The sequence below is a fragment of the Chiloscyllium plagiosum genome, unplaced genomic scaffold (genome assembly GCF_037043375.1).
Source record: "Chiloscyllium plagiosum isolate Xiang-an unplaced genomic scaffold, Cpla_swu_hap1 HiC_scaffold_9, whole genome shotgun sequence".
In the NCBI taxonomy this organism is placed as follows: domain Eukaryota; kingdom Metazoa; phylum Chordata; class Chondrichthyes; order Orectolobiformes; family Hemiscylliidae; genus Chiloscyllium; species Chiloscyllium plagiosum.
The window spans coordinates 114,441,685-114,513,773 of record NW_028270147.1 but is presented as its reverse complement, the minus strand read 5'-3'; the positions used below and the strand labels follow the sequence as shown (position 1 = coordinate 114,513,773).

General features: G+C 45.4%; 1 gene segment (V, D, J or C); it reads right to left on the bottom strand.

Annotated features, from left to right (window-relative positions):
* Positions 1-41,577: 41,577 nt before the first annotated feature.
* LOC148149262 (Ig kappa chain V region Mem5-like) lies at positions 41,578-52,544 on the bottom strand. The segment is given in 4 exon segments: positions 41,578-42,455; positions 51,469-51,504; positions 51,998-52,297; positions 52,484-52,544. Coding segments are annotated over 4 exon segments (714 nt in total).
* Positions 52,545-72,089: the final 19,545 nt, after the last annotated feature.

The window sequence follows — 72,089 nt, the reverse complement described above, 5'->3', positions numbered from 1 at the left end:
GAGTTAACATCCATTAGTGAGGCAGAGCAGAGGGAGATTTACCCTGTATTAAATGTTGCCAACTGGGACATTCTGAGAAAGAGAGAGGCAGAGAGTGTGTGTGTGTGTGTGTGAGAGAGAGAGAGACAGTCAGAAAGATAGAGATAGAAGGACAGAGTGTGAAACAGAGAAAGGGATAGAGAGAATCTGAGGCAATGTAAGATGAATGAAGGGAGAGAGAGAGCAAAATAGAGGGAGATAGAGACGGTAAGGTTGAAGAATAGAGAGAGAGAGAGAGAGAGAGATAGGGTATGAGACAGCGTGACTGAGAGAGAAGAATAGAAAGGAGAGAGAAAAAGACAGATGAGTGTGAGACTAGGGGTAAAGGGAATCGAGTGAGAGAGACAGACAGACAGACAGACAGGTTCTGGTCACCGCATTATGAGAAGGACATGACTGTACTCAAGAGGGTGCAGAGCATATTTCCCAGGATACTGCCTGGCCTGGAGGGTCTGAGCTATGAGGAAGGATTGGAAAGGCTGGGATTGTTTCTCTTGGAGCAGTGAAGGTTGAGAAGGAACCTGCAAAAGGGCTATAAGATTATGAGGGGCAGAGATAGAGTGGACAGGAAGGCAATTTTTCCATAAGCAGAGGAATCAATACCCAGGGGCAGATTGAAGATAACACAGACATACAAAGATAGAAACAGGGAGCAGGAGTAGGGTTAGGGTTAGGGTTTCGCCCTGTGAGGCTGCTCTATCACTCAATATGATCATGGCTGATCCTCTCCCTCAACGCCAAGCTGGGATTAGTATTGTTAGATCATTGATGACCTGGATAGATTTGTTAAATGCTGTTCATGTCATTGAGCTTCTGATTGAGAGAGGGACAGAAAACACACAGAGAGAAAGAGAGAGAGAGAGAGAAAAAAAGTTCACATTGTGAGATTGAGTGAGAGGGCAAGGCATTTAACTGCTACCCCAGGACTCAGTGTTCCAATGTCCAGGAATAGCGTCTGCTATAGAAATCAATTAGAGAGTGACAGGAGGGAGGGACAGAGACAAAGAGAGAGTGAGAAAATGAAAGACTGAGGGTATGAGGAGAGAACAAGTGAGGAAACAGGTGGATAGATAAGTGAAGGAGAGCAATGGATGATAAGGGAGAGAGAGAGAGAGATCAACCAACACAGAAAGAGAGGGAGATAAACAGAGTGTCAAACATACATGGAAAAAGGGAAAGATAGAAGTGGTTATATAATTGGGAGAGAACAGAGTCAGAAATGGAAATAGAAAAAGAGGGAGTAAGTCAATGAATGACAGGAACATATACAAGAGAAAGGGGAGAAAGAGAAAAAAGGGAAAAGAGATGGAGGAAGTTTGGAAGGATGAGCAAGAGAGAGAGAGAGAGAGAAGAGGAAGTGTGGGCGGCTGACGTGGCTCTCTCTGCCCGATGCCATTTACATACTGAGGAACACCCAGTCAGACTCTCACAGGCTGCAGCTTTATAAAGCAGAGCCCAGTGAAGGGAGAGTTTATCAGGAACCAGGCGCAGGGACAGGAGCACACACCATGATTTCACACATCCAGCTGATCTGGCCCCTGGCATTCTGCATCGCAGGTACATCAGCAATCTCTCCTTCCAATCTGAATCTTTAACTCTCCATTTTACTTCAGTTCCACTGATTGTGATTGAAGAGAAAATGCTCAGTGTCTTCAACAATCTCTCATTTGATAGTCTTTTTTTGTGACAGTTCTGACTTCACTGTGTTTCTCTCTGACCCCTCAGGTATCAGCGGAGACACCGTCATGACCCAGTCTCCCCCGGTGCTGTCAGTGGGACTGGGCCAGACCGCAACACTCACCTGTAAATCCAGTCAGAGTGCCACGACTGATGTTGAATGGTTCCAGCAGCGAGAAGGACAGAAACCCTCTCTCCTGATCTACAATGCAGTAGCACGATACACAGGAGTCTCCGACAGATTCACCGGGACGGAAGTGTCCAGCACACACTTCACCCTGACAATCAGCAACGTTCAGAATGAGGATGTCGCTGACTATTACTGTCAGCAAAGTAGGAGCTGGCCTTGGCACAGTGATACAGAGCCATACAAAAACCTCAATACACACAGCACCACTGCCTGTACTGACACATCCCACTGCTATGTATAATATATAATAATGGACACACAGTCCCACCTCCTGCGCTGACACATCCCACCACCATACATAATATATAATAATGAACACACAGTCACAGTTATATGTAAACAAAACTTAACAAATTAGCTCCATGCCAGGCTTGTCACTATTCAGTCCCTGTGGTAGTCACTGCTCACTTAAAGCCTCGAGTTTCCTTATTACACTTATGAGCACATGTGAAGAACAACTGCAAGGGTGAACTTTGAAAAATAAAGTTCACAAACCTCCCAAGCCCAGCTGGACACAGCCTAGACAGAGAGACAGGGACTCAACAGAAAGAGAGAAACAGTTTGAGAAAAACAGAGATAAAAGAAGACATAAGTGACAGTGAGAAAGACAGTGAGAAGGTGAGAGTAAGTGACAGACAGAGAGAAACAGGGAGAAGGTGAAAGTGAATGAGTGACAGAGAGAGAAAGGAAGAGGGTGAGGGTGACAGAGGGAAGCAGAGACCAGAGATTTTTGTACAGCCCCTGCACTGGGAGCTCTCACTGTGGCTTACGTTCGGTAAAGGAACCAAGCTCAGACTGAGTAAGTAAACCTCCATCTTCTGTTATTAATCCTTTCAATACTGAAACACACTTTCTAAAACACAAATGCTGAAATGCTGCAGGTGTTAGTGGGGAGCTGCAGTAAATGAAATGGTTGATTGAGGAGCACTGTGTCTAACAGGGTGTACAGCTGTATTTCTTTAGTTCCACTGCTCCCTTTAAGCAGCAAGATATAAGTCAGTCAGTTTTACTCACCGTGTGGAGGAGCTCTGTCCATTTGCAGCCTGTGGTCCCATTCCTGCAGCATGGAATGAAATCAGTGAGTAGTCTCCTGCCAGTCTCAGTGTGATGGACACGGGCAGAGTTTGATGTGAGCTCTGGCTCCCTGTCCCAGTCTCTGATCTCACTGACCTCAGCAGCAGCAGCAGCAGCAGCAGCAGCAGCAGCAGCAGCACAGTGAGACACCGAGCCCCCACCTCCCCCAGCTTTAGCTCTGCTCAATCACACAATCACAGAATTGTTACAGTGCACAAGGAGGCCATTCCACCAGCTCTCCGAATGAGCAATTCACTGAATGTCATTCTCCTGCCTTCTCCCTGTCACCCTGCACATTGTTCCTTTTCAGATAACAGTCTCATTCCTTTCAGAATGTTCATTGAAGCTGCCTCCACCACACTCTCAGGCAGTGCATTCCACACCTTAACCACTCACTGGCTGAAAATGTTTTTCTTCATCTCACTTTTGTTTCTTTTACCAATTACTTTCAATCTGTGGTCTCTCCTCTCAATCCTTTCTCAATTGGAAACATTTTCTCCCTATTTACTCTGTCCAGACCCCTCCTGATGTTGAATTCCTCAAACACATCTCTCAGCCTTCTCTTCTCCAAGGAAGACAGTCCAAATTTCTCTGTTGTATTTTCATAACTGGCATTATTCATCCTTGAAAGTTCCATGTTTTTTTTTTAACATACCTGCAAAATATTCACATCCTTCCTGAAATATTCACCTTATCTGTTCCCTGTGTTCCTATTTGCCTGCATGTGGCTGAAGTTTCTGTCGACCTTTCCTATCCATGTTAAAATCAGATTCGCCTCTACGACTTCCTCTCACAGTTCATTCAATACACGCACTGCCCTCTATGTGAAAGAGATGCACCTCAGGTCCCTTTTGAATCTTTCCCCTCTCACCTTAAACCTCTGCCCTCTATTTTTGGACTCCCCTACCCTGGGGAAAAGACCTTGACTAGTCACCTTATCTATGCCCATTATGATTTTATAAACCTTTAAAATGTCACCCCGTAGCCTCTGACCTTCCAAGAAAATAGCCCAATCCTAACCAGCCTCTCCTTATACTCAAACCCTCCAGTCTCGGTGACATCCTTGTCATCCTTTTTACCCCCTCTCCAGTTTAATGACATCCTTTCAATAGCAGCGTGACCAGGAATGTGGCCTGATCAACTCCTATACCCAATTCTCTGACTGGCAAGTGTAACTAAATGCTTTCCTCACCACCCTGCCCACATGTGACTCCAATTTCAAGGCACTATATGCCTCCATCCCTTGATCTCCCTCTTTGACAACACTCCCCATTGCCCCATAATTAACTGGAGATACCCTGGCCTGGTTTTTGTACCAAAATGTAACACCTCCCTATTATCTCAATATGGAATGTGAATGTACTCTCAAATAGCCTTCATCACTGCCCACTATGCCACCAATTTTGGTGTCATCTGCAAACTCACAAACCATGCCCCCTATGGTCTCATTCAATTTGTTTTTATAAATGACAAACAATGAAGAACCCCGAACCAATCCTTTTGCCACATCGCGGTCACAGGCTTCCAGTCTGAACAATAACCTTCTTCCACCACACTGTCTCCAACCATCAAACCAGTTTTTTACCAATTGGCTTGCTCTTCCTGGATTCCATTTGATCTAACCTTACTAACCAGTTGTCCATGTAGGAACTTGTCATAGGCCTTGCTAAAGTCCATGTAGACAATGTCTACCACTCTGCCTTCAGTTATTAACTTGGTCATGTCTTCAAAAAACTCAATCAAATTTGTGACACAATTTTCCACTTACAAAGCCATGTGGATTATCCCTAATCAATCCTTGTCTTTTCAAATGTGTGTAGATCCTATCTTTCAAAATCTCTTCAAGAACTTACTCACCACTGGTATCAGACTCACCTTGCAGATCTTATTAACTAACAGCACAACATCATTCAAGCTCCAGTCTTCCAGCACATCACCCGTGGCTGTTGATGATACAAACATTTCACCAAGGGGCGTCGTTGTCTCTTCCCAAGTTTCCCAGAAAGTGCTGCGATAGACCTGATCCGGTCCTGGGGATTTATCGACTTTAATGAGTTTTAAGAACAGATTACAGCACCTCTTCTTCTGTAATGAGGACTCTTCTCAAGATATCAACAGTTACTTCCCAAATCTCTTCACTTCCATGTCTTTCTCAACTGGAAATACTGCAGTAAAATATTAGATTTGTGACTCATCCATATTTTGTTTGAAAAAGAAATGAAAATTTCTAAGTGTGAGACATTTGGAGGTGACACATGGGATACGATCCATGGTCCTGACTTTACTCTGGATTGTCCTTTGTCCTTTTCCACTGTCTCCCTAAACCATGTGTTACAATGATCATTCTTCTCTAAATGTCCTTTCACTGACACTTGGTCCACTTGAGCCTCCTCATTCCCAAGATCCACGTCTAGCAGAGCCTCCATTCCCATTGGACTGGAAACAGACGGCTGGAGAAAAAATCACTGAGCACACTCTCACAACTCTGGCCCTCTCTGCCCTTCACACTGCTCCTATCCCACTCTATATTCTGATAATTAAAGTCCCCCTAATGTTTGCACTTCACTGTAAACTCCTTCCAGGTTTGCTCCTCTCCATCCTTCCCATTAGCTGGTGACCTATAGACTGCGCTGAAAAAACTGATTACACCTTTTTGTTCCTTATCTTGAACCAAATCGATTCTGTCCTTGACCCCTCTGGGACATCCTCTTTCTCGAGCTCTGCACCGATCTCCTTAACCAATCCTACACCTCTCACCCTTTCCCCCCTCTCCTATCTTTCCTGAATGCTTTGTATCCAGGAATATTGAACACCCAGTCCTGTCCTCATTTCAGCCTCATCTGTTACAGCAACAACATCAGATTTCCGCTGAGCAATCTGCGTCTGTAACTCTCCAATCATATTTGTTTCTATAAATGATGAACAATAATGAACCCCGAACCAATCCTATGCCACATCGCTGGTCACAGTCTTCCAGTCTGAATAATAACCTTCTACCACCACTCTCTGTCTCCAACCATCAAACCAATTTTGTACCAATTGGCTGGCTCTCCCTGGATCCCATTTGATCTAACCTTACTAACCAGTTGTCCAATGTATGCAGTCCCATATAGTCAACCGAATTTAGAATTTATTACTCTCTGCCTCACTCTGACCTTGCCCAAGAAGTTACTATTCCTTATTCTCATGTATCTATCTCCCAGGATTCTGTCTTCCTTGGTGTTCCTCCCTGATATTACCTCCTGGTTCCCTCAGACCTGCCAAATTGGTTTAATTCCTCTCCAACAGCACAAGCAAGTCACATCACAAGAAGCTCAATTCCTGCTCTGTTCAGGAGCAACCCATCCAGTCTATAGAGGTCGCATCTCCCCTGGAATCATTCCCAATGTCCAATATCTCAAACCGTCCCTCTTGGACCATCTTTTCAGCCTCACATTCACCTGTCTTATCCTCTTATTCCTTTTCTCACTTGCATTGGTCGTTGGGAGTAATCCAGAGATTCCTACTTTTGAGCTCCTGCTGCTAATTTCCTCCCGAGCTCCCTAAATTCTGATTGCAAGACTACATTCCTTTCCTCCCTCTGTCACTGGGACCGATGTGGACCACGACTGTTGCCTGTTCCCCCTCTCCCCTCAGGGTGCTCTACAGCAACTCAGTGACATCCTTGACCCTGGTACCAGGGAGACAACACACCATCCTGGATTCCCATCTGCAGCTGCACAAACATCTATCGATTGTCCTCACTCTTGAATCTCTTCTCACTGTCGCTCTTCCAGTCTTCCTTGTGCCCCCCCCCCCCCCGTACAGCTGAGCCCTCCACCACCACCGTGGTGCTATAGACTTGACTCCGGCTACATTTCCCAGATGAACAATCATTCTCATCAGGATTCTGAACTGAATCCCAATTGGAGAGAGGGATGCACTCAGGGGATTCCTGTACCAGCTGCCTGATCCTTTTGGACTGTCTGCTGCTCCCCCATTCCCTCTCTCCCTGCATACTCTGAAGCTGCAGAGTGACCACATCTAGAAACGTGCTCTCCACGGAGCTCTCAGCCTCACGGACGCTCCACACTGACACCAGCTGCTGCTCAAGCTCCGAAACCCAGAGCTCCAACTGCTGTCACTGACCACACTTCCTGTACTAATGGTATTCCAGGAGTTGGGAAGCATCCTGAAGTTCCCACATGGAACAAGATGAACCTCTCTCCATTCCCTGATTACCTCTTGGCAAAGTTCTGATGACAAACAGCTCCAGCAGGGCTCACAATCCAGTGCTTTCAGTGTTCTTGAGTTTTGCAGAGTCTCTTCAAAAATATCAGAATTAGGCCATTCACCCCATCAAGTCTTCTGTGCCATTTGGTCATGGCTGATGTGTTTCTCAAGACCATTGTCTTGCCTTCTTCCCATTATGTTTGATTGCCTTGCCAGTCAAGAACCTATCAATGTCTGTCGTGAATACACTCAATGACTTCACCACCACAGTAATGGGTTATCCTTTAACTCTGCGGCTGTGCTCACTGGTCCAATTTTCTCTTCCTTGTGGAAACATCTTCTCCACGTCCACTCTATTATTCTATTAGTTTCAATGTGATCTCCCCATGTCCTTCTCAACTCCATCAAGTACACAGCCAGAGTCCTCATCAGACCAGGCTGTCACCCCCAAGTTCATTCTTATAAACCTCCTCTGGACCTCCTCCAATACAAGCACATCCCTCCTTAGATATGGGTCCCAAAACTGTTCACAATATTCCAAATGCAGCCTGGCCAGAGTCTCATACAGCCTCAGCAGGACATGCCTGCTCTTATATTCTAACTCAGTTGAAATGAATGATAACATTGCATTTGTCTTCCTAATTGCAAACTGAACCAAAATGTTCACCTTCAGAGTGACCTGAAAGAGGATTTCCAAGTCCCTTTGTACTTGAGAATTCTGAATTTCCCCATTTAGAAAACAGTTTGAGCTTCTATTCTTCCAACCAAAGGGCATAACCTCACACTTTCTCATATTGTATTACATCAGCCACTTCTTTGCCCACTCTCTGAGCCTTTCCAAGTCCTTCTGCAGCCTCCCTGCTTCCTCAACTCTGCCTGTCCCTCCCCTCATCTTTGTGTCATCAGCAAATTTACCAACAATGCCCTCAGTTCCTTTTTCCAGATCGTTAATATATAATTAATTTTTACATGAATAGTTGAGGTCCCAACACTGCCCCCTGCTGAACTGCATGAGGCACCAGCTGCCATCCTGCAAAGGACCCACTTATTTCCACTCTCTATCCATGCCAGTACCGGTCCCCAAACCCCATGGGCTTTTATGTTATTTAGCAGCCTCCTGAGTGGCAACTTGTCAAAGGCCTTCTGGAAATCCAAATAGATCATGTCCATTGGCTCTCCTTTGTCTAACTTGTCATTAACTCCTACTACTACATCGAATTCCAGCTTCTCACTCTCGAACTGCAGGGTGAATTCTAACACATTATGGTCACTGCCTCCTCAGGGTTCATTCACCTTCAGCTCCCCAATCAGGGCTGTCTCATTACACATCCCCGAATCCGGAATTACCTGTTTCTTAGGGGCTCTACCACAAACTGTTCCAAAGAAGCCTCTCGTAGACATTCCTTTCCTTGAGATCCCAGCCTGATTTTCCTAGTCCACGTGCATATTGCAGTCCCCATGACTATTGTAATAATCCCTTTCTTACATGCGTTTTCTATCTCCTGATTTATTTTCTGATCCACATCCCGATTACCGCGAGGAGGTTTGTACATAACTCCCATCAGGGTTTTCGTTTCTTTGTGGTTTCTTAAGTTGACTTTCACAGATTCTATGCATTCTAACATTATATTTCCTCTTGCTGTCAATGTAATTTCAATTCTAACTGATAGAGTAAACCACTCCCCAACACCCCAACCTGCCCATCTACAGATCATTAGAAATGTGGAAACATAGAAACTTGCTGCAGGACTAGGCTATTTAGCTCTGAGAGCCTGCACCACCGTTCAATATGATCATGACTGATTATGCACTCTCCGTATCCCATTCCCACTCTCCCCCATATCCCTTGATCCTTTTAGCTGCAAGTGCCACATCCCTCTTGACATATGTCTAACAAACTGGCCCCACGACCTTTCTGTGGTAGAGAATTCCACAGGTTCACAACATCTGAATAACCTAGCTCGTATTTGTGACCTTTGACCCTGAGTTTTGGATTTCCCTAATATCGGGAACATTCTTCCAGCATCGAGCCTGTCAAATCCCATCAGGATTTTACATGATTCTGTGAGATTCCCCTCATTCTTCTAAATCCCAGTGAGTACAAGCCCAGTCGATCATATGTCACTCCTGCTGTCCCAGGAATCAGTCTCATGGACCTTCGCTGGACTCCCTCAATAGCAAGAATGTCCTTCCTCAGACTAGGAGACCAAAACTGCACACAATACTCAAGGTGAGGCCTCACCAAGGCCCTGTATAATTCTGCAAGACATCCTTACTCCAATACACAAATCCTCTCACTGTGAAGGCCAACATACCATTAGCTTTCCTCACTGCCTGCTGCACCTCCATGCCACCTTTCAGTGACTGTTCCACCAGGACACCCAGCTCACATTACACCTCACCTTTTCCTAAACTTTCACCATTCATTAATAATCTGACTTCCTGTTCACCACCAAAGTGGATGATCTCACATTTACCCACATTATATTGCATTTGCCAAGCACTTGTCCACTTAGCCAGCAAAGTAGCCAGCAAAGGTACTTGTCCAATTAACCCTGCAGCCTCTTAGCATCCTCCTCACACCACACACCGTCACCCAGCTTCGTGTCATCTGCAAGTTTGCAGGGATTGCATTCAATTCCTTTGTCCATATCATTTATGTATATTGTGGACAGCTGGGGTCCCAGCACTGAACCCTGCGGTACCCCACTCATCACTGCCTGCCACTCTGAGAAGGACCCATTTATTCCAACTCTCTGCTTTCTATCTGACAGCGAGTTCTCCCTCCATGTCAATACATTACCTCCAATACCATGAGATTTAATGTAACTCACTAATCTCTTGTATGGGACCTTGTCAAAAGCCTTTTGAAATTCCAGATACACACTATCCACTGAATTCTGAGGGAGGGTCACTCAATCTGAAACTCTAACTTCGATTGTTCTCCACAGATACTGCCAGATCTGCCAAAATTTTTCTCAATTTTTATTTTTGTTGTCCACTGATTCAGCCTTGTCCACTCGCAACTGAACACATCCTCAAAACCTTCCAGAAGATGTGTCAGGCCTGATTTCCCTTTCGTAAATCCATGCTGACTTGGACTGATCCTGTCACTGCTTTCCAAATGCTCGGTTATTATATCTTTAATAACTGATTCTGGTGTTTTCCTCACGTATAATTCCTCATTTTCACTCTCCCTCCTTTTATTAAAAAGTGGGGTTATATTGGATACTGTCTAGTCCATTGGAACTCTGTCAGAATCTACAGAATGCCAGAAAATGATCACCAAGTGCCCACTATTTCTACACCCACTTTCAGAAGGACTCTGAGTTGCAGAGCATCAGGCCCTGGGGACATATTAAGTTTTGATAGCATCAGCTTCTCCAAGACCATTTCCTGACTAACAAGGATTATCTTCAGTTCCTCCTTCACACTTGACCCTCTATCACCTCACATTTCCTTTCAATAGGATGTGCATCCCTGGATATTTCGTTCCCAGCCCTGATCCTCTTGCAGCCATGTCCCTGCGCTACAGGCTCATTTACCTTGTTTCATATACTCGATGCATCGAAGTACAACACCCTCAATCATGCACTGACTGCCTCCTTCTCATAGTTATCTCCTTTAGAAATCACAGAATCCCTACAGTGTGGAAGCAGGCCATTCAGCCCAGACTGACCCTCCAAAAAGCACCCCACCCACCCTACAATTCCCATGGATAACCTACACATCTTTGTGACAATGGGAGGAAACCCAAGTAGACACGGGAGAATGTGTAAACTCCACACAGACAGTCAGTTGGAATTGAGTCTGTGTCTCCGGAGCTGTGAGACAGCAGTGCTAACCACTGATCCACCATTCCACCCTGCGGTGCCTCAAGTTCGATTCCTGATCCTTTCCATACTCTTTATCCTATTACTTGGTCTGGATGCTTTAATAAATTGTCCTGAGCCCCTACGTTCTTTAATTACTTTAAATTCATCGGAAGCTTGATTTACCTTGGTTTGTATGGTAACACTTTGTCGACATTATTCCGAATGGTTCATGCGTTAAGAGACAAAGCCTTTAAGCCTTGTTCTAGTATTGAGCTTCCCTGCACTTTTAAGTTTCCTCAGTATAATATGACATTCACAATACTCTGTCCCTTTCCTTTTATTTTTAATCAGTAACCACTAACCAGTAATCCTATAATCTCCTTTAACTTTCATTTTCTCATTTTCGATCCAACTGTTCCAGTTACTTTCTCTTTGAATCGTACTCAGGCTGATATTTATCCCTGAACAAACATCATTCAAAATGTTCCTTGGTTCATTGTTGCTTTTGGGATCTTGCTGTGTACAATCTGGCTTCCACATTTCCTTCATTACAACAGTGACCTCATTTCAAACAAGTCCCACACTGTCTGCAAATATCTTTGGGACAGTATGAATCTTTCTTTTCATTGGATGAACTGGGAGTCTTTCAGATGTGAAAGATGCTGTTCCAATATTGCACAGTCCTCCTCCTCAACTACAGTTACTGCTTTGTCCCTCTCTTTTGTGAAAACAAACCGAAAGTTTTCAGGAGGAACCATTGCTCCATCTCCCACCACTGCACACAAGTTCCCTTCCTGCTCTCGAATGGCCCTCATACATTCCTTCATTCTCTTGTTCTTTTTGTGACAATAAAACATCACTGGGATTTCCCAGAATTCATTTGGTCACATTTCATCCTGTCAGCTCTTTGCTTTCCTCAGGTCTTGGTAAATTTCACCCCTGAATTTTGTCTTTCAGCCCACTTTTACCCAATCCCTGCCCAGTTCAGTAAAATGGTTTGATCCCAAATGAAAACTTTTACACTTGCTCCGTGGTTCTCCATTTCCATCCCTCCTCTCAATCTCACTGAGTTCTGATCACTGTCACTGAAATGTTCCCCCATTGATAGCCCTTCCAGCTGCCCACATTCATTCCATAAATGATGGTCCAAAACTCTCCCTTCTTTTTCACCATCAGCTTCTCAGGGGCAATTAGGGATGGGCAATAAATGCTGGCTCTGCCAGTGACACCCACATCCCAAGAAGCAATTTTAAAAGTCCCTGTCCTTTTATGGGGTTTGTTAGGTATTGGAGACAAATATTCAAATGGATTGTTTTGCCAGTGAATGTTCAGAGTTGAATTCCCTTTGAATGGCAGGGATTAAAAATGTTTCTCTTGTCTTCCAGGCCGTGAAAACTCTCAGCCCAAGCTGACCCTGCTGCCCCTCTCCCCGGAGCAGGTCAATGCCAAGGGCACTGCCACCCTGGTGTGCCTTGCCAATCACTTCTATCCCGATGAGCTGGAGGTGCAGTGGAAGAAGGATGGTGCAGTCATTTCGGACGGGGTTCAGACCAGCAACTACCTGCTGTGGTGTAAAATTCCAAGCAGTGGAATGTGGTGAAACGGTTAAAAATTATGTCCCAATACATGTGTGAATCTAACCGGAATGGAGGTGTTGCTTAGTCCCGTGTGAATCTTCTTATCTGTATGTAACCAGAATGGAATGTGTTTTTTAGCCTTGCTCTGCTGTTATTATCTGTATGTAACCAGAATGGAATGTGTTTTTCTGCTGTTCACATGAATGTTTATATCTGGAAAAGAGTATATCAGCCGGAAAAGTCTCCAGTTCGGTGAGTCTGCTCCGGGGTTACGTTTAACCGCCGAGCGTGGGTTGTTGGCAACCGCTCTACGAGAACTGACGGCTCCCAGTTTTTGTAACATGTAGAGTGAGTATAAGCCAGACCCGTTGTGCGACGCTGCGGGGAATAAAATGCCCATATTCTAGCAGTCTCGCCTCTTGGTCGTTTGTTCTGTGTCAGACTACTCTCCTACGAACCTGACCTTGAGAATTTTTTAAAACATTTGGCGTAGTCGAGCAGGGTCAATCGCAATTGAGGAGAGATTTTGATACAGAACAATGTTTTGGAAAACGACTAAGAAACCAGAAGAACAAACTGTGGAGGTCCCGACCGTCCCGGGATGGCATGGATGTGGGCATGTACGTGGCAGTTTGTTTGAGAAAGGATCCCAGTCCTGCCGAAGAACCCCTTGCCTGGGGTACAGCGGAGGATGTGGGCATGTCCAAAAGGCTGAAGCGGAGTTAACAGAATTGAATGGGATTGAACTGAACTGAACTGAGTGGAACTGAAGTGAATCAAATTGAACGGAACAAAATGGAACTGAGCTAAATTGAATTGAAATGGACGGAACTGAATTGAACACAATTGAATTGAACTGAACAGACCTGAACTGAGCTGAATTGAATTACACTGAATTGACTGAACTGAAATTAACTGAAACGAATTGAACTGAATTAAGCATAATGTAACACATGTATTGGGCCAAGCAGTGGAATGTGGTGTAAAATTATGTCCCAATACATGTGTGAATCATAATGTAACACATGTATTGGGCCAAGCAGTGGAATGTGGTGTAAAATTCCAAGCAGTGGAATGTGGTGAAACGGTTAAAAATTATGTCCCAATACATGTGTGAATCTAACCGGAATGGAGGTGTTGCTTAGTCCCGTGTGAATCTTCTTATCTGTATGTAACCAGAATGGAATGTGTTTTTTAGCCTTGCTCTGCTGTTATTATCTGTATGTAACCAGAATGGAATGTGTTTTTCTGCTGTTCACATGAATGTTTATATCTGGAAAAGAGTATATCAGCCGGAAAAGTCTCCAGTTCGGTGAGTCTGCTCCGGGGTTACGTTTAACCGCCGAGCGTGGGTTGTTGGCAACCGCTCTACGAGAACTGACGGCTCCCAGTTTTTGTAACATGTAGAGTGAGTATAAGCTAGACCCGTTGTGCGACGCTGCGGGGAATAAAATGCCCATATTCTAGCAGTCTCGCCTCTTGGTCGTTTGTTCTGTGTCAGACTACTCTCCTACGAACCTGACCTTGAGAATTTTTTAAAACACCTGCGAGCTTCGGACAGCACCTACAGTGTCAGCAGCCTGCTGACCCTCTCTGGGTCTGACTGGGAGTCCAATGCTCGGTTCTCCTGTGCCCTCACCCACGTGACCCTCCCCTCCCCCCTCAGCAAGAGCATCAGGAGATCAGAATGTGTGTAGAGTGTTTGAGACAGTCCACAGAGGAGACACAACATTAAATAGAACAGGGCTGAGCTGGCAGGGCAAAGGTCATTGTTAGCAGTGAATTTCAACTCTCATCCTTCTTGGGATTGGCTTGGCGACACTTCTGAGGTTCAAGGGTTAAGGCAGGTCTTTGGGATAATCTAAAACAAGCTTTACTCTGTATCAAACCCGATGCCCCCTGTTCTAGGAGTGTTTGATTGGACAGTGAAGACTAGTGATACCAAGTAAAACCTCTCGAAGATGCTGAAAACTGTCAGCTGTACAAAACAATGTGAACCTCAGAAGTCTCTGCTTCAGTAAACCAGATCTCCTTCCTGCTCAGCCACCAGTTCGAATTTAAGCTTCTGTCACTGTTTAAAGGGACAGGATTCTTATGTTATTGAGAAAATCTCCACAAATGTTTTCCTCAAGCTCCATTCTGGCTGTGAATTTGTGCAGCTTCCTCTGTCTGGGCTGTTAATTGCAGTCTGTTTTCTGTCAATGTCAATCTGGAAAAAGGAATAAAGATGAAGACGATGAAGACGATTCAGTCTCTGTCTTGTGTGTGCTTTGGGAATGACCAGAGCTGAAACCTCAGGGAAAGGATGTATGAAGTGTTAACCTCTACCTTCAAGGCCTGGAACAAGAGGGGGGAATTGAGGGGGTAATGAGGTCCATGGAGCAGGAGGGCAATTCTACAACTGCATCCAGAAGGGGTTCTTTCAGAAGGAATGCAGGGCCCCAAGGAATTCTTTCCCAATAAATGGAGAAAAGAAGGAAGGCAGGAAGGGACACTGGGGAACACAATAATCTAATGGAAATTCCCTCACCCATCCCTTAGGCACAGCAAGATCGCAGGCCAAGAAATTCAACTCAACTGTTTGTGAGCCAGTGCCATTGGGAACCCTATATTCATGAATATGACCAGCAGGCTCTTGTTACTCAGAATAACAATTCTACAGGGTTTGAGAAATAAATATTCCATAAATTAGAGCTGGGTTTTCTTTCCTCTTCAAATGGGACGGAATTGCCCCGTGTGTCCATGGGGTCAGATTGAGAATGTTCAGTCCGGGGGCATCTGGGAGTCACGGCTGGGGAGGACCATCAATGATAAATCTTCTGCTGTCATATTCTGTAGCCCCTGGGCCATCTCACTGAGGATCATCCAGGGCTCAGGGTGGATTCCAGAGCAGCTTATTATCCTGACTGTTGTGTTCCTCAGTCCACATGTGGCTCCAGCAATCTCACTCCATGGCTCTAGTATCAGTGGGAACCCATGGTGCTGAAATCTTATCCAAACAGACCCTCAAACAGCAGGGAGCCTGCTGGTGGCTCAGAAACCCATTGGATTTAGTCACAGATTCCACCATGGCTCTTTCATTCAAACACAGCATTAACACACTGACACCACATTCAGAGGGCAATCCTGAGATGGGGCAAGTTTGGTTCTTGATTCCAATGTGGGGAAATGGGGGTTGGGTGTGAAATGTCCAGTCTGAAACTGGTACTTTATTATGAAGAATAGAAACTGTTGTTAGAATAAAGTCAAGTGTTGATGGGAGTGAGGAATATCTCCGTGATCTGTCTCCAGAATCCATAGATGGTTCACATCCTTCTGTCAGACCCTGAAGGCTGGAATCAGCTCCTCGACATCATATATTTCTCTATCTTTCCCAGAAAAGGTGAAGTATTCTCTACCTCTCTGGGACAGGACATTTTAAAAAGGGCTGTGGGAAGGGAACTGTTGACTCTCAATGACAAAGCCAATGGAAGGATGTGGAGCTGGCTCTGAGAAATGTTAGGGCACAGAGGATGACACCAGAAGAAATTCAATGTTGTTGTTCTCTCTTTTGAAATTGCTAAACTGGTAACAATTACTTTTTGCTCACAATTTGCCCCCTTGTATTCGATCTACGTGACTTTCTTACTTTGCTTCTTTTGACTTCAGTCTGTGGGTAGTTCCACCAAAACCCAATCTCCTCACACTCATCCTGGCTCCTGAAGAGATTAGAGACAAATAAAAAACTGCAAATGCTGGAATCCAAGGTTGACAAACAGGAGGCTGGGAGAACACAGCAAGCCCAGGCAGCATCAGAAGTCGACATTTTGGGTATAACCTTTCTTCAGGAAGTGGGGTGGGTGGGTGTTGGGGGAGCTGCAGATAAAGGGAGTGGCCGGGCAGGGTGGTTAGGTGGGGATAGGTGGAGACAGATAGAGGATAGGACATGGTTGGTCGAGGGGAGGGATGATTCCGGATTCATCTCTCCCATCGACCAATCAGGTCAAATTCTCTATCTTTCTCAACCTATCCCCACCTCACCACCTCGTTCCAACCACCCCTTTATCTGCAACTCCCCTCACACCTATCCCCCCTTCCTGAAGAAGAGTTACACCTGAAATGTCGACCCCTGAAGAGATTAGACGAGGTTATTTCACTGAATCAAATTATCGAGCCCATCAGTCCTGAGAACAGATTCCAGCATTGAAGTCATATTTCCTGTTTGCAAATGTAAAGTGTCTCTCGGGCTGAAAGAAGGAAGCTTTCGATTGAGAAATGAGTGAGCTTAACCCAGATCCTGAACAACAGCACAACAGAATGGAGTGATATAAATCAGAAACAGGAAAAATGCAGGATAGCATATATACTGCAGCTCGCACTGAGTGCAGCCAGCACAGAGGGGAATGCTGGGAGGTTTGGTCAGTGTGGGAGTTTGGTGAACTGGGGGAAGGAGTCTACCTTTGCTTTTTCAAACTGATTTGGAACTGTCACTTCAGCTGCTGGGAGCCTGCACATGCACTTGGTTTGATTGAAACAAAATGATAAACAAGAAAATAGGAATCTGGGATTTGTTTAGAGGAACTGTATAAATAGACTGCTTCAGGACATGTCCATTAGGGAAGGTTAATAAATGGAAAGTATTGAAACTTCAAAACAGAATGAAGACAATTACTGCTCTAATGAAGGAATGGATATTTTTCAGTTGTAAGTGAGATCAACATTTCTTTATTGCATTGAAATGATTCAGGGTAAATATATCTGCAGTGAATGTATAAAACTACAGGAACTCCCATTCAGGGAGTTTGGAATGAAGGCTGAATTGAAAAAGCAGTGATATATCAGGGAGTGCCGGAGATACCTGGAGACTTAGTTCCAGAAGGAAGTTATAGGCCTCAGGACTGCACAGTTCAATTCCACATGTAGTAAGGGGCAGGAGGGTATGACCCATGAGGGAGGCAGATAGGGATTTGGAGAATACAGTGGGACAGGAAAACCCCTCACTCTTCTAAACCCCAGTGAGAACAAGGCCAACCTTTCCAATCCTTCATCACACAGCCCACTCATTCCAAGGATCAATCGGGTAAAACTCCTCTGAACTACTTCCAATGCATTTATATTCTTCCTTCAAGAAGGAGACCAAAACTACACACATTATTTGAGATGTGGTCACACCAATGTCCAGGAATAACTGAAACATCACAGTCTCACTTTCTGGTCCCAAATCACACCTACTCTTACTTTTACCAGCCTTTTTACTGTCCATCTTTAATTGTCCTGGACAAGATGGTGCTGTAGGTAGACCCACAATGTCCTTAGGAAGGGAATTCCAGAATTCTGACCCAGTAATAACATTTCCAAGTCAAACTGGTGAATAATTTAGAGGGAACTTGCTGGGGTGATGTTCCCATTTTATCTGCTGCCCTTGTCCATCTTGATTCAAGTAATCATGGGTTTAGAAGGTGTTGTCTCAGGACTTTTGATGAATTTATTGCAGTACATCTTGTAAATAGTACACACAGATGTTACTGAGTGTTGGTGTGGAGGGAATGGATGTGTGTGGAAGTGGTGCCAATCAAACGGGCTAAAATTTGATAAACAAAATTTAAATAAAATAATATAAAACAACTTAAAATGGAATAAAATAAAATGGTGCTGCTTTTTTGATAAAACATCACTGAACCCCAAAAAGTTAGCTCCTCCTGTCCCCACAGAGGCTGCACCTGTTCCCTTTTTCCAACATCATGCTTCTATTTGAGATTTGCAGTATTTTGTTTTTGTATCTGTTTTAATGCCATTGGTTATAAGAGAAGTATTGGTCAGCACACTGGCGGGGATTTTGTCTGAGATGATTGGAAAGGCCTTACATTCACATTGACCTGAGGATGCAGTGGTTTAACCAATCATCCAGCAGATGGTATCTTTGCCTTTGCCAGCCTCAGGATAGTGCTCCAGTCTCTGGAGTGGGGCTTGAAACCTGCAGGTTCAGGTGACGGTGTTACCACTGAGGCCGTCTATTCTTTCCTGGGATGTGGGTGTCACTGGTAAGACCAGCATTTGTTCCCCATCCCTAAGCTTCAGTGTTTGCGCTCAGTGTGCATTTTCCCTTGCTAATTGCCCCCCTTTTACATGATAATGAGGAAAGAAGGCTTGTTGGTTCAGTTTTCCTTTAATCATTTCACCAATATTCAAAGCTGCGAGCACAGAGCAGTCACGTTCCCAGACAAGATGGTGAGGTCCCACAGACAGTAAACGAATGACGAAACACATCTGTTTTGTTGGCACTAGTTGAATAGCGAGCAGGACAGCCAAGGGACTGTTTCAGAATGGGATCTTGTCGAGCCCGCTGAGGTGGGGTGGGGGTGGTCGGGGTGTGGTGGTGGTGGAGCCTCAAATGATGGTGCCAGAGACTGTGCAACTTTCATCAGTGCACCACAGTCTTAGCCTGGATTCTGTGTTCTAATTTCTGAGGTGGGTTTCAACCCGATGACCATTTTGACGATGAGGCCACGGGCAGTAACAATGTAAACTGTGTGGCTCTGAAAGCCTGAGTCTGCACCTCAGCTCAGAAGGATATCAGCTCATTCACCAAATCTGTTTCTGCCCCTCTGCAGGCTGACCAGGCTGCCTGTGCCTTTCCAACACTCCCACGTTTCCTCTTGTGCCACAGCTCATTCTCCTGAGGGATAGTTGTGCTCGGAGTCGAAACGTGTGGTGCTGGAAAAGCACAGCAGGTCAGGCAGTTGTGCTCAGGCCGAGGACATGACCTTGTCCCTCTGTCAGATCCTCTTCGAGACACTCATGGCTCACCACCGCCCTCTGCAGGAAAATTAAGGAAGAGCAACAAGCAAGGATGGAGGTGGAGACGTGGGGCTTCAGATGCTGATCTTTGCACTTTGGTGGCACGCTTTGATGGCTGTTTGTAAGATCTTTGCGTAAAACTATATTTGTGCTGTTCCCACTGCTAATCCGAAGGACACTCCACCTTTCAGTCTGACAAACCAGGTTCACTCATTTCAAGGCTCTGTTTCTGAGCGAGGCTCCAGTCTTTCAAAGAGATGAATTCAAGCCTCACCAGTTTGTTCATTTGAATTGGATGTCATTTATTTTGATTTCTCCTGGGATGGGGCGGGCGTTGATGTGTCGGTTATTTGTTGCTCTTCCCGAATTGTCCTGGAGGTGGCGGTGGTGAACCATGTAATATCTGGGAAGCAACTGACAGGTCATTCCCACTGGAATCCACTGGAATGACTGCGGGTTTGTTCGCGGCTAATGGAAGGAGTCGTTACCCATAATCCTCAGCTGCAGTGCAAGTACTCTATCGTTACTGGAAGGCAGCTGTTCCACTGTGCCCGCACAATATAAAGTCAGAAGGCACACAACACCAGGCTCTAGCTCAACAGGTTCATTTGAAATCACAAGTTTTCGAAGCGCGGCTCCTTCATCAGGTGTATCCCAGTCCACCATCGGTATCCCCCACATTACTGAACAGTACAAATAAACTGGGGCTCTGCGAGGATCCAACCGGCTGAATCTTAGAGAGTACAGCTCTCGAATCAGGATACCACAATGAAAATGCCCTGCATGCTATGATATATCAAAAAGAAATACATTGATGTGACTTTAGATTGTCTTCAGATTGTACTTTTTTCTCATTCTGTGATACACGTAGACATTGTCAGTATTGGGTATCACAAAGTATGTTTTCTCCTTTAAGCACTTTCCAACACACCCTCTCCATCTTGCTTTAATCCTTATTGACTCTTCGACACTGTCCCTGTTCCCTCACTCCGTCCCGGTCCCAGAGGAATTGATGGCCGGGGTTCATGACCACGCACTGTGTGAAGGTTGGTGTGAAGTGAGGCCAGTGTGTTGGAGCTTGGGCTCCTGCCTCAGGCCCAGGTGTAGGGGCCTGTTCAACAATCTGCACATTGTCCTTTTTCTCTTTCTGAATGAACTGGATCAAGTTGCAGTAACGAGCTGGCAACAAGGTGTCTTGTCTAAAATGTTTCCAGCATTGGGCACAGAACTAGTTTAGTCACAGGAGACAAAGGGTAGCGATGGAAGAACGGTTTTCAGAATGGAGGGCTGTGACTAGTGATGTTCCACGGGGATCAGTGGTGGGAACTCTGCTGTTCATGATCTCCATAAATGATTTGGAGCAAAGCGTAGCTGGTCCAATGAGTAAGTTTACGGTTGATACAAAGATTGGTAGAGTTGCAGATAATGAGAAGGATTATCAGAGGATACAGCAGGATATTATATCAGTTGGATGCATGGACAGAAAAATGGCAGATGTAGTTTAATCCAGCCAAATGTGAGGTGATGCATTTTGAAAGGCGATATACAGGTGGGAATTATGCAGTGAATGGCAGAATCCTTTGGAGTATTGATATGCAGAGGGATCTGGATGTGTATGTTGACAGATCACTGAAGGTGGCAGCACAGGGAGGTTAGGCAATAAAAAAGGGTTATGGCATGCTTGCCTTCATTGGAAGGGGCACTGAGTATAAGGATAGACAAGTTTTGCTGCAGTTTTATTGAACATTAGTTCACACTTGGAATATTGTACACAGTTCTGGTCACCACACCATCAGAAGGATTTGGATGTTTTGAAGATGGTGCAGAAAATGTTTATCAGGATATTGTCTGCTTTGGCGGATAGTCATCCTGAAGAAAGGTTGAATAGACTGGGTTTGTTTTCACTGGAATGCGGAAAAATGAGGCGTGTCCTGATAGAAGTTTATAAAGTTGTGAATGGGATATGTCGAGTGGAGAATATGAGGCTTTTTATCCCCAGGGTGGAAGGGTCAATTATTGGGGAACAGAGGTTCAAGGGGCAGGGGAATTTAAAAGAGATGTGCGAGGCAAGTATTTCACACAAAGGGAGTTGAGTATCTGGGACACACTGCCAGAGGAGGGGGTGGAAGCAGACACAATAGAAGTATTCAAGAAATACCTGCTCTAATACATGAGTAAGAAGGGAATAGAGGGATATGATTCCTGTAGGTGAAGTTTCAGTATGGAAGGCCAAAATGTGTCAGCACGGGCTTGTAGGGCCGAAGGGCCTGTTCCTGTGCTGTATTGTTCCTTGTTCTTTGATCCCTGCTGTTGACTTGGATTCTCGGGGACCAGCTCCGTATGAAGAGCCTGTTCTCATTCTTTTGTTGGAGTTCATGGGGCAGCTGCTGCTTCCTTGCTGCGTCACTGATCAAACCAACAATGCGGAAAGCCTCTTGATATTTTAAATACACTGTCTGCAGGAAAATGTTTGGCCGAGGTCTTAATATTGTTTAATAAGATAATGACGTCAATACACCAGTGTTGTTTACGGCTCGGAACGTTTACCATCATGGTCCAAGATTTAAATGGACCGTAACTCGGGATAATACAGTTTTAAATGTTTCTCTCCCCTGACGTGTTATGAAGAGGTTTTGATAACGTGTTTTGATGAAGACAGTGCATCTCAACACCGTTTGGTGGAGTGGGTGTCTGTTTGAATTCTCGCTTGTGATAATACGGTTTTAAATGTGTCAGTGTTACTTTCCCCACTCTCTGGGGGGTGTCGCTGTCACTGTCTCCACCCCACCCTTCACTCTCGGGGTGATACCATTTTTAGCATCTTTTCTGTCTGAGAATATCCCTGTTCTTGTCCCCCCTCTCTCAGGGATGGGGTGGGTGTTTCACATGCACCTGGTTTGTTAGTTCCATTTACTCTCTTGTGAAATGGATAATCCCTGTTTTACTCTGGTAACAGTGAGTTAAAGCCCGGCACAGTTCACCCTTCATCTCTATCATATCTCAGGGCCTAAGGTTGGTCAGTACTGTCTGGGCCCAGAAAAATCCCACCACTTCTCACAGTTTTCCCTCTTTCCTATCTTTACTGAACACCTTGTATCCAGGAATCCCCAGTCCCGCCCGATCTCTGTTAGAGCCACAGCATCAGATTTCCACTTGGCAATCTGTGTCTGTACCTCCCCAACACTATTATTGACCCATTTCAGTCTGTTTCCCATCAGTCAGGGTCCTTAATTGGTAAAGGCTGCATTTAACGAATCTCAATGATTGTGGAGACCTGGTGAGGTTGGGAAAAATCAGAAGGATCAGTTGCACTATTTGCATTATGTACAGGGTCCGGGACGCAACAAGCGGTACCTGGGATGCCAGGGGGGCCGTTGTGCTCAGGTCTGGGACTGAGGAGCCTGTAATCTCTGGTCTCTGTCCCTGATTTGTGGGTCCTCTCTGATGGAGACCATTGTGAAATCCATTGTCAAGATCGCCACCTCGTGGACTGGAGAAGCAAGAACATGCAGTGTCCGTGGGAATAACCTGAATGTGATCAGAGGACAAGGTCAAAAATCATGCGACACCAGATTTATTATGCAAGCGGGCATCAGAGCCGCCCCGCATTTGCCACGGGACTATGCCTACATCAGGAAACGATAAGAATTCATTTTTATGTTTTAAACAGCAGTCGCAGCTTTAAACCCACAAAAACTCAGCAGCTGCCGGACTGCCCAGGTGACTGGGAGATAGGAGATTGAGGACAGATAGAATCCACACTAGACCAACATTACCCATGACTCATGGGCCAAACCTCTGGAATTAATCAAATATGGAAACCCATCTCCTAATCACATCAAGAGACTGACTGAAACACACACATACCCATCGATACGGAGCCATTCTGACACATCCACCAGACAGGTACGGACAGACCAATACACACCAACACCCCAAGGGAACAAAGGGGGGTGCTAGCCCCTGCCCTCACAGAGAGAGACAAGCAGATAACACCCGGACCCGTTTTCCATAAACCAATTAACACCCCATTGTGCGTGCCCTGCAACTCTCCTGGGACAGAAGGAAACAGCCTATTCGCACCTACTCCAGTGATGATGGGGAACTATCATCCCATTCATCCTCAAATCCCACACATCCTAACAACTAAAAGTATATAATATGAAGCTGCGCACGGGAACAGCAGAGTAGCCGAGATTCGGACCTCGGTTGATCTCCGCCGGCGTTACTGCAGTAATAAATGTTACCGATTGTTGAACCGCACTCTGGGCTCGGACTGATATCATTTCATCCACGCTAACAATTAGAACAACAGGTTTAGTAGAAAACATAACCTTTCAGAGCCTCACCCTTTCTTCAGGTGATCAGAGTAGCAAGCAAGGTGAATTTAATCAACAGAGAAAACAAACTCTGCTGTTCATTTCCTTCTCAGTTGACTCCGTTCTCTTAAATGACATGAACAAGAGACAAGGCAGGAATAAAGAATATAAGGACACCACCAGTGACCTCCTGAAATTCATAAGAAACCTCATCCAGCACTTTGATGAAAAGTAAGAGTATGTGAACAATACTTAGTGAAAATATTTTCCTGCTTTTTCAGGTTTTAGCATCGATTCAAAGCAGAACGAGTCTTTCTTTCTCCTTCCCTTCTTGAAACTCTTACTGAGATGATCAAACCCAGCCACAGTTCATGTGACGGGCTGAGGGATTGTCTAATGATTGAGATAGGGGACTGGGTCAGGATTCCCTAGAACTCAGAAGGCTGGGATGAGATTTCACTGAAACATTTAAAATTCTCCAGTGCCCTGACAGGGTAGATTTTGGAAGGATGAACCCCTACCTGGGGATTCTAAAGCAGAGTCCCAGTCTGGAAATAAGGGGTTAGACATTTCGACCAGAGATGAGGAATGGGTGGCACAGTGGCTGGCACTACTACCTCACAGCGCCAGGGACCTGGGTTTGATTCCACCTTCAGGCAACTGTCTGTGTGGACTTTGTATGTTCTCCCTCTGTCTGAATGGGTTTCCTCTGGGTGCCCCAGTTTGCTCTCTCAGTCCAGAGATGTGCAGGTTCGTTGGATTGGCCATGGAAGTGTAAGGTTAGGAGAGGGGGCTAGTTCTGGTGAGTTGCTGCTTGTACTTGATGGGCTGAATGACCTTCTTCCACACAGTAGGGATTTTATGATTCTATGTTGCTGTGGGTCTGGAGTCATATGTCAGTCAGTATGGGCAAGGGCAGTAATCTGATGGACATTAGTGGGCCCGACAGGGTTCTCCCCCAACAATGGTCGTCATTAGACTCTTAACTCCAGAGTCTTTTTAAATTTAAAATTCCACTCCATGCATTGCCAGGATTTAGATTAGATTCCCGACAGTATGGAAACAGGCCCTTTGGCACAACAACTCCACACCGACCCTCCGAAGAGTCACCCACCCAGACTCATTCCCCATATTCACCCCTGACTATGGGCAATTTAGCGTGACCAATTCACCTAACCTGCACATCTTTGGATTGTGGGAGGAGACCGGAGTACCCAGTGGAAACCCATGCAGACACAGGGAGAATGTGCAAACTCCATAAAAGGCAGTCACCCGAGGCTAAAATTGAACCTAGGATCCTGGTGCTGTGAGGCAGCAGTGCTAACCACTGTACCACCGTGCTGCCCCACGGTGATCCCAGGTCCCCCCAAACATTACTTGGCTCGTTGGATTAAGAATCTAGTGATGATACCATTAACTCATTGCCTCCCCACATGTGTATTATCGCTATCTTGAATTTATTCAAACGCCTATATATCGATGAGTATCCCAAAGAATCAAAACCCTCTGATTCAAGAAATTCATAGAATCCCTACATTGTTGGAATAGGCCATTCAGCCCAAACCGCCTCTCCAAAGAGCATCTCACCCAGACCCACTCCCCTGGATCCTTGCATTTCCCATGGCCATTCCACCTTACCCGCACGTTTGTAGACTGTGGGAGGAAACCAGATCACCGGGAGGGAACCCAGGCAGGCACAGGGAGAACGTGCAAACTCCACACAGTCAGTTGCCCGAGGGTAGAATTAAACCTTGGTCCCAGTGCTGTGCCACCACACTTGATTCTGGGCAATAAATGCTGACATAGCAAGTGATGCCTAATCCAGTAAATGAATTAAGAAAAGATCAGTCAAGTTTTGGATCGGACTGTGGTGGGTTACTCCCCACTTGCCTGGATGGATGCAGCTCCAAAAACAATCAAGAAGCTTGATATCATCCAGTACAAAGCAGCCTGCTTGATTGGCACCACCATCGATAAACAGACACTCCCTCCACCACTGATGCTCAGTAACAGCCATGTGCACCATCTACAAGATGCAATGCAGGAATTCACACCAAGTCTCTTGAGACAGCACCTTCCAAACCCCTGATCATTTCCATGTAGAAGGACTCAGAACACCACCAAAAACAAGACCCCCTCCAATCCCCATGGAATCTTGATTTGAAAATGTATTACTGTTCCTCCAGTGTCGCTGGATGAAAATCCTGAAATTCCCTCCCTAAGGGCATTGTGGGTTTATCTACAGCACATGGACTGCAGTAGTTCAAGAAGACAGCTCACCACCACCTTGCAAAGGGCAGGATTATGGCTCAGTGGTTAGTGCTGCTCACAGCACTAGGGACCTGGGTTCAATTTCACCTTGGGACAATTGTCTGTGTGGAGGTTTCACATTTTCACCATGTCTGTGTGGGTTTCTTCTACACAGTCCATAGATATGTTGGTTAGGTGGATTAGCCATGCCAAATTGCACATAGTGTCGAGGGATGTGTGGGCTGGGTGGGTTGGCCATAGGAAATGCTGCAGTACAGGAATGGGGTCAGTCCAGATGGGATGCTGTTTGGTGGGTTGGTGTGGATTTGATGGGCTGAATGGCCTGTTCTACACTGTATGATGATTCCATTATTCACAAGGGCAACACAGAATGTGTAATAAATGCTGGCCCAGACAGCAACACCCATGTTCTCGGAGTGAGTTTTAAACAAAAAGACCATCTGCACTGCTTACTATTCCATCAGTCTTTGTGTCAATGTGGAACAATGATTCTCATTAATACATACAGTAAGTAGTTAAGGCCTCACCACAGAATCCTTGTGGAACACCACTCATCACTTTCTTTCTCCGTCGTCTGTCACTAAACCAGCCTCCGAACCAAGTCAAACATTCATCTTCAATCCCATGGGTTTTAACTTTGGTCAGCAGACTGTATTGTGGGAAATGATCAAGTACTTCTGAAAGTTGATGAGACTTTTTGCCCTATCGACTATTTTGGTCAATGCATTTGGTTCGTTAGTCAGAACCTACCCATCACAAATCTATGTGGGCTATTTCCAATTCTCCACATGTTCATTCTCTTGGCTGTAAATTATACAAGAGAAAATGAGGTCTGCAGATGCTGGAGATCAGAGATGGAAATGTGTTGCTGGAGAAGCGCAGCAGGTCAGGCAGCATCTAGGGAACAGGAGAATCGACGTTTCGGGCATTAGTCCTTCTTCAGGAATGCCCTTTCCTGAAGAAGGGCTAATGCCTGAAACGTCGATTCTCCTGTTCCCTAGATGCTGCCTGACCTGCTGCGCTTCTCCAGCAACACATTTCCATCTGTAAATTATACATTCCAATGAACCCCCCAAAAGAGATGTTAGATTGACCAGAATGTAATTTCCACGGTTCCCTCTCTCATCTTTCTTGAACCCATGGAGTTACTGCAGGACATTTTCCAAATTAAAGGAACGGTTGCTGCTTTGGAACCTGATGGGAAAACCTTCTGAAAATTCTTCCCCCCTTCCTTTAAACCCCTGAGGTCCTGGAGATCTGTCAGCCTTTAGAGCTGCTCGCTTTCCAATGCTGTTTTCTGGCACGTATCAAGTTTTGCGAATTCCAGTCTTCAATTCATTACTAACCTCCCTGGAGAGGAAGCTGCATTATCCCGTTCCTTGACTGTGAAGACTGACACAACTAATTATTGTACATACAGGCAATTCCCTTAGTCTCATTCATGGAATTCCCAGTTTGTTTTTAAAGGGCTCACATTGCACTGGAGCCTCCTTGGTTTTCTAATTTTCATGTAAAATATTTGTGTTATTCTCTTTCTCTTTGCAGGTCTCTTTCTCCATCACTTTCTGTAACTCTTGCTTCCTTTTTGTCTTCCTTTGCTGTTCTTCATATCTTCCTTCAGTTGCCTGAATTTCCACTGATATTCCCACATTTGAGGGTTCTCACCTTTCGTTTTCTGTTTTCTCTCACTTATCTTGTCAGCGACGATGTGCTAACAAGTGGGGACCTGTTCCGTAATGAGCTGAAATCATCTTTAACCATCTCCCCATCTCATTGAGAGTCTGATCTGACAATTTTGGCTGACACCAATCTCTGTTGCATTCTGTTTTCTGGGAGGTGTGTGTCACTGGCATAGATCAGCATTTGTTCCCCAAGACTAATTACCCTTGAACTACTGGCCTTGCTGTGACCTCTCAGAAGGCACCTAAGAGTTAACCAGATTGCTGTGGGGCTGGAGTCACATGAAGTCCAGACTGGGTAAGGCTGAGGCTGGACAGCAATCAGGGATCATTATCGTGGTCACCATTCATGAGGCTTGCTTTGTGATTTGAATTCAAATGCCAGCACTTGTCTCTGGGGGACATAGTACAGTTCGATATATTGTGGCAGGACCCCTGTTTTGTATCTGACCTGAAAGACAACAGCTCCCTCAGTTTTGCAGTGTCAGCTTTGACTGTGCGTTCAACATAGGAATTAGGAGAGGGAGGAGGCAATTCAGCCCTTCGAGCCCGCTCCGCCATTTAACATGACTGTGGCTGATCTTATCCTGGTCTCAACTCCACTCTCCTGCCTGCTTCCCATCGCTCTTTATCTCACTTTCCATCAGAAACACATCTTTCTTGAACCTGTTGATTGATTCTGCCTCCACTGCACTCTGGGGCATTGAGTTTCACAGATTCACAAACCTCTGGGAGATGTAGTTTCTCCTCAGCTCAGTTTTGAACCGACCTCCTCTCACTCCATATCGATGACCTCTTGTTCCAGACTGTCCTGCAAGGGGGAGCATCTATTCAACATCCACCTTCTCAATCCCCTTTCACATTTTCGATCCCTCAATCAGATCCCTCCTCATTCTTTTGAACTCCAGCGAGTACAAGCCCAAGCTCTTTACCTGCTCCTCGTGGGACAGCCCTTTCATCCCTGGAATCAGTCTGAGGAACATCCTCTGAACAGCCTACAGTTCCACCCATTCCTTCCTCAAATAAGCAGACCAAAATTGGACATAATACTGCATATGTGTCTCACCAATGCCTTCCGTACGTTCATGTTTATAATGTATGATCAATGCTTATTCAGTTGGGCCGATGGACGAGGAGTGGTAGACAGAGGTTTATTTAGATAAATGCAAGGTCATAGAGTCATACAGATGTACAGCTTGGAAACAGACCCTTTGGTCCAACCTGTCCATGCTGATCAGATATCCCAACCCAATCTAGTCCCGCCTGCCAGCACCCGGCCCATATCCCTCCAAACCATTTCTATTCATATACCCATCCAAATGCCTCTAAATATTGCAATTGTACCAGCCTCCACCACATCCTCTGGCAGCTCATTCCCTACATGTACCACCCTCTGTATGAAAAAGTTGCCCCTTAGGTCTTTTACATCTTTCCCCTCTCACCCTAAACCTATGCCCTCTAGTTCTGGACTCCCCGACTCCAGGGAAAAGACTTTGTCTGTTTATCCTTTCCATGCCCCACTTAATTTTGTAAACCTCTGTAAGGTCACCCCTCAGCCTCTGACGCTCCAGGGAAAACAGCCCCAGCTTGTTCAGCCTCTCCCTATAGTGTTGCATTTGGTAAGACAAATCAGGGCAGGGTCCTAGGGAGTGTTGCTGAGCAAAGAGACCTTGGACTGCAGCTTCATAGTTCCTTGAAAGCAAAGCCATGGGTAAACAGTGTAATAAAGAAGGTGATTGGTACACTTGTCTTTATTGGTCTGTGCATTGAGTATAGGAGTTGGGATGTCATGTTCTGACTGTCCACCAAAGTGGCCATTGGTGAGGACAGCTTGAGAATACAGGGCACAGTTCTCGTCTTCCTGCTCTCGGAACAATGTTGTTCAACTTGAAAGGAGGCAAAAAAGATTTGCATGATGTTACCAGGGTTAGAGGGTTTGAGCTACAGGGAGAGGCTGAATAGACTGGGGCTATTTTCCCTGGAGTGTTGGAGGCTGAAGGCTGACCTTATAGAAGTTTATAAAATCATGAGTGACATTAGTGAGCAAAATTAGGGCGCATGGTATTGGGGGCAAAGTACTAACTTGGATTGAAAGTTGGTTGGCTGATAGGAAACAAAGAGTAGTGATAAACGGCTCCATTTTAGAATGGCAGGCAATGACCAGTGGGGTACCGCAGAGATCAGTAGTTGGACTGCAACTTTTTACGATATATGTTAATGATATAGAAGATGGTATTAGTAATAACATTAGCAAATTTGCTGATGATACTAAGCTGGGTGGAAGGGTGAAATGTGATGAGGATGTTAGGAGATTACAGGGTGACCTGGACAAGTTAGGTGAGTGGTCAAGTGCATGGCAAATGCAGTTTAATGTGGATAAATGTATGGTTATCCACTTTGATGGCAAGAACAGGAAGGCAGATTACTACCTAGATATCTGGGTGTTCTTGTACACCAGTGAATGAAGGTAAGCATGCAGGTACAGCAGGTAGTGAAGAAGGCTAATAGCATGCTGGCCTTCATAACAAGAGGGATTGAGTATAGAAGCAAAGAGGTTTTTCTGCAGCTGTACAGGGCCCTGGTGAGACCACACCTGGAGTACTGTGTGCAGTTCTGGTCTCCAAATTTGAGGAAAGACATTCTGGCTATTGAGGGAGTGCAGCGTAGATTCACGAGGTCAATTCCTGGAATGGTGGGACTACCTTACGCTGAAAGACTGGAGCACTGGTTTTGTATACCCTTGAGTTTAGAAGACTGAGAGGGGATATGATTGAGACATATAAGATTATTAAAGGATTGGACACTCTGGAGGCAGGAAACATGTTTCCGCTGATGGGTGAGTGCCGAACCAGAGGACACAGCTTAAAAATACAGGGTAGACCATTTAGGACAAGATGAGGAGAAACTTCTTCACCCAGAGAGTGGTGGCTGTGTGGAATGCTCTGCCCCAGAGGGCAGTGGAGGCCGAGTCTCTGGATTCATTTAAGAAAGAGTTAGATAGATCTCTCAAGAATTGTGGAATCAAGGGTTATGGAGATAAGGCAGGAACAGGATACTGATTAAAGATGATCAGCCATGATCATATTGAATGGTGGTGCAGGCTCGAAGGGCAGAATGGCCTACTCCTGTACCTATTATCTATTGTCTATAGATGCGGTGAATACCCAACAACTTTTTCCCAGGGCATGTGAGTCCAGAACTCGAGGGCATAGGTTTAAGATGAGAGAGGTAGGATTTGTAAGGGATCTAAGGAGCAATTTTTTCATGCAGAGTGTGGTGCATGTATGGAATGAGCTTCCAGAGGAGGTGGTGGAGGCTGGTACAATTACAACATTTAAAAGGCACTTGGATGGGTATATGAATAGGAACGGTTTAGAGGGGTATGGGCCACATCCTGGCAAATGGGACGAGATTAATTTCGGATATCTGATTGGCATGGATGAGTTAAACTGAAGGGTCTGTTTCCGTGCCGAATGATTCTCTGACTAAGTCTCTGGTTTAAATAGACAAAGCTTCTGAGACAGAGGTGACAGTGCTCCCACTGACCAGGTTCCAGTTTGTACAGGGCTCCGCTCTCAGCTGGATGGTTGGGAGTTGGAGCTGATTTTAAGCTGTATATTGGAGAGGAGTAAGCAACCTTTTTGGTCAAAGCCTCCAGAAATGTGAAGGTGAAATTTATGAGCAATTCAGAGCAATGATCTACTCGGTTATTTTGACTCCTGGGGCCTGCTGAGGACTAAAACTCAGCATTTAGGGATTGCTGAGAAATATCTTCATTGACTTGGACATTAATTGTACTTTTCAGGTTCCACAGTTTAATGAAGAGCCCAGAAGATTATAGCTTTGGGTTATTTCCCGATCTCAGTGTTGCTGTCTACAAGGCTGTGAAGGACACAGAGTGGAAGGAGTACTTTCCAAAAGAATAGAGGCTGCTCCTGTCTTCAAAGGGTTGCCATCTCTTGAGTGGATATGAGACAGAACCACATGCATGCTTCAGGGCTAGAATGGAAAGTAGGAACTTGCATTTCAATCACAGAATCCCTATAGTGTGGAAGTGACCCATTCGGCCCATCGAGTCCACATTGCCCATCCAAAGAGCATTCCACCCAGCCCCATATGCTATCCCTGTATTTTCCAATGGCTAATCCACCTAGCCTGCTCATCCCTGGACACTATGGGCAATTTAGCATGGCCAATTTATCCAGCCTGCATATCTTTGGACTGTGGGAGGAAACCAGAGCACCCAGGGGAAGCCCACACACAGTGAGAATGTGCAGACTCCACACAGACGTCCCTGAGGCGGGTCCCTGGCGCTGTGAGGCAGCAGTGCTAACCACTGAGCCATCATGCCACCTGAAAAGTTTAGCACTTTTTGTAGGCTGAAGATGTTCTAAAACATTTTACTGTCTGAGATGTAGGCTTGGAACCTGAACAAGGTTACATTTGTGCCACACAACTGCCAGGCAATGACTGTCTCCATCAAGAGAGAATGTAACAATCTCCCCTTGATGTTCAGTGGCTGTGTGGTGTGTGAACACATTGTCTTTAAGAAAATCCACCCCTGTATACAGTGTTGCACTCTACCTGCCAGTTAGTCATCCGTGAGCCTGCAAGCTGCACAAACTGAGATCAATTCATAGAATCCCTATAGCGTGGAAACAGGCCACTTGGCCCAACAAGTCCACACTGAATCTCTGAAGAGCATCCCACTCCCCCACCCTGTTACTCTACATTTTCCCTGACTAACGCATCTAACCCACACATCCCTGAATACCATGGGCAATTTACCTAAACTGTTCATCTTTGGACTGTGGGAAGAGACCAGAGCACACAGAGGAAACCCACATAGACATAGGGAGAATGTGCAAACTGCACACAGATAGTCACCTGAGGCTGGAATCAAACCCAGGTCCCTGCTGCTCTGAGGCAGCAGTGCTAACCACTGAGCCCCCTAACCACACATTATTGCTTGCTGTATTATCTGCTCTATGACTTGTAATGCGTTTTATTGTTTTAAATAAACCAACTCACAGAATTAATGGATTAATTGGGGGACCAGTATCTTTAAAATGTCATGGTGAAAGGCTGGAGAAAACACTGTGCAGTTGAGGCCGATTGCACAAGCAGTTTAATCTGCAGGTAGAAAATACGAATGGCAGTCTTTAATTGTATGAGGCAACATATGAACAAGGAACAAAAGTAGACCACTTGACCCTTTGAAACTGCTCCCCCATTCAATAAGATCGTGGTTGATCTGATTTTAACCTCAACTCTACATTCTTCGATAATGTTCCGTCCCTTCAGTCATCAAGAATCTATCTACCTCTGCCTTAAAAATATCTAAAGATTCTGCATCCACTGCCTTTTAAGGAAGGGGATTCCAAAGACTGACAACTCTGAGAGTAAAAACATGTTTCTGAATCTCTGTTTTGAATGGACTCTCCCTTAATTTTAAACTGTGATCCCTGGTTCTGGATTCTCCCACAAGAGGAAACATCCTTTCCACATCCACCCGGTCAAGGCCCCTCAGGATCTTGCATGTTGCAATGAAGTCATGCCTTCAGTTTTCCCGCACAACAGACCAATGAGCTTTCCTGATGACTTGCTGTACCTACATACTAACCTTCTGTGATTAATGCACAGAGACCCAGATATGGTTCTGGGGACACAGGCTCAAATCCCACCGTGGCAGGTGGGGAATTTAAATTCAAGAACACAATAAATCTGCAATTAAGAGTCTAACGATGACCATGAATCCATGTCGATTGTCAGGAAAACCCCTCTGGTTTACTAACGTCCTTTAGGGAAGGGAACTGCTATCTTTACCTGGTCTGGCCTAGTTGGGAATCCAATCCCACAGTAATGTGGATGACTGTTAACTGCCCTCTGGGGCAATTAGGGGTGGGCAATAAATGCTGTCCTAGTCAGGGATGTCCTCATCCCGTGAATGAATTAAAAAGAAAAACCTGACTTTAAATAATCGACATGACAATTAATTGTAATTAATCATTTGTAATGGATGATCAGCCTTTGTTATAGGCCCTCATTATCTCCTGGATTTATTCTCTTTCCCACCATAAAGCTACTGTTAGGAAACATGGAGACTATTCCTACCAGCTCTTGGATCTCTTCCCTATTTGTGCTGCTTTCCAGAACACAAGCGTCTTCCTGCTCCAACCTCCATTCCTCACCCTCACACTGTTCTCCCTCTCTCCACTCCTGACCTCTCACACTGTTCTGCAGCCTCCGCTCCTCACCCAGGCCTGTTTAAGACCAGGGGTCATAAGATTAAGGTGAAAGTATTTTTTGACCCAGCGTGTGGTGGATATATGGAACATGCTGGCTGAGAGGGTGGTGCAGGATGAAAATCTTGCAAGCTTTAAAATACATTTGGATGAGCACTTATAATGCCATGACACAGTAGGCTCCAGACAACTGCAGGTAAATGGGATTAGTGTAGTTTAGTGTTTGTTGGTCAGCATGGACATGATGGGCCGAAGGGCCTATTTCTGTGCCGCATGACTCTCGAACCTGGGTCCCTGGCTCTGTGAGGCAGCAGTGCTGTGTCGCCCATATTGAGGGAGGCACACAACAAAATAAGCACAAGGGGCGATAAGAATTCAGCTCTTCCTGTTTTTGAAAGCCCCACCGCCACATCACCCAGTTAGCAAATTAAAACAAACGGTGGGTTATAAGGACAGCTTCCGGCCGGGGTGATGAAGGGGAGGTGTGGTCACTGGTCAGATAACAAAGACATAGGAAAAGAGGGAGTGGACCCAATTAAAATGGAAGGGGAGTGGTGTGGGGGGAATCTGTGAATGGATACTTACCCATCTGACAGAGTCACCTCCACCTGGCAATCTATTATATGCTACATAGAAACATAGAAACATAGAGGATAGGAGCAGGAGTAGGCCATTTGGCCCCTCCAGCCTGCTCTGCCATTCAGTATGATTGTGGCTGATCATCAAGTACAAGACTGTAATCCCTCCCTACCCCACATCCCTTAATTCTTTAACCACAAGAGCTATCTCTACCTCCTTCTTGAAAACACAATGTTTTGGCCTCATCCACTTTCTGTGACAGAATTCCACAGGCTCACCACTCTCTGGGTGAAAACATTTTTCTTCATCTCTGTCCTATAGAGTTTTCCCCTTAATCTTAAACTATGAGCCTGGTTCTGGACTTCCCCACCATTGGGAACATCCTTCCTCCAACTAACTTGTCTCGTACGGTTCCAATTTTACAGCTTTCTCTAAGATTCCCTTCCTTCATTCTTCTAAACTCCAGTGAACACAATCCTCATCAACTCCAGTGAACACAATCCTCTCCTTATATGTCAGTCCTGCCATCACAGAAATCAAATGGCATTCAGTAATTAATATTAATCAACCCATTGTGGGATGTCGTGGAAATTAAATTGATTCAACTCAACTATTAGCAAGAGCAACCAAAAAGAGCTTTATTATATTTTTTTTTAACTTCTGCATTGCAGGGGGACCACATGCACTTGACAAAAATGCCTTGTGCAAGGGTCCTGAGTATAATTCAGATATTCAACTTATACTGTTTCTTATCACACTCTCAAGGACAAAGACTGTGAAGATTTGAGTTGTTATTCTTCTCATTCCCTTGTTGTGGACATACTGTTCTTATATCTTTCTCTTGTTGAATGTTTACAAAGTTGCGCCGAGACAAGCTGTCCCTTGACAGCAGACTTCAGTAAAGTGTCAGAAAGTTTTAATTTTAGTCAAGCACTGTCTTTCAGATTTCAGAGTAAATGGATTTCAGAGTAAATGTTAACTTTGTTAATTTTCCATTACATGGAACACAGACTTTGTAGGTCAGGGTTAGAAGACAATCATTGCTGGTTCTAAAATTCAGGCTTTGGGTGCAGTAATCTCAATGGAATCATTGGATACAATTTTACAACAGCAGAAAGATGGGAGGTGTAGATGGAGGGTGCGGACAGCGGTGTAGACAGTGGGTGTAGATGGTGGGTGCAAACAGAGGGACTAGATAGTGGCTGTGGATACTGGGTGCAGACAATGGGTACAGATGGTGGTGCAGACGGTGGGTGCAGATGGTGTTGTAGACAGAAGGTCCAGACGGTAGTTGCAGATGGTGGTGTAGACAAGAGCAAGACCTTGCGTGGTGACCACATGGGTGGCTGTGTGGAATCACACAGAGAGCAGCCAGTGAGCCTGACACAGTCAGGGACACCCCCTGGTGCTGAAGGTCATGTTGTTGCTGGCAAAGGTCGCATTTCAACCAGAATTGCACTTCCTCCCTACACATTCCCCTCTTGTCCCTACATGCCACACTACAACCCCTGGAGATGCCTGCACCCTGTGCCCTCACTCAGTCTCCATTGACCTTGTCTTCATTAGCCTTGACCCTCCTCCCAAGCACTTACTTGGGCCTTCACTGAAGCTTGAGCCATTTCCTCTGATCCTTGATCATTGATTTGCCGTCTTGGAACTGTCTAACCTAGTCACCATTAACCTGCACTGCCCTTTCAGCATGGAGCATAGATTGATACAGCACAGAAAAGGCCCTTTGGCCCATTGAGTCTGCACTGACATAACTACCGCTAAAGGCATTCTAATCCCAATTTCCTGCACTTATCCCAAATCCTTGCATATTATGATATTTAAAGGTTGTAAGGTTTCCATCCTCCACTACCTTCCCTGACAGAGGGTTGTGTGTTTATAATTCATATCACGTCAGGCTCACGGAGTTTAACAAAAGCTCCTGTTCTTTAATGTGTGGTATGGTGGCTCAGTGGTTTGCACTGCTGCCTCATAGCACCAAGGACCTTTGTTCGATTCCAGCCCGAGGTGACTGTCTTTGCGGAGTTTGCACGCTCCCCCTGTGTCTGTGTGGGTTTCCTCCGTGTGCTCGAGTTCCCTCCCACAATCCAACGATGTGCAGGTTAGGTGAATTGGCCATTCTAAAATTGCCACAGTGATCAAGAATCTGTCAGTCAGGGGAGATGTTGAGTAAAAGGGTAGGGGAATGGGTCTCGGGGAGTCTGTCTTCAGAGGGTTGGTGATGGCTTGTTGGGCCAGATGGCCTGTTTCCACACTGTGACAGTCTGTGGATTCTGTGACAGTCCATTCCAGATTCCCATCACCCAGAATGAAAATCTTATTTCCCAAATCTCATTTGTGATGTTTGTAATGAAACCATTCATTTTGTCTTGTCTTGTTTAGCTCTTGTGCTCCTTGTTCGATAAATGTTTTTTTTTCAATAAAATATGAGTTCCTTGATGGGCTGTTAACCTTGTCCAATCAGGGAGCCCTGGCTGACAGATAAAAAAGGGTGTGTTGCATGTCTGAAGACCTCCTCGTGGGTCTGCTCCTGGGCCTGGCCAAACTGGCCATAAACAAGTCCAGGCAGCAGACCGTGGAGGGGGTCTTTAGGGCCGACTGCCTGCCCCTCTTCTGCGGTTACGTTAGAGCCCGTGTGTCCTTGGAGAAGGAGCACGCGGTGTCCACCAAAACCCTGAGTTGTTCAGGGAGAGGTGGGCGCCGCAGGGAGTGGAGTGCATCATTTCTCCCTCCAACTCTATTTTGATTTAGTCCCTACCCTCCCCTTCACTGTTTTGATCACACGGCATTGCCCTCTGATGTGAAGGGCAGTGTTTGTCACTGGCCACCCGGGTGTTTTCCTATCTTCCTGGTGGTGGAAATTGAATAAAGATTCGTGCACTTTGTGTCTTCCACTGTGTCTCACACCTGCACACACACACCATGGGTGCTGGGGGAAAAAATAAGCACTACCGCACTTAGGTGGTAGTGTGGGGGTTTAAGAAGAAAAAAGAAAAAAAGAAAAGAAAAAAAAGAAAAAAAAAGGGTGTGTTGCATGTCTGAAGACCTCCTCGTGGGTCTGCTCCTGGGCCTGGCCAAACTGGCCATAAACAAGTCCAGGCAGCAGACCGTGGAGGGGGTCGTTAGAGCCGACTGCCTGCCTCTCTTCTGCGGTTACGTTAGAGCCCGGGTGTCCTTGGAGAAGGAGCACGCGGTGTCCACCAATACCCTGGAGTTGTTCAGGGAGAGGTGGGCGCTGCAGGGAGTGGAGTGCATCATTTCCCCCTCCAACTCTATTTTAATTTAGTCCCTACCCTCCCCTTCACTGTTTTGATCACACGGCATTGCCCTCTGATGTGAAGGGCAGTGCTTGTCACTGGCCACTCAGGTGTTTTCCTATCTTCCTGGTGGTGGAAATTGAATAAAGATTCGTGCACTTTGTGTCTTCCACTGTGTCTCACACCTGCACATACACACACCATGGGTGCTGGGGAAAAACATAAGCACTACCGCAGTTAGGCGGTAGTGTGGGAAAAAGAAGAAAAAGAAAAGGAGAGTATTGCAGGTCTGAAGACCTCCTCGTGGGTCTGCTCCTGGGCCTGGCCAAACTGGCCATAAACAGGTCCAGGCAGCGGACCATGGAGGGGGTTGTTAGGGCCGACTGCCTGCCCCTCTTCCGGGGTTACGTTAGGGCCCGGGTGTCCTTGGAGGAGGAGCACGTGGTCTCCACCAACACCCTGAGTTGTTCAGGGAGAGATGGGCGCCGCAGGGAGTGGAGTGCATTATTCCCCCTCCAACTCTATTTTGATTTAATCCCAGCCCTCCCCTTCACTGTTTGATCATACAACATTGCCCTTCTGTGAAGGGCACTGCTTGTCACTGGCCACCCGGGTGTTTTCCTATCTTCCTGGTGGTGGAAATTGAATAAAGATTCGTGCACTTTGTGTCTTTCACTGTGTCTCACACCTGCACACACACACCATGGGTGCTCAAAAAAAGAAAAAAAAAGGGGAGCATCAGAAGGACTGATACTCTGGTATCTGACTCTGAATAACAACCTGCCAACCAACGCCCTCCTTCTGTCCCCCTCAATCTCCCCATGCTTACTCTTGATGCCTCTTTGATACAGCCTGTGCTGCCTTTGGGAGAGGTTGGCCTTCCCTCCATTCCTGATGAAGAGTTTATGCCCAAACCATTGATTATCCTGCTCCTCGGATGCTGCCTGACCTGCTGTGGTCTCCCAGCAACACAATCTTGACTCTGATCTCCACCATCTGCAGTCTTCACTTTCTCCTTCCCTCCAGCACCCAGAAAAGTGGAGCATAGTCCCACTCGCTCATTACAGACAGAGATGACTGGTGGTGTGTTTAACCTGAGGGTTACCACAGCTGAGGCAGGGGGAGTGAAGGTGGCACCTTCGTGGTGGTAGCACCCTTCATTAATCCACTGCAATCCCTCTTGGAGCTGCAAGAATTCAACCTCACTCACTGCTCCCTTCCCTGTAAGGTAATATTGATGTATCTAGTTTAGAGCTAATTGACCATTGAAATACGACTATGGCTAGTCAGCATTGGCTGAGCAGACAGCCACTACTGCAATGATCCCAGCTCCAGAAGGTCCCCTTGTAATTGGGGTGCACTGCCTCTGAAATCCCTCCCTTACTGAGAATACACTCTCAGTATTCATCTTTCTCAACTGCCAGCTCAATTTCACTGTAAATTCTGTGAACTATGATCCTGCCCCACTAGCTGCCTGATGAAGGAGCAGTGCTCCGAAAGCTTGTACTTCCAAAGAAACCTGTTGGACTATAACCTGGCGTTGTGTGATTTTTAACTTTGGCCACCTCAATGAGCTGCCATCTCAGACTGAATTGCTTTTCTTCCGAGATTTGACAACATTAAAGCCTAATCTTCGATCCCCATCACAAAGCCCATTCTCTACCCATCACTCAGAGACAAATACCTCAGAGACATCTACAGGCAGCACAGAGTAACACACTCCCACCCATTGAGATACAAAGTTAAAAATCACACAACACCAGGTTATCGTCTCACAGGTTTAATTGGAAGCACACTCGCTTTCGGAGCGCCGCTCCTTCATCAAGGGAGTGTCCTCCACAACCACCTGATGATAGAGTGACTATAACCAGGTGTTGTGTGATTTTTAACTTTGTACACCCCAGTCCAACACCGGCATCTCCAAATCATTGCATTGCCTACAGCCAGTGCAGAATAACACACACACAGACACCTACAGGCAACACTGAGTAACACTCACACTCAGAGAGTCAGGCAGCATTGAGTAACACACACACTCCATGCTGCCTGTAGGTGTCTCTCTGAATAACATACCCACACTCAGAGTGACACCTACAGGCAGCATTATGTGATACACCTGCAGTCAGAGGGATAAGCAGCCTGCAGTGTCAGTGATTGACCGAAGATCACTTCAGGTACAACACAGCATACAGCAAAGAGTGCAGAGTGCAATCCCAGCACCTGAGCCTGGACCACAGAGTGAAGAGGGAATGCCTAAGATTGTAATTATTGAGTCATAACAGCTTTCTGTTTCTCGGTAAAAACAAGGACTGCAGATGCTGGAAACCAGAGTCTAGATCAGAGTGGTGCTGGAAAAGCACAGCAGGTCAGGCAGCATCCGAGGAGCAGGAAAATCAACGTTTCGGGCAAAAGCCCTTCATCAGGAATAGAGGCAGGGTGCCTGCAGAGTGGAGAGATAAATAAGAGGGGTTTGGAGAGAAAGTAGCATAGAGTACAATAGGTGAATGGGGGTGGGAATAGGGGTGAGAGGTCAGAGAGGAGGGTGGAGGAAGGTAGCAAAGAGTACAATAGGTGAATGGAGGTGGGGATGGAGGTGATAGGTCAGAGAGGATGGTGGAGTGGATAGGTGGAAAGGAAGATAAGCAGGTAGGACAGGTCATGTGGATGGTGCTGAGCTGGAAGGTTGGAGCTGGGGTGAGGTGGGGGAAGGGGAAATGAGGAAACTGATGAAATCCACATTGGTGCCATGGGATTGAAGTGTTCCGAGGCCGAAGATGAGGCGTTCTTCCTCCAGGCATCGGGTGGTGTGGGAGCGGTGGTGGAGGAGACCTAGGACCTGCATGTCCTGCGCGGAGTGGGAGGGGGAGTTGAAATGTTGGGCCACAGGGCAGTGGGGATGATTGGTGTGGTTGTCCCAGAGATTGGTGTGGTTGTCCCGCTCTTCAAGAGGAGACCACATCGGGTGCAATAAATGATATTGGTGGTTGTGCTGGGAAAAATTTGATGGATGTGGAAGGCTCTTTTGAGGCCTTAGATGGAGGTAAGGGAGGAGGTGTGGGCAGAGGTTTTGCAATTCCTGCGGTGGCAGGGGAGGGTGCCAGGAAGGGAGGGTGGGTTGTTGGGGGGCGTGGACCTGACCAGGTAGTCACGGAGGGAACGGTCTTTGCGGAAAGCAGGAATGGGTGGGGAGGGAAATATATCCTTGGTGGTGGAGTCCGTTTGGAAGTGGCTGAAATGTCGTCAGATGTTGTGGTTTATGCGAAGGTTGGTAGGGTGGAAGATGAGCACCAGAGGGGTTCTGTCCTTGTTACAGTTGGAGGGGTGGGGTTTGAGAGCAGAGGGGTGGGATGTGGACAAGATGCGTTGGAGTGCATCTTTGACCACATGGAAGGGAAATTGCGGTCTCTAAAGAAGGAGGCCATCTGGTGTGTTCTGTGGTGGAACTGGTCCTTCTGGGAGCAAATATGGCGGAGGCGGAGGAATTGGGAATACGGGATGGCATTTTTGCAAGAGGTAGGTTGGGAAGAGGTGGAATCCTCGGTGTCGGTGGGTTTGTAAAAAATGTCAGTGTCAAGTTGGTCATCATTAATGGAGATGGAGAGGTCCAGGAAGGGGAGAGAGGTGTCAGAGATGGTCCAGGTGGTCATTAATGGAGATCTGTTTGGAATCTTGTAACCTCCAATGATTCCAGATCAAAGGGATCGTTTGAAAGTGATTGATGATTGGCTGTCAGTATCCTCTACAATGGATGTGTCATTGATTGACAGGCCAAGTAGCCAATTGTGACAATGCCATGCTGAAATGCAGCCAATCAGCTGAATGGAGTGGTCAATCTCCAAAGCACACAGAGACAGAGACTGAATCTTCTTCATCTTTATTCCCTTTTCCAGATTGACATGGACAGAAAACAGTCAGCAATTAACAGCCCAGACAGAGGAAGCTACACAAATTCACAGCCACATTAGAGCTTGAGGGTAACACTTGTGGAGGTTTTCTCAATAACATGAGAATCCTGTCCCTTCAAACAGTGATAAAACCTTAAATTAGAACTGGCAGCTGAGCAGAAAGGAGATCTGGTTTACTGAAGCAGAGACTTCTGAGGTTCACATTGTTTTGTACAGCTGACAGTCTTCAGCAACTTCGAGAGGTTTTACTTGACATCATAAGCCATCACTGCCCCAATCAAACACTCCCAGGACCGGGTCAGCATGAGGTTTGACACAGAGTAAAGCTTCTTTTTGATGATTTCAATGTGCCTGCCTTAACCCTTGAACTTCAGATGTGTCTTCGAGCCAATCCCAAGAAGGAAGAGAGTTGAAATTCAGTGCTGACAATGATCTTTGTCCTGCCAGCTCAGCCCTGTTCTATTTAAAGTTGTATCTCCTCTGTGGACTGTCTTGAACACTCTACACACATTCTGATCTCCTGATGCTCTTGCTGAGGGGAGAGGGGAGGGTCACATGGGTGAGGGCACAGGAGAAGCGAGCGTTGGACTCCCAGTCAGACCCAGCGAGGGTTAGTAGGCTGCTGACACTGTAGGTGCTGTCCGAAGCTCGCAGGTAGTTGCTGGTCTGAACCCCGTCCGAAATGACTGCACCGTCCTTCTTCCACTGCACCTCCAGCTCATCGGGATAGAAGTGATTGGCAAGGCACACCAGGGTGGCAGTGCCCTTGGCATTGACCTGCTCCGGGGAGGGGGGCAGCAGGGTCAGCTTGGGCTGAGAGTTCTCACGGCCTGAAAGACAAGCAAAACAATTTTAGTCCCTGCCATTTGAAGGGATTTTAATTCTCTGAACATATACTGGCAAAACAATCCATTTGAACATTTGTAGCCAATACCTAACAAACCCCATAAATAAACAGGCATTGTTTAAATTGCTTCTTGGGATGTGAGCGTCACTGGCAGGATCAACATTTATTGCCCATCCCTAATCACCCAGAGGGCAGTTTAGAGTCAACCACATTGCTGTGGGTCTGGAGTCACATGGTAAGGATGGCAGTTTCCTTCCCTAAAGGACATTAAGGAATCAGATGGCTTTTTCCTGACAAGCAACAATTGTTTCATGGTCATCATTAGACACTTAATTGCAGATTTTTTTTATTGAATTCAAATTCCACCATCTGCTGTGGCAGGATTCTAACCCTGGTCCCCAGAACATTAATCTGGATCTCCGGATGAACAGCTCAGCAATAGTACCATTAAATCATCACCTCCTTTATCTTATTTTTAGTTGAGCATGAAAGCAAGAAGTTTGTTTCTGAACAGGGTGATTAGGAAAAGCACAACTGAAAGACTCCCAGTTCATCCCAAAAAAGATTAGTTTCTTGAAAGTGGAGTTGCCGGTAAGTCGAGGGGTGTCAAAGCCATTTGGCATGCTTTCCTTTATTGGGCAATGCATTGAGTATTGGAGTTAGGAGCTGTTGCACCTGTAAAGGACATTAGTTTGGCCCCTTTTGGAATACTGTGTGGAATTCTGGCTTCCCTGCTGTAGGAAAAATGCTGAGAACCTTAAAATGGTTCAGAAAAGATTTCCAAGGATGTTGCCAAGTTGGAGGGTTGGAGCGATCGGGAGAGGCTGAATAGGCTGAGGCTATTTTCCCTGGATCGCTGGAGGCTGAAGGATGACTATATCGAGGTTTCTAACATCATGGGGGGGCATTGATCAAGTGAAACAAGAAGATATTTTGGTCAGAGTGAAGGAGTCTAGAACTAGAGGGCATAGGTGGAAAGTATCAGGAGAACGATCTAAATGGGAACTAAGGCAAAACTTATTCCTACTGAGAGTGGTACATTTTTGGAATGAGCTGCCAGAGGAAATGGTGGAGGCTGGTATGATAACATTTAAAAGGCATTTGGATGGGTATATGAATAGGAAGGGTTTAGAAGGATATGGGCTAAATGCTGACAAATGGGGACTAGATTAATTTAGGTAATCTGGTCGGATAAGTTGGACAGAAGGGTCTGTTTCTGTGGTGTATATCTCTCTGACTCTATGACTCTATGTCTCTGTGGTTGGCATGGATAAGTCAGATCGAAGAGTCTGTTTCTGTGCTGTACATCTCCATGACGCTAATTGTGTTTCAATCAAGCCCTCAGCACCTCAGGCTCTCCCAAAACATTTACATTTTGTTTGAAAACCAGCCATTTTTGCAATTTCAGGAATGGGGCAGACAATTTCTACACAGCAAGATCCCACTGGAAGCAATGAGATCAAAGAGCATTCTTCATGATTTTGGTTCAAGGATAAATATCGTCCTGAACTCAACCCAAAGAGAAAGTAATTTGGTTCAGTTGGATGGAAAATGAGAAAATGGAAGGTAAAGGAGAAGGTAGGATTACTGGTTAGTGATGGGATTGATTGTTACCAGAAGATAAAAGGAAGGGAAAGAATTTTTGAATATCAAAGGGATCATAAAAGTGCAGGGAAAATCAATTGTAGATCAAACTTAAAGACTTTGTGTCTAAACGCACGGAGCAAATCGAGTAAGGTAGAAAAATGATGTCACAAATCAAGGTAAATTGAGTTTCCAAGGAATTTAAACTTGTTAAAGTGGAGGAGGGCTCAGGAGAGATTATTCAAGATTCTAGAAGATGTAAAAGGACAGAGAGTGTGGAAAGGATCAGGTATCGAACGTAAAGCACAGCAGATAAGGGGACAATGATATGAAGGAGGGCAGTCAATGCAGGACTGAGGGAGTTGTACTTTAATGCACACAGTATGCACAATGAGCTTGTAGTGCAGATTGAAACTGGCAGGTACAATGTTGTGGGTATCATAGAGACATGGCTGTAAGGGGATCCAGGCTGGGAACTAAATATCCAAGGATACATGTCCTATCAAAAGGACAGGCAGATGAGCAGAGGGGCAAGAGTTGCCTTGTTCGTAAGAAATGACTTTAAATCAATAGCAAGAAGTGATACAGTCAGAAGGTGTAGAATCTATGTGGGTAGAGTTGAGGAACCCAAGAAATAAAGAATCTGATGCAAGTTATGTTCAGGTCTCCAAGCAGTAACCAGGGTGTGGGGAAGGAAATCAATCAGGAGACAGAAAAGGGTAAAAACAATGACTGCAGATGCTGGAAACCAGATTCTCGATTAGAGTGGTGCTGGATTGGCACAGCACTTCAGGTAGCATCCAACGAGCAGTAAAATCAACGTTTCGGGCAAAAGCCCTTCATCAGGAATAGAGGCAGACAGCGTGAAGGGTGGAGAGAAAAGTGAGAGGAGGGTGGGGGTGGGGAGAAAGTAGCATAGAGTTCAATAGTTGAGTACAATAGGGGTGGGAGGGTGGAGTGGATAGGTGGAAAAGAAGATAGGCAGGTAGGACAAGTTATGGAGACAGTGCTGAGCTGGAAGTTTGAAACTGGAGACAGAAAAGCCAAATACAAAATGTTATGGCAGACTTCAATGGATAGGTGGACTGGGTAGTGCATCACAACAAAAGGATTTCATGGAATGTCTATGAGATTGTTTTTGAAACAGCTTGTGGTTGATCATTTGGAACAGGCAGTTTTGGATTCAGTGATGTGTAAGGAGGTAAACTTGATTAGTGAGCTGAAGATGAAAGTATCCCTCTGGATAAGTGACCATAATATGTTAGAATTCCCCCTGTAGTTTGAGAGGGATAGGGTGCAATCAGATGGATCAGTATTTCAATTGAGTAAAGGTAAGTACAAAGACATGAGGAAGGAGCTGACCAGAGTTGATTGGAAGGGGAGCCGAGCAGGTAAGATGGTGGGGCAGCAAACAGCAGAGTTTCTGGGCGTAATTCAGGAAGCAGAGTAGGAATTCCTCCTGAAAAAGAAGAAACAGACTAAGGGGAGGACAAGGCAACCATGGCTGATGAGGGAGGTCAAGGACAGCATAAAAGCAAAAGGAAAAGGCATACAATGTGGTGAAGAATAGTGGGAAGCCAGAGGATTAGGAAGTCTTTAAAAACCTGTAGAGGATAACTAAAAAAAAACATTCAGTGTACAGAAGGTGAAATGTGGGGGAAAGCGAACAAGTAATATAAAAGAAGATTGCAAGAGTTTCATCAGATATATAAAAATGAAGAGGGAGGCAGAAATAGACATTGGAAAAAGAATAATAGGAAAATGAAGAAAAAGGAATTGAATCCATACATTACATCAGTCTGCACAATGGAAAACACCAGCAGTGTCCTAGTACTTCAAGACTGTCGGGGAAGCTGAAAGGTCTTAATGTGGATAATTCACCCAGACTGGATGAACTACACCAGTGTGTTCTGAAGGAGATCACTGAGGAGATTATGGGGACATTGGTGATGATCTTTCAGGAATCAATGGAGTCAGGGTGTGGAGGTATTTTCTAAATAAGGAAAGCCTTTGGAGATCTAAAGCACAAACCTCATTCAGGTTTCTCTTAAGGTTAACAGACAGGTCCAGTTTGTGCTTGGGAAGGCAAATGAAATGTTAGCATTCATTTCAATATGGCGAGAACACAAGGGCAGAGATGTACTGCTGAGGCTGTGTAAGGCTCTGGTCAGACTGAATTTGGAATATTGTGAGCAGTTTTGGGACCCATTTTCTATGAAACAATGTGCTGGCATTGAAGGTGTTTACAAGAATGATCCTGGGGATGAAGGGCTTGTCATATGAGGCGTGTTTGAGGACTCTGGGTCTGTACTCAATCGCGTTTAGAAGGATGAGGAGGGATCTTATTGAAATTTGCAGAATGCTGATAGGCCTGGATAGAGTCGATGGGGAGAAGATGTTTCCAAAAACAGGAGAGACTCGGTAACCAAGGCACAGCCTCAGAATGAAGGGCCGACCCTTTAAATTAGATTAGATTAGATTACAATGTGGAAACAGGCCCAACAAGTCCACACCGACCCGCCGAAGCGCAACCCACCCATACCCCTACATTTACCCCTTACCTAACACTATGGGCAATTTAGCATGGCCAATTCACCTAAGCTGCACATCTTTGGACTGTTGGAGGAAACCGGAGCACCCGGAGGAAACCCACACAGACACGTGGAGAATGTGCAAACTCCACACAGTCAGTTGCCTGAGGCGGGAATTGAATCCGGGTCTCCGGCACTGTGAGGCAACAGTGCTAACCACTGTGCCACCGTGCCACCCACACGGCACAGTGAGATGAGATGAGGAGGAATTTCTTCAGCCAGAGGATGGGGAATCTGTGGAACTCATTGTTACAGAGGGCAGTGCAGGCCAAGTCACTGAGTGTATTTAAGACAGAGATAGATAGGTTCATGATTGTCAAGGGGATGGAAAGTTCCTGTGGAGTAGGCAGGAGCATGGGGATGAGAAGCATATCTGCCAAGATCAAATGGCAGAGCAGATTCAATGGGCTGAATGGCTGATTTCTGCTCCTGTTTCTTAAAGTCTTCTGGACAGTTTCCCCAAACCCCTGGAACACTGAACCCACTGGACTGTGAGCCCTGCTATAGCTGTTTGTCATCAGAACTCTGCAAAGAGACAATCCAAGAGTGGAAAGAGTGTGCATCCATGTGGGAACTTCAGAATGTTTCCCCGCTCCTGGAATACCATGAGTACATGAAGTGTGGTCAGTGACAGCAGTTGGAGCTCCAGGGTTCGGAGCTTGAGCAGCAGCAGGTGTCAGTGCAGAGCATCCGTGAGGCTGAGAGCTCCATGGAGAGCACGTTTCTAGATGTGGTCACTCTGCAGCTTCAGAGTATGCAGGGAGAGAGGGAATAGGGGAGCAGCAGACAGTCCAACAGGACCAGGCAGCTAGTACAGAAATCCCCTGAGTGCATCACACTCTACAACCAAGATTCAGTTCAGAATCCTGATGAGAATGATGGTTCATCTGGGGAGTGCAGCCAGAGGCAAGTCCATGGCACCACGGGAGGCTCAGCTGTACAGGGGGGCACAAGGAAGACTGGAAGAGCGATAGTGAGAGGAGATTCGAGAGTGAGGGCAATCGATAGGTGTTTCTGCAGCTGCAGATGGGAATCCAGGATGGTGTGTCTCCCTGGTGCCATAGTCAAGGATGTAACTGACCGTCTGCAGAACACCCTGAGGGGAGAGGGGGAACAGGCAGCATTAGTGGTCCACATGGGTCCTAGTGACAAAAGGAGAAAAGTGGTCTTGCAGTCAGAAGTTCAGGAGCTTCGGAGGGAATTAGCAGCAGGAACTCAAAATAAGAGTCGCCGGATTATTCCCAGTGTCCCATGCAGGTGAGAATAGAATCAGGAGGTGAACACAGGTGACTGTGGGGCTGGAAAGAGGATCCATGAGGGAGGGCTTTAGATTCTTGTGAGGTGGTTTACTCGTGCTGTTAGAGAGGGTTTAAACTAACTTGGCAGGACTGTGGGAGCCAGGAGGGAATATCAGAGAGGAACACCAAGGTCCACAGAATCCTCAGTGCAGTCAATAAGTCACCTCCCAGTGGGAAGGATGTGGAGGAATACAAATGCAAGGAATTTACAGTGACCTGCAAATGTGATAGAGTTGTTATAAATGGGCGAGGGCGTCTTTAGTTTCTGAATATAGTTTGGGGTAGCAGCAGTGTAATGGGCAGAGAGGGGCCAGAGTTGGGAGAGTGTATTCAGGTGAATTTTCAGGAGGCATCGGTGGCTCAGTGGTGACTCAGGGGGGCAGCATGGTGGCTCAGTGGTTAGCACTGCAGCCTCACAATACCAGGGTCCCAGGTTCGATTCCAGCCTTGGATGACTGTCTGTGTGGAGTTTGCACATTCTCCCTGTGTCTGTGTGAGTTTCCTCCGGGTGCTCTGGTTTCCTCCCACAGTCCAAAGATGTGCAGGTCAGGTGAATTGGCTGTGCTAAATTGCCCATAGTGTTAGATGCATTACTGAGAGGGAAATGGGTCTGGGTGGGTTACTCTTCGGAGGATCGGTGTGGACATGTTGGGCCGAAGGGCCTGTTTCCACACAGTAGAGAATCTAATCTAATCATTGGCTGTGAAAAGGGCTAATAATACAATGGAATCTTGACCAACTGGGCCAGTGGGCTGAGGAATGGCAGATGGAGTTTAATTCAGATAAATGTGAGTGCTGTATTTTGGTAAGACACAAGAGATGGGTGAGATCCCAAACAAATATTTCAGGTCAGTATTTATTGGGGAGAAAGCTCGGGAATTTGGAAAAATAGTGATGTCTTGAAAAGAGACCACACACAAATGAGGAGATGCAAAAGATCTTAAAACACAGAAAGATAGATAAACCCTAGGACCTGATCATGTGTATCCCAGAACATTGTGGGAAACTAGGGAAGAGATTGCTGGACCCCTTGCTGAGATATGTGTATCACTGACAACTATGGGTAAGGTGCTGGAGAACCAGAGAGGTTGGCTAATGTTATGCCATTATTTGAGAAAGACTGTAAGGAAAAGCCAGGGAACTATAGACCAGTGAGCCTGATGTCAGTGCTGGGTAACATGTTGGAGTGGATTCTGTGGGATAGGATTTACATTCTTTGGATAATCAATGTGGTTCTATGCATAGGAATTCATGTCTCCTGAATTTGATTGAGGAGGTGACAAAGAAGATTGATGAAGACAGAACAGTAAACATTATCTATATGGACTTTAGTAAAGTGTTTGACAAGGTTCCACATGATAGACTGGTTAGTAAGGTTAGACCACATGGGATCCAGAGGGAGTGAGCCATTGGGGTAAAAAAAATTGGATTGAAGATAGGAGACAGAGAGTGATGGTAAAGGGTTGTTTTTCAGACTGGAGATCTGTGAATAGCTGTGTGCCACAAGCATTGGTGCTGGGTTCACTGCTTTTGTCATTTAAAGAAATGATTTGGATGTGAATATAGGAGTTTCAGTAAGTTTGTAGATGACATCAAAATTGGCAGGACATTGGATAGTGAAGAAAATCATTTCAGGGTACAGCGGGACATTGATCAGATGGGGCAATGGACAGAGGTGTGACAAATGGAGTTCAGTTTAGATACATGTGAGATGTTGCATTTTGGAAAGGCAAACCAGGGCAGGACTCATACAGTTAATGGTAGGGCCCTGTGGAGTGTTGCTGAACACAGAGATCTCGGGGTGAAGATGCAGGTGCATTATTCCTTGAAAGTGGGGTCACAGGTAGACAGGTTGATGAAGAAGGTATTGGGTACACTTGCCTTTATTGGTCACTGCATTGAGTACAGGAGTTGGGACATCATGGTGCAGCTGTATGGGAGATTGGTGAGGCCACTTTGGGAATAATGTGAACAATTCTGATCATTCTGCGATAGGAAGGATGTTGTTAAACTTAAAAAGCTGCAGAAATAATTTACAAGGACATGACCAGGAATTGGAAGGTTTGAGCTAAAGGGAAAGGCTGAAGAAACTGGGGCTATTTCCCATGCAGCATTCAAGGCTGAGGGATGGTCTTATAGATGTGTATAAAACCATGAGGGGCATGGACAGGGTGCATATCCAAGGTCTTTTCCTTGGGAAAGGGAGTCCAAAACAAGATGGCGTAGGTTTAAGGTGAGAGGCAAAAGATTCAAAAGGGACCTGAGGGGTAACTTGTCACACAGAGGGTGGTATGTGTATGGATCAAGCTGCCAGAGAAAGTGTTGGAGGCAGATACAATTACAGTATTTAAAACACATTGGGATGGGAACATGGATAGGAAGGATTTAGTGGGATGTAAGCCAAATGCTGGCAAATGGGATGAGGTCAGTTTAGGATATCTGGTTAGCATGGACAAGTTGAACTGAAAGGTCTGTTTCCACACTGTATGACTCCATGACAATGAGAGGCCGGAAAAGCTGAGACTTTTTACTCTGATGCGTAAGAGTCTGAGGAATGACCTTGTAGAGGTTTATAAAATCATGAGGGACATAGAAAATGTGAATAATTCAGGAAGGAGGTGAATAATTCAGTTATGAAGTTTGATTGGAGAATTTGGGATTGTCTTCTTTGGAGAAGGCTGAGAGGAGATTTGTTCGAGGAATTAAAACCAGGAGGGGCCTGGACATAGTAAATAGGAAGAAAATGTTCCCAATTGAGAAAGGATTGAGATTGAGAGACCGCAGATTGAAAGTAATTGGGAAAAGTAACAAAAGTGAGATGGGGAACAACATGTTCAGCCAGTGAGTGGTTAAGGTGTGGAATGCACTGCCTGAGAGTGTGGTGGAGGCAATTTCAATTGAAACATTTCAAAGGGAATGAGAATGCTATTTGAAAAGGAACAATGTGCAGGGTGACAGGGAGAAGGCAGGAGAATGACACTCAGTGAATTGCTCATTCAGAGAGCCAGTACAGACAGGATGGACAGAATGGCCTCCTTGTGCACTGTAACAATTCTGTGATTGTGTGATTGAGCAGAGTTAAAGCTGGGGGAGGTGGGAGCTCGGTGTCTCACTGTGCTGCTGCTGCTGCTGCTGCTGCTGCTGCTGCTGAGGTCAGTGAGATCAGAGACTGGGACAGGGAGCCAGAGCTCACATCAAACTCTGCCCGTGTCCGTCACACTGAGACTGGCAGGAGGCTACTCACTGATTTCACTCTATGCTGCAGGAATGGGACCACAGGATGCAAATGGATAGAGCTCCTCCACACGGTGAGTAAAACTAACTGACTTATATCTTGTTTCTTAAAGGGAGCAATGGAACTAAAGAAATACAGCTGGACACCCTGTTAGACACAGTGCTCCTCAATTAACCATTTCATTCACTGCAGTTCCCCACTAACACCTTCAACAATTCAGCAACTGTATTTTAGAAATTGTGTTTCAGTATTGACAGGGTTAATAACGGAGGATTGAGGTTTACTTACTCAGTCTGAGCTTGGTTCCTTTACCGAACGTAAGCCACAGTGAGAGCTCCTAGTGGAAAGGCTGTACAAAAACCTCTGATCTCTGCTTCCCCCCATCACTCTCAACCTCTCCCAGTCTCTCATTCACTCTCACCCTCTTGCTGCCCCTCTCTGTCTTTCCCTCATTCATGTGTCTTTGTGTCTCTGTCTCTGTGTCTCTCGGTTGTGTGCAGCTGGGCTTGGGAGAGTTGTGAAATTCGATGTTAAATCTTGCAGCTGCCTTTCACATGTGGCCATAGAATGTAAGAGGGAAACGTGAGGCCTTCAGTGAGTGGTGGACACCACAGGGACTGGAGTGTGCCGTGGACAGTAACAATCCCAGCATGGGGTAATTTGTTCAGTTTCATTTATATCTAACTATCGGATATGTCAGTTCAGGTGGTGGGACTGTGTGTGTCCAGTATTATACATTTTATATTACTCTGGGATATGTCAGTACAGGAGGTGGTGCTGTGTGTATTGAGGTTTTTGTACGGATCTGTATCACTGTGTCGAGGGTAGCTGTAATGCTGCTGACAGTAATAGTCAGCGACATCCTCATTCTGAACGTTGCTGATTTTCAGGGTGAAACTGGTTCCTGATCCACTGCCGGTGAATCGATTGGAGACTCCTGTGAATCGATTTGTTGCTTGATAGATCAGGAGAGAGGGTTTCTGACCTTCTCGCTGCTGGTACCAAGCAAGGTAGCTGCTAATGCTTTGACTGGCCGTACAGGTGATGGTTGCGGTCTGGCCCAGTCCCACTGACAGCACCGGGGGAGACTGGGTCATGGTGATGTCCCCACTGATACCTGAGGGGTCAGAGAGAAACACAGTGAAGTCAGAACTGTCACAGAAAGAGCCTGTCAAATGAGAGATTGTTGGAGACACTGAGCATTCCTCTGGTTTCAGCATTTTACCTTCAATCACAAGTCAGTGGAATTGGAGTGAAATGGAGAGCAGCTAAAGATTCAAGGTGGAAGGAGAGAGATTTGTACCTGCGACGCAGAATGCCAGGGGCCAGATCAGCTGGATGTGTGAAATCATGGTGTGTGCTCCTGTCCCTGTGCCTGGTTCCTGATAAACTCTCCCTTCACTGGGCTCTGCTTTATAAAGCTGCAGTCTGTGAGAGTCTGACTGGGTGTTCCTCAGTATGTAAATGGCATCGGGCAGAGAGAGCCACATCAGTCTTTCGCACTTCCTCGTCTCTCTCTCTCTCTGTCTCAGAGTCATTGATGTGAACAGCAGTGAATGAGGCCATTTGGCCCATTGTATCTGTGCTGTTAAACAGCGATCTGATGACACTAATCCCATCCTCCAGCTCTTGGCCCATTACCCTGGAGGTTACAGCAACACAAGGGAATATCTAAACACTGCTCCAATGTCACGAGAGTTTGTGACTCAACCAGCCTTTCAGGCAGTGAGTTCCAGACTCCCACCACCCTCTGGGTGAAAACAGTTCGCCTCATCTCTCCTCTCTCTCTCGAACTCGACTGGGCCTGGATTCACTCGAATTCAGATGGATGTATAAAGTTCTAACAGGGCTGGGCAAGGAGGAGGTTTCCCTGATTAGGGTGTCTGGAACCAGGGGACACAGTCTCAGAGGGATATGGGGTAGACCATTTCGGACTGAGATGAGGAAACATTTCTTCATACAGAGGGTGTTCAACCTGTGGAATTCTCTTCACTGAAGGCTGTGGAGGATAAGGAACTGAATATGTTGAAAAAAGAGAGAGAGATAATTGTTTGCATTTTAATAGCATGAAGGGAATAGGGAGAAAGCAGGAATATGGCTTTGAGATAGAGAATCAGCCATGATCATACTGAATGACAGAGCAGGCTCAAAGGGCCGAATGGCCAACTCCTGCAGCAGTTTCTATGTGTCCATGTCTGTGTTACCTTCAATCTCTGTCCCAGGTTATTGAGTCCTTGTCTCATGCAAAAAGTGCCTTCCTACCCAGCCGATCACTGCTCCGAATAATCTTATCTGCTCCAAGGAAAACAACCCCAACCTTTCCAACCTTTTCTCAAAGCTCAGATTCAGGCAGCATTCTGGGAAATCTCCCCTGTACCCTCTCAAGTACAATCACATCCTTCCCAGAATGTGGTGACCAGGACTTGTCCCTCTCTCTCTGTCTCACATCTGCCACATCTTTCTCTCTACCTCTCTCTCCCCCCCACCGTTAATCTCTCATGTTTTCTCTATCTCTTTATCACACTCTGTCTCATAGTCACTCCCTCCAACTCACTGATGATTTCTAACTCCATCTCATAATCTCTGTTTGTCCATCTTTCTGTCTCTGTCACTTGCTCCCTCTCTCACTTCAATTAAAGCCTCCAACTGTTATCTTTCCCTCTATATTCCTCCCTCTGTCTCTCTCCCTCCCTCTCTGCATCCCAACTACAGTCTCTCTCCCTCCCTCTCTGTCATTCTGTATCTACCCACACTCATCTCTCTCTCTCTCTCACACACTCAACCCTACCCTCTCTGTCAATTCTCTTCATGCTTGGTTTCACACCCATCCTATCCCTTTCTTTTTCCTGTCCCTTTGTCTCTCTCCATCCCTCTCAGTCACACTGTCTCACATCTTGTTTCTCTCTCTCTATCCCTCAACTTCACAATTTCTACCTCCCTCTATACCTCCCTCTACCTCTCTCTTGGTTCCCTCACATATCTCACACTGTCTCAGATGTTCCTCACTCTCTCTCTCTCACACACACACACTCACACACACACACACAGACAGACACTCTTGTTCTCTCTCTCTCTGTCTCGCTTCTCTCTCTTTCTCACAGTGTCCCAGGTGGTGACAGTTGAATGCTGCATAAATCTCCCTCTGCTCTGCCTCACTAATGGATGTTAACCCTTGACCCCCATCTTCTCCTGGAGTAAAGCCCCATTTCCCACATTGACCAGGGTTTGGCCTGTCTCAGGAAGACAGATGATTCTTGTGAAATGAAGGACAGTTCTGTGCTGTTGATCTATTCTCACTGGGGACTGGTTTGGACACAAACCTCATTCCATGAAGGCCCAGCAGAGAGAGGATATCCTCAGGCCATCAGTGAGAGCTGGAGGGGCAGGACAGGCTCTGATCCACTGACCTATCCTGTCCATTCACAAGATGTTCCAATCCCTTCCCCTCTCCTTCCCCTTCCACAGTCAGTCTTTTCTGAAATGGAGTGGTCCCTTCCCTGTCTCACACCAAGGAGGAGATGGACAGATATTTAATGTGTAATGGGTTAAAGGATGATGGAGAGTGGGCAGGAAAGTGGAGTTGAGGCTGAGATGGGATCAGCCATGATTGTATTAAATGGTGGAGCGGGCTCGAGGGGCTGAATTGCCTGCTCCTGCTCCTAGTTCTTATGTTCCTCCACCCCCTCCCCCATTCCTCTTACTGCAACTTTGTGAACCATCTTGGACCATTTTGAACATTGAAGGTGCTATGTGAATTCAAGATTTGTGTGGATTTAATGTGGGGACAGAATTGTGCAGGGGGCTGTGATAGCTCCTGCAGTTGAATATCCTGCTGGCAACCTCCAGCCTTCCACATACAGAATGGGGAAGTGGGGGAGGACAGAATGTACTGTAGGGTACATGGAACTGTCCCCCAGCAATATGGTTGACCCTTAACTGCCCTCTGAAATGGCCGTGCAAGGCTCTCAGTTGTATCAATTATGACAATGTTTCAACAAAGAAATGAGACTGGACGGACCACAGGCATCGATCTAGACACGGAAAAGACAATGACAGAAACAGCCCGGTCTACCCTGCTCCAACCTCCTTACTGACATCAGGGGGTTAGTGCCAAATTCAGGAGAGCTGTCTCACAGACTAGTCAAGCAACAGCCTGACACAGTCCAGCTCACAGAATCATACAGACAATGTCCCAGACACCACCATCACTGTCCTTGCATGTGTCCTGTCCCACCAGAAAGGCAGACCCAGCAGAGCTGATGACACAGAGGTCTACAGCCAGGAGGGAGTTACCCTGGGAAGTCTCGAAGTTGGCTCTGGACCCCATGAAGACTCATGACACCAAGTTAAACATGGGCGAGGAAACCTTCTGGTGATTACAAGATATCTTGCTCCCTCGGCTGATGAATCGGTCTCCCCCATGTTGAACAGCATTTGGAGGAAGCACTGAGGGTGGTGACAGCAGAGAGTGTACTCTGGGTGTGGGATTTCAATGTCCACCACTGAGAGTGGCTCAGCAGCAGCATTTCTGATCGAGCTGGTTGGTTCCTAATGGACGTAGCTGAGGGACTGGCTCTGCAGCTGGTGGTGAAGGAACCAAAAAGATGGAAAAAGATGCTTGACCCCATCGTCACCAATCTTGTGGCTGTAGATACATCTGTCCTTGACAGTATTGGTAAGAGTGACCATCACACAGTCCTTGTAGAAACAAAGTTTGACCTTCACATTGAGAATCCCCTCCATTGTGTTGTGTGGTACTATCACCATGCTAAATAGGACAGACTTTGAACAGATATTGCAACTAAAGGCAAGCTCATAAATGGGGATGATTGCCAAAGATTGCACAATGTTCAGCACCATTCTCAACTCCTCAGGTACTGAAGCAGTCCATGTTCAAATGCAACAATATCTGGATAATATCCAGATTTCATCTCAGAAGCAGTATTTCCCATCGGTGTCATATAAATGCCAGCCAATGACCATCACTAATAAGAGACAATCTAACCATCGCCCCTTGACAGTCAATGCTATTACCATCACTGAACGCCCACTGTCAACATTCTTGAGGTACCATTGACCAGAAACACAACTGGACTCACCACAGAAGCGCAGTGGTTACAAGAGCAGGTTAGAGACTAGGAATACTGTATCGAGAAATTCACCTCCTGATTCCCCCAAAGCCTGTCAACCAAGTCAGGAGTGTGATTGAATACTCCCCACTTACCTGGATGGGTGCAGCTCCAACAACATTCACAGATTGATAGTGTCACAGAGTCATACAGCGTAGAAACAAACCCTTAAGCCAAACTTCTATATGCTGACCAGGTTTTCTGAAGTGAACGAGTCTCATTTGCCTGCATTTGGCCCGTATCCCTCTAATCCATTCCTGTCTATGTCTTTCTTATCAACTCAAAAAACTTGATACCATCCAGAGCCAAGCAACCTGCTTGATTGGCATCATATTCTCAAAGCATTCACACTCACCATTCCCGATGCTCAGTAGCAGCAGTGTATATTATTGATAAGATGCACTGCAGAAATTCACCAAAGGTCCTCAGATAGCACCTTCCAAAACCATGGACAAAAATAGAAATCACAGGAAAAGCTCAGCAGGTCTGGCAGCATCTGGGGAGAGAAATCAGAGTTAACGTTTCGTGCTTGACCCAATCTCTCTTCACAGATGCTGCCAGACCTGCCGAGCTTTTCCAGCAATTTCGATCTTTGTCTCAGATTTTCAGCATCCACATTTCTTTTGGTTTCCTTCCAAACCCACGTCCACTTCTATTTCGAAGAACAAGAGCTGCAGACACATGGGAACACTATGAGCTGCAATTTCCCCTTGGAAAAGCTTAGCATCCTGACTTGGAAATATATTGCTGTTCCCTCAGCCTTGCTGGGTTAAAATGCTGGCATTCCCTCCCGAAGAGCATTGTGGGTCAACTTACAGCTTGTGGACTATAGCAATTCAAGAAGCAGCTTCCCACCACCTTCTCCAGGGTAACTAGGGACAGGGTAAAAATGCTGGGACAGCCGGTGAAGCCCACTTCCCATGAGCAAATGAAGTGTCCCTCAGGAGGAGAGAGGGAATGTTCAGGGTCCTGAGCTCCATTTCCCAGCCCAGGCAGTTTGTCTCCCAATGAATGAATGAGATACCAATTTGGAACCCAGATTGGGGCAGTCTTGTGCTGTATACCCATGTCTACAAGAGAGAATTAAGATGGAGCTTAAAGGGAAAGATTTGCTGGATTATGGGGAGAGAGAGGAGCAGTAGGACTACTTGGGTCACTCACAGACACAATGGGCTGAGTGGCCTCCTCTTGTGCTGTCAGATTCCAGGGAGTGCAGATATTTCACAGTTTTCTCCCGTCTCAGTAACAAAGGTCCAGCTGCTCCGAGCTCCTTCTTTCACTTCCTCTTTTGGTGAAGTTTCAAACTTGCGCTCTGACAGTCTTTGCAGTTATTTTTACACTGGGGTTTTCTGCTGTGGTCAGAATCTCTAATAATAAGTGTCAAATCAGTGACAATCACAGCAGCTAAGAGCAGTCAGGACTGAGGAGCCAGGCTCACTGGGAAACACATTGAAAAGATCAAAGCCATCCTCTTCAGCTCCCTGTACAAACTCCATCCCTCTCCCTGAGAACTGTCTGCTGCTCAACCAGACTCTTTACGACCTTCGACTCATCTTTGAGGCTGATCTGAGCCCCACATCCTCCACATGACAAAGATCAGACATTGAAAATCTCAGCTATGTGCTGGGGACTCCAAACACGACCATTCCAATGGTGTCCTGGCCCACATCACAGCTACCATCTTCGGTAAACATCAGCTCATCCCAAACTCTGCTGGCAGTATTCGAACTCACGCCAAGTCCCATTCCCCCATTCCCTCCCCCTGTGCTCACTGACCTACATTGGCTCCCAGTCCAGCAACATCTTGATTTGCAAGTTCGCATCCTTGTCCTCAGACCTCTCCCTGTCCTTCCACCCTCCCTATCTCACCCTCCAAACCACCCCACTCAGTGTGATCAACAATCTTGGATATATGGCTCTCTATTTCTTCATCCAAGTCATTGAGAAATATTGTGTGAAGCTGAGGTCCCAGCACAGATCCCTGGGGACACCACTACTCACATCTTGCTCATTGGAAGACATGCACATTATCCCTCCTCTCTGTCTCCTAGCTCCGGACCCATTCCTGACCCAAGGTAAATGCATTTCTCAAATTCCATCTGATTCCATGTCTCTTTTTAAATGTTTTGTGGAATTCCCTATGGACAATCGCCATCGACATTCCCTTATATCCCATATTAGTGAGCTCCTAACAAAGTGTAACCAGGCTAGTTAAAGATGTCTGAACCTTTGTAAATCCATGCTAATTCTCTCGGAATAGTTCATGTTAGTTAGTCATTTGTTAGTCATCCTGTCTGTAAAAACAGATTCAATCAATTCCTGACAACAAACATTCAATGGAGATGTTCATTGTGAATGAGGTTAATAAACAGCCAGCACTGACATGATGGGCTGAACAGCCTCCTCCTGTGCTGGAGCCTTCTCTGTCTCCTTGATGGAAATATTTTACAGATTAAAAAATAAAGACCAACAGGAAATTTAAAAATACAAATTAAAACTGCCTCAAACAATTTCCACATACAGGGCCAGGCGATGTGGAGTAATTGCACGATGGGGAAGCTGGTGGAACCCATTGTAGCTCAGAGTGACCACATCTGCAGCAAGTGTTGGTTGCTCAAGGCACTCCAGCTCAGAGTTGATGATCTGGAATCTGAGCTTCAAACACTGTGACACATCAGGGAGGGGGAGAATTACCTGGACACTGTGTTTGAGGAGACAGTCACACCTTGTAGGTTAAATACTTCAAATTATGGCTAGTGGTCTGGGACAGGAGGGTGTGACTATAAGTGAGCAGGTTGATGCAGCCTGAATTTAGTATTGTAGGAGCCTCAGCTCCTTGTCCACCAGGAATGAGGAATGAGGAAAAGGATTGCTGTTGGAAACTATTGCAGATACACTGCAGAATGGGCAAGCATGATTTGGAGCTTTTTGGCGATAGTGACCATAATTCTATCAGGTTCAAAGTCATTAAGATTAGATTAGATTCCCTACAGTGTGGAAACAGGCCCTTCAGCCCAATAAGTCCACACCAACCCTCCAAAGAGTAACCTACCCTCGTCTGACTAATGTACCTAACAACCATGGACAATTTAACATGGGCTATTCACCTGACCTGCACATCTTTGGAATGTGGGAGGAGACCAGAGTACTCAGAGGAAACCCACGCAGACACAGGGAGAACGTGCAAACTCCACACAGCCAGTTGCCCAAGACCGGAATAGAACCTGGGACCCTGGTGCTATGAGGCAGCAGTGCTAACCACTGAGCCACTGTGCCACCCTTTACTTATATTAGGTAGAGATAATGATCGAGCAGAAATTAAGTGTCAAAACAGGGGGAAGGCCAATTTTGACACCATTAGCTGGGCTAACACAGGGGGAGACAATGGCCACTGGTATTATCGCTGGACTATTAATCCAGAAACTCAGCTAATGTTCTGGGGACCTGGGGTCAAATCCTGCCATGGCAGACAGTGGAATTTGAATTCAAGAATGGTTCTGGAATTAAGAGTCTAATGGTGAGTGTTAATCCATTGTTGATTGTGGAGAAAACTCATTCAGTTCACTAATAACCTTTAGAGGAGAAAATCTGTCATCCTTACCCGGCCTTACATGTGACTCCAGACACACAGCAATGGGTGGTATTGTGACTCAGTGGTTAGCACTGCTGCCTCTCAGTGCCAGGGTCCCGAGTTTGATTCACTCTCGGGTGACCGTCTGTGTGGAGTTTGCACGTTCATCCGATGTCTACATGAGTTTCTGTCAGGTGCTCTGGTTTCCTCCCACAATTCAAAGATGTGCAAGCTAGATGGATTGGCCATGCTAAATTACCCATCGTGTTCAGGGATGTGTAGATTAGGTGCGTTAACCATGGGAGATGCAGGGATAAGGAGATAGATCTGAGTGGGATGCTCCTCAGAACGTTGGGTGGACTCATGGGGTTCCTGTTTCACACTGTATGGAATCTATGATTCTATGATTCCATGTGGTTGTCTGTTAACTGCCCTATGGGCAGGAAATACTGGCTTGGCCAGAGATGCCCACATCCTATGAATGAATGAAAGAAAACCACTGCACTGTGGGCCAGGAGGCCATTCAGGCTGGGGGAGCACAAAGAAAAGAGTGGGATTTAATAACGAGGGGGACTGATAGCATCCTTTATAAGCAGGATTGAGAGTCCTGCATGGTGTGTTGCCTGCCTGGTGCCAAGATAAGGGGCAGCTAGAACCGGCTTGAAAGTATAATGGAGTGCGGGGGTGGGGGAAATGGGGGAGGATCCAGTTGTTGTGCGTGTTGGGACCAACAACCTCAGTAAAAATAGGCAAAAGGTCCTATTTGGGCAATATCAGGAAAGCTATCAGAAGAGAGAAATAAGAAAGAGGTGAATACAGCATCAGTGCTGAGGAACAGATTCCAGTGAATGGACCAAATAAGAGTTCGAAATATACGAATGCACTGAGTGTAAGGAATAAATTCAATAATCTGCATGCACAAATTCAAATTTAAGATTTTGCTATAGGATCAATTACTGAGACATATTTGCAGAATCGTTAGGATTGGGAACTAAATATATCCGATTGTAAGGTTCACAGGATGGACATGGGGAAATGACAGAAGAGGTGGAGCAGCTTTATTGATTAGAAACACAAAGACTTCAATGGTGAGGGAGGTTATAATGAGGGGAGAGCATTCAGTGCAACTGAGGAGCAGAAAAGGCTCTAAAACTGTAATAGATATTGTATGCACCCCCCCCGCCCCTTCCCCCCCACACACACACACCCACCGCCAGCAGCAGCTCTGAGGTGCTGGATTGTATATATATAGAAATTAGACAAGTGTGTAGCCAAGCCAGTGTATTATTAATGGGGAAGTTTAACTTTAACTTAGATTGGGAGAGAGAGAGACAAGTGCTCTATCAGAAAGGTAGTGAATTGCTGCTGTGTGTCCAGAAAAGTTTCCAACAGCAATAGGTCCTGGATACAACAAGGGGACAAGCAATATTGGAATTAGTAATGAATAATGAGCCAGATTAGTTAGCAACTATTTGTGCATGAACATTTATCAAATAGTGATCATAACACGATCGAGTTCAATGTCACATTTGAAAGTGAAAAGCATGAATCAGCTGCTAGAGTTTGAGATTAAGGTAAGGGCCGACTTTAACAAGATGAGACAGAAAATCTGCTCATGGGTAAAACAACTGAAGAGCAGTGGGGAATGTTTAAAGAAATATTCAACCAGAAACAAAACCAGTTTATACCTGAGAGGGAAAAGCTCCACTTCTTCGAACAAACAACAATGGACAATTAAAGAGATAAAAGAATAAAACTAAAAACAAGGGCTTACAATAAAGCAAATAAAATAACAGGTTCTGCTGAATGGGAAAGATACAAAGGGCCACAAAGCAGCTTCTAAGAGCCACCAAAAGGGATTCTGAAAGGGAACGTGTAAGGGAAATCAAAATCAATAAGGAGAAATGTTACAGTTCCATAAAAGGGAAGCTGGGAGGTCAGGAGCAATGTTGGCCATTAAAGACTGAAAGTGAGGGATCTTGTCAGTGACAATGGGGAGATGACAGCCATGTTAAATAAAAACTTTACCTCAAGATTTGCAGTAGAAAAGGAAAAGGATTTGCCTGAAGTCCCAAAGGAATTAACAGAGGATCAGGGACATGGACTGAATAAAACTTTAATGTCAGTAAAATATCCGTAATGAGGAAATTAATGGAACTAAAGAGTGACAAATTCACACAACCTGGATTTCCATCTGAGGGTGATAAAGGTAGTAACAGATCACAGTGTAGACACCCTGACTATAATCTTTCAGAATGATTCCTGAAGAAGGGCTCATGCCCGAAACGTCGATTCTCCTGCTCCTTGGATGTTGCCCGACCTGCTGCGCTTTTCCAGCAACACATTTTCAGCTATAATTTTTCAGAGTTCCCTGGATACAGTAGTCATACCTCTGGATTGGAAAATTGCAAATGTCACTTCACATTTAACAAGGATGTGAGAGAAAAACCAGGAAATTACAGGTCACTAAGCCAATATTTGTGGTGTGGAAATTGTTGGGATCTATAATCAAGGATGGGGGTAACTGAAGACCTTGAAAATGGTCAGTTAATCAGGGAGAGTCAGCATGGATTCATGACAAGTTGGTCACGCTGAAAAAATCTCATTGAACTTTTTTGAAGAGGATACGAAAGTCCTGGACACAGTAATGTCTATGGATGTTGTTTACAGGGACTTCCAGAAAGCATTTGATAAAGTCCCATGTAAGAAACCGTCAACTGAGGTAGAAATCCACAGAATTGAGGCTAAAATACTGACACACTTGGAAATTGGTTGAGTGACAGGTCACCGAAAATAGGGATAATGGGTAAGTGCTGAAATTGGCAGGATGTGACCAGTGGTGTCCAATAGGAATGTGCGTTTATGCCTCAGTTATTTACAATATTTATTAATGATTAGATAATGGCATAGAAAGTCAGATACTCTAGTTTTCTAATGACACAAAGTTAGGCAGCATTGTAGGTCGTGTCAATAGAGTCAGAGAGTCATACAGCATTCATCCAGTGCAGTCTTCAACAGAGTATAATTTATCTTTGATATACAACTCCTTGACCTCCATCTCTCTGTCTTACTCTCTCTCCCCTCTCCGCCACCCACCCCCACCCCCCCCCCCCTCCGCCTCAGCTGCACAGATCTCACTTTGAATTCCACCCTTCTTTCTCTCTCCAAGCTCTATCCCCCACCCTCTCAGTTCTCCGGCTCTCTCTCTCTCTCTCTCCTTGAACTCCATCTCTCTCTCTCTCCCTCTCTCTCTCTCTCTCTCTCTGAACTCCACCCCTCTCTCAACTTGAGCTGCTGGGAGTCTGATCTGAGCCAATTCCAGTGAATCCCAGTGGATAATAATGACGGGATTTTTGGAAGTGTGAGTTTGATGATGGAAATGTGAACCATTGCAGCAAAGACATTACAGATGGTTTGTACAGACAGCAAAGCCCAAACCAGAGCATTGTGTCAATCAACACAGAACTTATGAAAGCTTCAATAAAAGAGGTTATTAATGTGATTCTCAGAGATGTGTCATTATTCTAGTTACAAATGGCTCTTTCCCAGTGAAGGTCCATCCTGCTGAATATTAGATACAGCTGGGCTTTGGAGAAATATTGGGCAGTTGGAGTGTAATGTGGGGGAGTGTGACCTTATTCACTTTCACAATAACCATTCAAATGTGACTGGAACGTTGCTAAGTCCAAATAGCAAAACTTGCCATTGGGTATAATCCATTAGGTGTGATAAATACAGAAACTCGCTTAGTTCTAGTTATCAGTGAGTTCTTGTCAACATTCTTTTAACAAATCAATTTTTGACAAGAACAAAAGATTGTCTCTTCACTCTGAGGCTGTGCCCTTGGGTCTTCAACTCACCTATTATTGGAAACATCTTCTCCATGTCCACTCGATCCAGGCCTCTCTGTATTCTGTAAGTTTCAGTGACATTCCCTCTTATCCTTCTAAACTCCATCAAGTACAGAACCAATGTCCTCAATGACTCCTCATACAAACATCTTTGTATTTTCTGAGCAACCTCACTAAATCTACCTGTTGATCTTTTTCCAGATACAAAAATACAGTGTCTGAATTCTCTAATACCTCTGAATTTGTTCATCTAATAACAGGAAGTTTACTTTGGGAATTGTCCAGTTCTTTTTTGATCTCAAGCTTTTTCTGATCCCCTGCTCCATTATACTCACTACTTGAAAACCTGTACATGACGGAATGGTTCCTCAAAACCTGGGAGAGGAATTAAGGATGCTGGTTTTATGTTGAGGTTTACCTACAACTTGACAAGTAGGACACATTTTATAAAACTACACCACATCTTTATCCAAATTTGGCTCAGTAAAATACCTGTTTCCTGATGCCTGTGTTTTCCTAATCCCCATGTGGCCTGCCATGGGACTCTCATGTGCCCCTTGTACTATCTCCTTATGATAGCTGGGTGGTACCACTAGCCAATATCTAACTGACCATTCTTCATCTGGGGGTCCATGGGCGGGGGGTCTCCACTTCCTCATCAGCCTCCATTCTGAAGGTAATAACACTCTGAAACCCCTCCAGCCTCGACCTCAGTATGAACTGACTGAGCTCATTTATTTCATTCAGGATCTGCTTTTTGGATCTGCTGTAATTAGGGACATCATACCAAACACTCCACCTGGATTATCTTCACTCTTTCGGAAAGTTTCAGCGATCCTTTCACTTGCTGTGGTGTCACATCACCCCTGATTGATGGATATTGTTTAACCATTGCCCTGGTTACCTCACACGAAGGAGAGAGACCAGGAACCTGTTCCTGTCATTGTTCTGTTTCTTGGCCCTCCTTTGGACATTCTGTAATTATCGGGGAAGGTACTGCCTTTAGTCCTGACAAATCATTCCCCAGAAGGAAATCGACTCCCTCAACAGGGAATGTTTTCCCCACTCCGACAATTACTTCTCCTGATAACAAATCACATTCCACTTGTACCTTTCAGAATGGAAGCGGAATATATTCTCCACCAATCCCATTGATTAATATCTTAGCTCCCATCGAGCTCTGTGGAGGGAAAATCAATTCTTTCTCCAGTAAAAGCGATTGTGTTGCCCCTGTATCTCTCAGTTTGGTTCTGGGTTTAGCTGAAGAAAAGGGAATCACCATTCCTTTTAAAAAAAATCCTGTCCACCTCTCATCTACCTTCCAACTTCCTTTACTAATGACAGAATTCACCTCCAGCCTTTTTGTTATTGTTACAGCTACAACCTGCTCCATGGGATTGTCAGTTTGTGTTCCCTTCTCTGACTCATTTTTACTAACTCCCATAAATCCCATGAGTTTACCTCACAATTTTCAACATTCCAAATGCACATGGCCCACCTTATTCTAAAAGAAACATTTCAGCTTCTGATCATCACTTCCACCCTCAGCAATTTCCTTCTGAATCTGAGGAGGAGTTCTCGGGCTGGTCCCTCCTGTCCATTCTCTCCCCTGGCTCCCTGCCTTCCTCACACTCTTCCAATTTTTATTTTTCTCCCATTTCTGGGCCTGATGGGAATAAGGTTTCTGGATTGATCTCCCATCAGGTGACTTCTCCACCTCCTGATGCTGCTTGGCTTGTTGTGCTCTTCCAGCCTCCTGTTTGTCTACTTTGGATTCCAGCATCTGCAGGGTTTTGGCTTTAACTAAGTCTATAATCATTAACCATTATAGCTGCTTGTCTTACTGTCGTTCCCCTTTGGTCTTCTACATGAATAATTCTAGAAGGGAAAGAAATTTTAAATTCTTCTCAAAGGATAACTTCTCTGAGAGCATTGTAAGTATTCTCAGCTGTTAATGCTCTTATCCGCCTGTCAACATTATTTTGTTGAACTCTCTTAAACTCAGTACAGGTTTGTCCAGGCTGTTTGTGTATGTTCTGAAACATTTGTCTGTATGTTTCTGGGGCCAACTCATATGTGCTTAGAATAGCCGTTTTCACCTCCTCATGATCCTGAGAACATTCCTCTGACAGGGATGTCAAAACCTCTTGTGCTTCCCAAGTTCATTTTTGCACAGGCAAGGTCCAACCTGTTTTTCCCACCTCACTTGTGTTGCTATCTTCACTAACGACATGAAAAATGCTTCCACATCCTTCTCTTCATTGTCATAAAGTCATACAGCAAACAAACAGGTCCTTCTGTTTGTCGACATGTCGATGCCAATCAGTAATCACCAAACTCCATTTACCTGCACTTGGTCCATAGCCTTCCATGCCCTGGCATTTTATGTGCTCGTCTGGATGTTTCTTAAATGTTGTGAGAGGAGCTGCCTCCACCACCTTCTCAAACAGCACATTCCATATTTCTACCACCCTCTGGGGAAAAAAGTCCTCAAAACCCCAGTAAACCACTTTTTCACATGGTAAGCTTATTCCCTCTGGTCATAGACATGTCTGCCATGGGGAAAAGATTCTCACAATTGACTTTGCCTATGCCTTTCATATTTTTGTACACCTCAATCAGATTCCCCCCTGAGAAAACAAACCCAGTCTATCCAGTCTCTCCACAGAACTAACACTTTCCATCCCAGGGAACATTCTGGTTAATCTCCTCTGCATCCTCTCCAGTCCAATCACGTTCTTCCAGCAGTGTCATGACCAGAAATGTGCACAGTATTCCAGACATGACCTAACCAATGCTCTCTCAGGTAACAACAATAATTCTTCCTTTCTATATTCTACACCCTGGCTAATGATGAAAAGCATCCTATATGCTTTCTTCTGGTTCAGCACTCACCCATCAGCGGAAACATGTTTCCTATACTCTGGAGGCAGGAACCATGTTTCTGCTGATGGGTGAGTGCCGAACCAGAGGACACAGCTTAAAAATACGGGGTAGACTATTTAGGACAGAGATGAGGAGAAATTTCTTCACCCAGAGAGTAATGGCTGTGTGGAATGCTCTGCCCCGGAGGGCAGTGGAGGCCCAGTCTCTGGATTCATTTAAGAAAGAGTTGGATAGAGCTCCCAAGGATTGTGGAATCAAGGGTTATGGAGATAAGGCAGGAACAGGATACTGATTTAGGATGATCAGCCATGATCATATTGAATGGTGGTGCAGGCTTGAAGGGCAGAATGGCCTACTCCTGCTCCTATTGTCTATTGTCTATTGTCTATTGTCGGGTTGATGCATTCTGGGATTGATGCACTTGTACACCAAGGTCCCTTTGTTCTTCAGTACTCCCAAGGAACATAAGAACATAAGAACTAGGAGCAAGAGTAGGCCGTCTGGCCCTTCAACCCAGCTCTGCCATTCAATAAGATCATGGTTGACCTTTTCATGGACTCAGCTCCACATAAGACCTAAAGACATAGGAGTGGAAGGAAGACCATTTGGCCCATCGAGTCCACTCCGCTATTCAATCATGGATGATGGGCATTTAAGGCCAGTTACCCGCACTCTCCCTGTAGCCCTTAATTCATTGCAAGATTAAGAATTTATCAATCTCTGCCTTGAAGACATTTAATATCTCAGCCAACACTGCGCTCTGTGGATGAATTCCACAGGCCCATCACTCTCTAGCTGAAGAAATGTCTCCTCAGTTCCATTTTAAACTGACCCCCTCTAACTCTAAGGATGTGCCCACGGATGCTAGTATCCCTACCTAACGGAAACAATTTCCCAGCATCCAACCTTTCTAAGCCATGCATTATCTTGTAAGTTTCTATTAGACCTCCCCTCAACCTTCTAAACTCGAATGAATACAATCCCAGGATCCTCGGCCATTCATCATATATTAGACTTACCATTCCAGGGCTCATCCGTGTGAATCTCCACTGGACACGGTCCAGTGCCAGTATGTACTTTCTGAGGTGTGGGGCCTAAAACTAGACACAGTGTTTTAAATGGGGCCTAACCAGAGCTTTATAAAGTCTCAGTAGCACATCTCATTTTACATTCCAATCGTCTTGAGATAAATGGCAACGTTACATTTGCTTTCTTAACCACAGACTCAACCTGCAAGTCAACCTTGAGAGAATCCGGGACTAGCATTCCCAGATCCCTTTGTACTTTGGCTTTATGAATTTTCTCACCGTTTAGAAAATAGACCATGCCTGTATTATTTTTTCTAAAGTGCAAGACCTGGCATTTGCTCTCACTATATCTCTTAATTCCTTTATTGTTAAAAAAAATCTGTCTTAGCTTTAAAACATTTACTGAAGTAGCATCAATTTCTTTATTGAGCAAGGAATTTCATAGATTTATGACCCTCTGGGTGAAGATGTTCCTTCTCAATTCAGTCCTAAATCTGCTCCTCTTAATTTTGAGGTTAAACCCTCTTGTTTTAGTTTCACCTGCCAGTGGAAACATCCTCTCGACTTCTGTCTTATCTATTCTCTTTATAATTTTATTTGTTTCTATAAGGTTCCCCTCATTCTTCTAAGTTCCAATGAATATATCCCAGTCTACACAGTCTCCCTTCATAAGCCAACCCCCTCAACCCCAGAATCAGCCTAGTGAACTTTCTCTGCACTCCTCTAGTGCCAGTATAGGCTTTTTCAAGTAAGGAGACCATTACTGCACGCAGTACTCCAGGTGTGGCCTCACCAGCACCCTGTACAGCTGCAACGTAACCTTCCTGCTTTTTAAACTCAATCCCTTTAGCAATGAAGGACAAAATTCCATTTGCCTTCCGAATTGCTTGTTGTACCTGTAGGCCAACCCTCTGTGATTCATGCATAAGGGCACTCAAGGTACATGCCTTTCATTGTGTATAACCTTCCCTTATTAGACCTCCCAAGTTGGATCACCTCAGAGGTATCAGGATTAAATTACATCTGCCATTGCTCTGCCCAATTTACCAGCTGACCAATATCAGACTGTAACCTGAGATCCAGTAATCCAAGATGGCAGCAGAGTAGGATGCTTCAGCCCGAGTTCATCTGCTCCGTCTGTTTCCTTTTCTTCTTTCTATTCCACTTCTCTTTTCATTTTCTTTTGTGTTTTTCTTTTGTCCTTCTCCCTTATTTCTTCTCCTGGGCATGGACTCCCAGCCTCAGTCGCCAGGCCTCTGACCCAGTGCAGACCTAATGATGTTGGCCTCTTGGCTTGGTGTGGCAGTGTCCTGGCCTGGCAGGGAGACTTTCCAGTCCAACAAGGCAGACTCTTGGTCCAACATGATGGCCTCTCAATTCGATGTGGTGGCCTCTCGGCCCAGCATGCTCGACTGTCAGCCCAGCGTGATGGTCACTCGGCCTAGTGTGGCGATCTCCGAGTGGCCCAGCGTGGTTGTCTCTCAGCCCACATAGTGATCCTTTCTGTATATGGTCGTCTCTCCACCCAGGAAGGCATCAGCGTGGACTTCCGGCCTCGAGATGATGACTTAAAGTATGATTCCATGGTAGCTAAGTTCTTAAGAAATGCTGTAATGCTTGAACTTTCAGCTTTATTTCTTCATTTTCTACTTAAAACTAAAAAGATCTGCAACGTGTAACTTTGAACTTTATTCTTTCTTTCTATCTTGTTCTTACGATTCTGTACTGAGGTCCTTGTACCTAAGATGGCACCTTGTGAGGTGATGTTACATACTTTTCACTGTACCCCAATACTTTTGTACTCGAGTACATGTGACAATAAACTTAAATAAAAATCAAATCAATATCAATAACACCACCAATTTATGTGGCCTCTGAAAACTTTCTAATTATACAATCACAGTCAATTTGTTGATGTACATTACAAACAGCAAGGGTCCCAGCCCCAATCCCTGTCTTACACCACTGGTCACAGGCTTCAAATCACAAAGACAACCCTCCACTGTCACTCTTTGCCTCATATTTGGATCCAATTTGCCAAAATGCCTTGGATCCCATGGGCTCTTATCATAACTCCAGGAAAGGCAAGAGAGGTAGGCAAGTACTGCAGGAGTCTTCTGTGGCTATCCCCATTTCAAACAAGAATGCTGTTTTGGAAAATATAGGGGATGATGGAAACTCAGGGGTACTTAGCATGAGCAGCCAAGTTTCTGGTATTGACACTGGCTCTAATGTAATGAGAGTTACATCGGGTTCCAAACGATCGACTGTGTTAGGGGACTCTCTAGCCCGAGGTACCTTACTCACAATGAACATTTAAAAGGTATCTGGATGGGTATATGAATAGGAAGGGTTTGGAGGGATCTGGGCCAGGAGTTGGCAGATGGGACTAGATTGGGTTGGGATGTCTGGTCAGCATGGGCAAGTTGGACCGAAGGGTCTGTTTCTGTTTCCATGCTGTACATCTCTCTGACTCTATGACTCTAGGAGGAGGCTGTTCAGCCCCTCGTGTCAGTGCTAGCTGTTTACTAACCTCACTCACAATGAACATCTCCATTGAATGTCTATTGTTGGGAAGTAATTGAATCTGGTTTTAGAGACAGAATGTCTGACAAATATGAACAGATCAGAGTAAGTCAACATGGATTTAAAAAGGGTCAGACATCTTTAACTAACCTGGTTACATGTTTTAACGAGGTCACTAATGTGTGAGATAAGGGAATGTGTTGTTTATTTGGACGTCCAGATGACATTCAAGGACGTTCCACACAAGTGTTATAATGTTATACTTGGAACAAAGAGATGACAGATAAACATATTCTGGATCTTTCTGCGAAATGAATTCTCAAATAAATCTCAGACATGTTGGTGAACTTGGAGTTTTATCAGAGGTAGGAGCTGAAGGAAATCAGTTGTTGGAGGAAAATGGTTCTGGGAAAATTAAAGTGTGTTAAATCAGCAGGGCCAAATAATCTATTTTCAGGAGTGCTTCAGGAAGTGGTTGGAAAATATTAGAAACATTGATGGTTATCTGTTTGTCGACTGTGGAATAGGTCCTACAGAGTGGAGGGAGCTAATTTAACACGATTATTGAAAAAGAGAGAGAGAGAGAGAGGGAAAATAAGAAATTTTAGACCAATTAGCCAGAAATCAGCAGTGGAGAAAATGCCCCAGTTCATTATAAAATATTTTATTGCTTAGCACTTTGAAAACAGTGACAGAACTGGACAGAGTCAGCATGGATTGTCAAAAGGGAAATCGACTGGAATTGTTTGAGGATGTACTGAGTGGATTTGATAAGGTGGGGCCCATGGATATGGTTGATTTGGATTTTGTGAGGGGAGTAGATAGGCGGTTCTGTGGTCAAAAACGAGACTCACGAATAGCATGTTGCCTCCCAGTTGTACGGCTCAGGGATGTCTCAGATTGGCTGCAGGACATTCTGAAGGGGTGGGTGAACAGCTAGCTGTGATGGTTCACATAGGCACCAATAATATCGGTAATAAATGGAATGAGGTCTTACAAGCAGAATTTAGGGAGTTAGGAACCATATTAAAATGTAGGATCTCAGAGGTAGTAATCTCAGGATTGCTACCAGTGCCATGTGCTAGTCAGAGTCGAAATGAAAGTACAGGCAGGCTGAATGCGTGGCTTGAGAGATGGTGCAGGACGGAGGGGTTCAGATTTTTGGGACATTGGGACTGGCTCCTGAAGAGGTGGGACAATTACAAATCGAGCGGTCTACACCTGGGCAGGACTGGAACCAATGTCCTGTGGGATATGTTTGATCACGCTCTTGGGGAGGATTCAAAATAGTGTAGCAGAGGGATGGGAGCTAAATGAGGAGGTTAGTGGGCAATAAGGAGGGAGTAACTAAAGCCTGTCAGGAACTAGATATTGAAGTCAGCGCGACTAAGGTTAAGAGGAGGTAGGGAGCAGATGATGAACGCAAAGGGACAGATGGTCTGAGGTGCATTTGTTTTAATATGAGAAGTGTAGTAGGTAAGGCAGAGGAATTTAGGGCTTGGATTAGTATCTGGGAGTACGATGTTATTGCTATGACTGAGACTTGGTTGAGGGAAGGGCAAGATTGGCAACTAAATATCCCAGGATATAGATGCATCAGGCGGATAAAGAGAGGGAGGTAAAAGGAGTTGCATTACTGGTCAGAGAGGATATCACAGCTGTGCTGAAGGAGGGCACTATGGAGGACCCGAGCAGTGGGGCAATATGGGCAGAGCTCAGAAACAGGAAGGGTGCAGTAACAATGTTGGTGCTATCCTACAAGCCTCCTAACAATGAACGTGGGATAGAGGTACAAATATGTAAACAGATTATGGAAAGATATAGGAGTAACAAGGTGGTGGTGATGGAAGATTTTAATTTTCCCAACACTGACTTGGATTCACTTAATGTTAGAAGTTAAGATTAGATTAGATTAGAT